The sequence below is a fragment of the Pinus tabuliformis genome, chromosome 3_1 (genome assembly GCF_031772625.1).
Source record: "Pinus tabuliformis cultivar Carrire ecotype Pingquan chromosome 3_1, CPIR1, whole genome shotgun sequence".
In the NCBI taxonomy this organism is placed as follows: Eukaryota; Viridiplantae; Streptophyta; class Pinopsida; order Pinales; family Pinaceae; genus Pinus; species Pinus tabuliformis.
The window spans coordinates 330043862-330115950 of NC_142301.1; positions in this window are offsets into that span (position 1 = coordinate 330043862).

Sequence of the window (72089 nt, forward strand, 5' to 3'; positions counted from 1 at the left end):
GGGAGGGATGTTAGGAAGTAGGGGAAAGTGGAATCTTAGAAATTGAGTGAGGGGAAGGGGTCCAAAAGGGCAAAACACAGGCCCAACCTAGAAAATTGCCAGGTTGTAGCAAGAAACTAGGGTTTGTGCGAAAATGAGAAATTTGGGGGATCTCAGTGATGGGAAGTGTTTAATAAGGTATATGAAGGATAGGGGATGGTGTATGAACATTTGGATACAAGTTTTGCTAATGATTTGACCATTCAAGAGAAATTGCCTTCAAAACCCTAGGAGAGGGAAATGAACCTTGCCTAGGCGCAACTGAAGCATGAACAAGGTGTAAAATGACCCAATGGAACCTGACATGATGATGAAAACCCTCTGAATGATGATAGACTTAGCTGAATAGTGACATAGACTGACATTTGGGCAACTTTGAAAGGAGTGAAAGCAAACCCTAGACCTAATGCCTAGTGACCAAATTTTGCTTGAAGACTCACTGAAATGACAAAATTTGACTTTGACACCTTAAAATCACTTTGTAAGAGCATGTTTGATCACTAGAGGAAGGCTGCAAAGACTGACACTAACAACTCCAACCCTATATTTTCCTCACTGCAAACACAAAACAACAAGTAGAATTAGACTTAGTATTTTTTAATTTCATAGTTGTGTTGAAGATTGAATTCTTCCTTTTCAAGAAAGTTGCAATTAGATAAATGATTCATGAAAGTAGAATATTAATTTGATTGGTGTGTAAGTAGAGTACCACGATTTACTTTTGCAACTAGACCAGTCTATTCCTTTCATGCAGTTACAACTAGCCTTTATATTTGATGAATGACATTTTCATTTTTGTAGTTAGATTCTTGTTCAATTTCCTTGCAATCATGATATGCTTTCATGAGAAATTCTATTTGTAGTGAGCTGAAGGAGTGGTCTATGAATACCTTGATCTAATTTATTGATTGAGGGTGACATGAGTATAACTTAACCTACTATGCATACAACATTGTCGCCTCTAAGTTTGTATGAACCTCGGGTTGATAATTCAAGTTGAGAGCCTTGGAAGTTGCAACATCCTTGATGCAATACTAGGGTGCATCAATCTGCTAGATCATTTGTAGCAAGTCGAGTTATTCACCAAGTTGTACTTAAACTCAGGTTATCACCAAGTTCGAGTCAAAGAAGAGAATATCTAGAAGATTTCCTACAAAACTAGACAAGGTTCGTATGAGTGGCTAGTTATGCCATTTGGCTTATGCAATGCACCAACTATGTTTATGAGGTTAATGAATTATATACTACACCCCTGTATAGACTCATTTGTTATTGACTATTTGCATGATATATTGGTATACAGTGCTACCTAGGAGGAGCACATCTCAAATTTGATGCAATTACTAGAGACATTAAAGAAGCACCAATTATTAGAACATCTCAAGAAGTGTGATTTGCACAACAATATTTTGTGTATCTGAGATATGTGATAGGTATAGGAGAGTTAAAGATAGAACTTGCCAAGATGGAGACTAACATGAAGTGGTCAGTGCCTACTAATGTTTCTAAGGTTAGGATTTTCACAGGGGTAGCACATTGCCTGAAAAAATTCATAGCCTCGTTTTCAACAATAGAAATACCACTTGACATTGTAAAAGCGAGTGACAAGATTTTCCAATTGGGAAAGGTCTAGCAGGGGGGCTTTGAGGAGTTAATGAAGAATATTAGTCAAGCATCGATTATGGAATTACTGATGATCTGAGATCTTTACTTTGATGACTTTAAAATGAATTGCATAAAGAGCATGAAATAACCATAAGTGAAATCACACATGAAGAAACAAACACATGAAGCAATGACAATGAAAGCACTTACACCAATATTTGATAATAGAGTGCATCCAAAGATGGGACTACGTCTCTAGGCCCTACTTCTAGTGGAGAGGCCTTTTATATTATCTCAACAAATTGGCAAAATTACACGACAATACCTCGAATATGGAGATGACCATAATTTATACTACTCAAATCCCAATTCTTAATACACCATTGAATTCCTTGCGAAATTTCGAGAAAAATGAGTATAAACTTCATAGGGTTCTAGAACTGTTACCTCTAGACACCCCTAAGAATCTCCACCTCGGTTTTCGTGCCACAATAGCATAAAATTTTGGGAATATTCTTTAAAAAATCCCCTTAGAATCTTTCTTGAAAGACGTGCTTCACCTAGGCACAGGTCCCTCTTACCACCCATCGGTCCTTGGAATTCGGCCTCTTGTACACTCTCCATACACAAGTCCCCCTGTCATGAATGAACCATCATTTTTAAATAATAAAAATGGTCGACGGATATTACAACATGTCTCATTGGCACATGGTATTGTTGTCGTTTGTTGATTGGTGATGGTTCTAGGGTCAAATTCGGCAGACCCCGCATTTTTGGTGTCAAAAAAATATATATATAATAACATATATAAAATGGTTTAAACAATATTCAACTGCCACCAAATAATATCAAAACTACCACCAAATTTAACAATGCCACCACAATTGACCCCATCACCAAATTTAACCACGTGGTCTAGCACCCATCTAACTTTTTCATGTGCCAATTTTGACTGGCCAACCAGGTGTTGCCACGTGGTGGCCCCGGATTGGGCCACTTGGTTTCCAACTCACTAATGTGGGGGTACCAGGTCATGCCACATGGGGGCGTTTGGAGGGTTCCACGTGGTGCCTCTTGGATGGTACCACATGGTGCTTCCTAGATGGTGCCATGTGGCATCTTCTAAGGGTGCCACATAGCACTTTTAGTGCCCCAAATTTGCATGTTTCCATAAAACTTTAGATGACCATAACTTTGTCATACGAAGTTTGTTTGAGATTTCATTCATGTTTTTGGAAAGGTCTCGATGAGCTCTGCAAGTTGGTGCCATTTTTTTTTAGATTTAAGAACTTTAAATTTTGAGCCTTTTGGGATCCTCCTATGTCAATTCTCCCCATTGAGAAGCATTTGGGAATCTAAAAGCCTTCTCAATCAACATGCAGGTGAGGGAATTTCTCCCTCACTTTCTCTTTTTTGATCCATCATACCTTGTTGAGATGCATTCCTTTGAAACCCACTCGAAGGTATCCCACGTCACCTCGTTGCGAAGTCCTTATCCTTTTGTCTGGGATGATGTCTCTGGTCAACTTATCCAGGTACTCTGGAGAAAAGTCATCTACAGATGGAACTTGACCATTCTCCTCTAGATCCATGATCATGGGAGGTTCATAAAGTTTCAATTTCTCTACATTTATCATGAATTACCTCTAGACACCCCTAAGAATCTCCACCTTGAATTTCGTGCAACAATAACATAATATTTTAGGAATATTCTTGCATAATAACCCCTAGAATCTTTCTCAAAATATGTGCATGGCCTATGCATGGGTCCCTCTTTCCACCTGTCAATCCTTAATTTGGCCTCTTGGGTGCCTTCCATATGCGGGTCCCTTGTCACAAATGAACCATTGTTTGAAATAGAAAAATGGTCAGTGGATATTACAACATGTCTCATTGGCACATTGTCTAGCACACAATATTGTAGTTGTTGTTGGGTTGTGTTATATTCTTTCCACGACTAGCCCACGTAGTTAACCGGGGGGTTAGAGGGGGGCAGAGCCCCCCTTCATTGCGCTGATTGCATAGCGAGGGGGTCACAAGGGGTTTGAGGGGTGCAGGTAACCCCACTCTATGGGGTCTGAGGTAGCGCCTCAGAAAATTTTGGTTTTGGACCCTATGTTAGGTTGGGCGGACCCACCTATGGTTTTGTGCATGATTTTCGCACATGGTTTTGGACGCGATGGTTTTCGGTCCATGGTTTTAGACGCGATGGTTTTTGGTCCATGGTATTGAATGCTTTGGCATGTATAAATATGTATTGTAACATTGAAAGGAACATAATGAAAAATCAAGCTGGTAGTCCCGGTTTTGGGATCCAGGGGAAAATCTTTGTGTATATGTGTTTTATGTGTTATTCTCTCGCATTGTTTATTTTCTGTGTTTTAGAATTCGTATGCAGGTAATTTCTATATAGGGTTAAAACCTACATTGGTATCAGAGCTGTTTTGGCTTCAAGAGGACGTGTTTGTTGCTGAGGGGTTTCGCTCGGGCCTGTGGTAGACCCTGTTTAGTGGGAGATTTGCGAGATCGATTTTGGTGGTGAAAGAAGATGGCAAGCAGTGGAAAGATAGAGATCGAGAAATTTAATGGTCAGAGTTTTGAGTTGTGGAAACTCAAGATGGAGGATCTGTTGGTGGATAAAGATCAATGGATCACAGTAGATCCGGATACTAAACCAATGGGAGTGTCCAATGAAGAATGGAAGAAGTTGGATCGGAAGGAAAAGAGCACAATACGATTGTGTGTCTCAGATTCAGTATTGCTGAATGTATCAGGGGAAGCTACGACGAAGGCTTTGTGGGACAAATTAGGGACTTTGTACCAATCTAAGTCTCTGGTGAATAAACTGCTCCTGCGGAAAAAGCTGTATAACTTGAGGATGAAAGATGGAGACTCGATGACAGAGCATCTAAACACATTTAATACTATGGTAAGTCAGTTAGCATCTGTTGACATTAAAATTTCAGATGAAGATAAGTGCATTAGTTTGTTGTGTTCTCTACCAGATTCGTGGGATAGTCTAGTTATTGCAATAGGTAGCAATGCAACTGCCTTGCAGTTTGATGAAATAGTCTCATCCTTGTTGACGAAGGAGATGAGACGGAAAAATATGGAGAGCCAGAATGGTGATGCCTTGTCTGTACGAGGACGGTCCCAGAACAGAAACAAAAATAAGTCATCGAGTGGGAGATCTAAATCTAGAGGGAGATCTAAATCTCCAGGAAAACCTATAAAGGTGGTGTGCTGGAAATGTGGAAAGGAAGGGCACTACAAAAGGGACTGTAAATCTAAAGCTCCTGATAAAGGAAAGGGATCTGATGATGCTCCTTTTGTAGAGGCAAAAACCACCTCAGATGAAGGTGGGGATGTGTACTTGGCTTCTTCAAGTACACATGTAGATCATGAGGCATGGTTGATTGACTCAAGTGCATCTTTTCACTTCACTCCCCATAGAGAGTGGTTCTGTGAGTATGAGAAATACGATGGTGGTGATGTCTTCTTAGGGGATTATAAGAAGGCTAGAATCATTGGTCACGGAAAAGTAAAGTTTAAGTTGCAAGGTGGAAGGGTTAGAACACTTCCGGGTGTTCTGCATATTCCTACATTGGCCAGAAATCTGATTTCTGTAAGCAAGTTGGATGATGCAGGTGTAAAAACAGTGTTGAAGAAGGATACCTGCAAGATAGTTTGGGGAGCACTGGTATTGATGCAGGGATTTCAGATTGGAACTCTATACAAGCTACAAGGTAGCACGGTTGTTGATGGGTGCAACAGTTCTGTGGTTCCTGAAAGTGGAGCAGAAAATCTAGCGGTCTCTGGAGAGAAGACCATGTTGTGGCATCAAAGGCTTGGACATATTGGAGAGAAGGGCCTTTGAATACTTCATGGTAGAGGTATGGTAGAAGGTATGAGTAATAGCTCTCTGGATTTTGATTTCTATGAAAATTGTGTATATGGGAAGCAGAATCGGGTGAGTTTCCCCTCTGGTGGTAAGAGGGCAAAACAGATATTAGAGCTTGTGCACAGTGATGTGTTTGGACCTGTGAAGGCTCCATCACTGGGTAAGTCTGTGTACTATGTATCATTTATAGATGACTTCTCAAGGAATACATGGATATATTTTCTTAAGAAGAAATCTGAAGTCTTTGACAGGTTTAAAGAATTTAAGGCTCTGGTGGAAAACCAGACAGAGAAGAAGATAAAGGTGTTGAGGACAGATAACGGTGGAGAGTTTTGCAGTAAGGAATTTGAATACTTCTGTAAGAAGTGTGGTATAGCACGGCAGAAGACTACTCCATATACACCTCAGCAAAATGGAGTTGCAGAAAGAATGAACAAGACATTGATGGAAAGGGCAAGCATGCTCAGTGGTGCCGGGTTAGGACATGAATTCTGGGCAGAGGCCATGGAGACTGCATGTTACCTGGTCAACAGGTCACCTTCATCAGCATTGGAGGATAAGACTCCACAAGAGGTATGGACTAGTAAGAAACCTTCTCTTTCACATCTGAGGGTATTTGGATGTGATGCATATGTACATGTTCCAAAGGAGAAAAGAACAAGTTGGATAGTAAATCTGAAAAGTGCATCTTTATTGGGTATAAGGATGGTTTAAAGGGTTATAAGATTTGGAACCCAGTAACAAGGAAGGTTGTGTACAGCTGAGATGTGGTGTTCAGAGAGGTGAAAGATGTTATTAAACATGAAGTCCAACCAAAGGAACCTGAGAAGATAGAGTTTGAGCTAAAGGAGGAAGAATCAGACTCTACAGCAGAGGAGGAATCAGAAGATGAAGAGCCACAAACTCTGGGTGTGAGAAGATCAGTTCGAGAAAGAAGGCAGCCAGAAAGGTATAGTCCATCTACTTTCTGTTCAAATTTTGCTTTATTTATTACTGATGATGATCCAAGAACTATGAAGGAAGCAATAGATTCAGAGGATGGAAAACTCTGGAAAGAGGCCATGGTTGATGAAATGGCATCTTTGCACAAAAATGAGGCTTGGGATCTGGTGGAGTTGCCGGCTGGAAGGAAACCCATTGGCAGCAAATGGGTGTTCAAGAAAAAGACAAATGCAGAAGGAAAGGTGGAGAAATACAAAGCTCGGTGTGTAGAAAAAGGTTATTCCCAGGTGCTGGGAATTGATTTTGGTGATATTTTTTCTCTTGTTGCCAAGGTAACTTCTAATAGATTATTGTTATCTGTTGTTGTTGCTTTTTATTTTGAGGTAGAACAGATGGATGTGAAGACAACATTTCTTCACGGGGATCTGGAAGAGGAGATCTACGTGAAGCAACCTGAAGGTTTTGCGATGAAGGGTAAGAAAGAACTGGTATGCAAGTTAAAGAAGTCTTTGTATGGGTTAAAACAGTCACCAAGGATGTGGTATCAGAAATTTGATACATTTATACAGGGACTTGGCTTCACCAGAAGCAAAGCAGATCACTGTGTGTATTTTAAATTAATTGGTGACCGGGTTATTATCTAGTCTTGTATGTGGATGATATGTTGCTGGTTGGAAATGACAAAGAAATTATCCAGGATTTGAAGACCCAATTGTCCTCCAAATTCAACATGAAATATCTTGGTACTGCAAACTATATTTTGGGCATGGAAATTAAAAGAGACCAGGATAAGAGGAAGCTTTGGTCAAACCAGAGGAAGTATGTCAAGACAATACTGCAGAGGTTTAATATGCAGGATAGTAAACCAGTGAAGGTTCCTATTCCTGTAGGTGTAAAGTTATCTATTGAATAGTGTCCCAAGACACAAGAAGAGGAAGAGGACATGTCCCGTGTTCCATATGCAAGTGCAGTCGGTAGCCTGATGTATGCAATGGTCTATACTAGACCAGACATCGCACATGCAGTGAGAGTATTGAGCAAGTTTATGTCAAAACCAGGAAAGGAGCATTGGACAACAGTGAAGCGGGTTTTCAGGTATTTGCGTGGCACTATTGATTATGGTTTGTGCTACCAAGGAAGACTAGGATTGGACAGAGTGTTGGATATTCATGGCTTTGTCGATGCAGACTGGGCTGGAGATCTGGATTAGATAAGATCTACAAGTGGGTATGTGTTTAGCCTATTTGGAGGTGCAGTCAATTGGATGAGTAAGAAACAATCTGTAGTGGCACTATCAACTACAGAGGCAGAATACATGCCAGCCACTCATGCAAGCAAGGAAGCAGTTTGGTTGCAGAGATTGTGTTCAAGTATGGGGTTAGTACAGGGAGCTATAAGGATAGACTGTGACAGCCAAAGTGCAATTTTCTTGGCAAAGAACCCTACATATCATTCAAAGACAAAGCACATTGATGTTCAGTATCACTTTGTGAGGGATATGATAGAAGACAAAAATATGTTGCTGGTAAAGGTGGACACTTTGAAGAACACTGCAGATGCATTGACAAAATCTGTGAGCTCTAAGAAGTTCTCTTGGTGTAGAGAAACAATGGGCGTTGTAGGGCTGGATAAATGACTAAGCTCTCTTGTGGCCCCCTATGGAAAGAAAACAACAAGTGGGAGAATGTTAGGTTGTGTTATATTCTTTCCATGACTAGCCCACGTAGTTAACCGGGGGTTAAAGGGGGGGCGGAGCCCCCCCTTCATTGCGCCGATTGTGTAGCGAGGGGGTCACAGGGGGTTTGAGGGGTGTAGGCAACCCCACTCTATGGGGTCTGGGGCAGCGCCCTGGAAAATTTTGGTTTTGGACCCTATGTTAGGTTGGGCAGACCCACCTATGGTTTTGTGCATGATTTTCACACATGGTTTTGGACGCGATGGTTTTTGGTCCATGGTTTTAGACGCGATGGTTTTCTGTCCATGGTATTGGATGCTTCGGCATGTATAAATATGTATTGTAACATTGAAAGGAACATAATGAAAAATCAAGCTAGTAGTCCCGGTTTTGGGATCTAGGGGAAAATATTTGTGTATATGTGTTTTATGTGTTATGCTCTCGCGTTGTTTATTTTTTGTGTTTTAGAATTCGTATGCAGGTAATTTCTATACAGGGTTAAAACCTACAGTTGTAACATGCCCCTCCCCACATTTACTCGCTTTTACAAACCCTTCGAGTAAATGTGAAGCAGAGTGCTACTATGACATGACCCGACCTCCAAGCTCCAGTTATGGAAGTGGGGCCAACAAACTAACAACTCACAACATCTCTCAGGGCTACAGGACACTCAGGGGCCAAAGGACCACCCCAGGTGACCAAACCCTGAGTTGAAGCTCTTTTTCACTACCCTAAGCCCACAATTGTATGCATAGCAAGTGTTAGTGTCAGTATTTGCAGCCTTCCTCCAGTGATCAAGCATGCTCTTACAAAGTGATTTTAAAGTGTCAAGGTCAAATTTTGTCATTTCAGTGAGTCTTCAAGCAAAATTTGGTCACTAGGCATTAGGTCTAGGGTTTGATTTTACCCTTGTCAAAGTTGTCCAAATGATATTCCATGTCACCATTCAACTGAGTGTACCATCATTCAAATGGTTTTCATCATCATGTCAAGTTCCACTGGGTCATTTTACACCTTGTTCATGCTTTAGTTGCGCCTAGGCAAGGTTCATTTCCCTCTCCTAGGGTTTTGAAGGCAATTTCTCTTGGACGGTCAAATCATCGGCAAAACTTGTATCCTGATGTTCATACACCTTCCCCTATCCTTAAAGTACCTTATCAAACACTTCCCATCACTGAGATCCCCCAAATTCCTCATTTTCGCACAAACCCTAGTTTCTTGCTACAACCTGGCAATTTTCTAGGTTGGACCTGTGTTTTGCCTTTTTGGACCCCTTCCCCTCACTCAATATTTGAAATTCCACTTTCCCCTACTTCTTAACATCCCTCCCTACTTCCAAGAATTTTCCCAAGAATTTAGAAGCCGCTTATCCCCTTCATTTCGCTTCATTTCGACAAATCCCTTGTTCCACACATCGGGATAGGTTTCACTCAAATGATGTTTCTGAGCAATAAAAGATGAATTTTTGAAAACTGAGAGAGTTTTTTGTCCACAACATGCCAAGGAAGAAAACCTCCTTCACTTTTTACACAGGTGTCATGGTTTTGGAGAAATGTCAAAAATACAATCGCCTCGGGAGAATTGATGCACCTCTGAAGTGACCTTGGGAAAATCAAGTTTTCTCCTAGCTCGGTTGGCCAAATGACTTGCTTGATGAGCCAAATGATAACTAGACACAAATATATTTCCAATGAGCTATCATGAGCTCAATTTTGAGTTGAGGAAGGCATTCAAAAGTTGACTGTAACAGCACTCTGCCTTTAGGCAGCCTCATTTGGCACATTTTGACCAGTCTTGGGAGATTTGATTTTTGATAGGGAAAATGAACTCCAAATTGAAAAATTCTGGTTGGGTTGGAAAGTAGACTCAAATAAATTTCCAACGAGCTATCTTACGCCCAATTTGGACACTGGGAAGGCCTCCAAAAGTCACCTGGAAAAGGGCGTGATGCACATAGAGAGCGCGGCACACTGGGAGAAAATTTCCAGTGTAAATTTACACTGGCACGGCGCACATGGGAGGCGCAGCGCACAGGGCTAAAAGGCCTGAATTTCATTGAAATTTGCCTCCAAATTTCCAGGTAGGGTCTAAATCATGGCTTTCTCATCAAATTTTATGGATGATATGGTGGTTCTTGGCTATGTTCAATTGCCACAAAACTCATAAGACCAACCACTCAAAAAACACCAAAACCATGGTGGCTAGGGTTGCATAATTGAGGTATTGAGGCCAAGGTTCTGTTTTCCTACCATTTTTCCCTCTCCTACCATTTTTCCCTATCCTCCCTTTCTCATTTTTCCTATTATCCCTACCCTAAAGTACTACCAAACCCTATCCCCTATCCCTCCTCTTATTTGTCAACATAACACCCCAAAACCCTACCTTGTCAAAACCCCAAAAACCCTACCCTATCAAATACCCAAACCCCCTACATATCCCTAAACAAACTTCTCCCCATGACCCCTATTCCCATCATATTATCCCCCTCCTAACACTCCCTTTTTTTCATTGTTCCCCTTGGTGGCAGATATCACAAACAACACCTAGCTTCACACCATCATCAAAGGGCAGCCTAAATACAGTACACACAGAAATCATGGCATCACAGCATTTATCAGAGTATGAGATGGAGACACAAAGTGACTCATCCTCGGAAGAGCAGGCTCCCAGGAGACATCACAAGAGTGGCAAACATGTTAGGGATGAGCCCACTACCCTCACTGAATTACAAGCATGCCCTCTTGCCATGTCATGTCTCCAGCACCTAGCATGTTTTGAATTTTGTCAAAAGGTGGCTAATGTTAGAATTCATCATGAGTTGGCCCATCTTTTTGTGCTTCACCTACATGGAGGTCAGTCTATCTTGGCCGGGGTCACCTTCACATTGACCTCCGAAACTATCTCAGTGGCAACAGGAGGCCGATTTCATCCTCATTCAGGATGATGATGCAGATGTGGAGAGCGCCCGACTTAGGATGACTACTCAAGAGCAGAACACAGAGATCCAATACTTGTCACTCAATGTGGAGAGGGCCAAATGGATCATCAAGTATTTGGAGCAGAGAAACAAGCAGCTTGAGGACCAGCATGGGATCATGGAGCAGCAAAACATCTGTGAGAATCGACAAGCTGCCCAACAAAGGAGGATCAAGCTCACTACCTTGGAGCAAGAGATCAACAATGACCGTGAGTCCTGGCTAGAGAAGATCAACATACACCTGGAGAGACTGCTGGAGAAGGTCGACAGAGACAAAACCATACTGAGGAGAATGGTTTATCATTACAGGGCACGAAATATGAGTGCAAAGGCCCGGATAAGGAGCTTGAAGGCAAAATTGAGCAAAGCAACAAAAAATGCAAAAGAGGAAAAAGAGAAAGATCGGCTTTGAATCTTGGCTGAGACTTACTTGGCCCATCATAACACCCCATAGAGAACCTCCAGCCCAAATTTCAAGAAATTTGGGGAATTTTTGGTCACATGACAAATTTTTGGGGCAAAACACAGGGTTTTTCTCCCTGTGCGGCGCGGCGCTAAAAATCGGGAGCTCCAAATGAGGAGTGGTTTGCATTTTTGGATTTAGCATGGAAAATCACGACTACTGGTGTTCGAACAAGAAATTTGGGCAAGATATGAGTCTCCAAAAGGTCAAAAAACACCCAAAAAATGGCCTCTCTGCCCCTTTTTTGACACACAGGAAGCAGTCTTGGGAGAATGGAGATTTGGAGGGGCAAATGAGCACCAAATTCAAAAATTCCAGTGGGGTTATAAAGTAGATAGGACAGGATTTCCAACAAGCCCACTTGGGCACATTTTGGACACCTGCAAGTGCCCCAAAACAAGCCCCAAAGTAGCGCGGCGCACAAAGAAAATGGCACGGCGCACAGAGGAAAAATTGCCAAATTTGCTTCCGTTTCGCGAAATTTCGATTCGCGACTTCTCCAAGTGGGCCCGCTCATCTACACTTCGGTTTTTTGGCACCTAAGGCGGCATTTAAAGTATTTTTTTCCCTAGATTGGTTTCTATCCAAGTGGCGAAGGAAGGCAAACGGTCACCCAAGCCATTTATCATGTTTGTAACGCTGCATCTGTAGCTGATGGTTGGCTCTTCATCTCCATTTTGTAATGATTCAAGTAACTCCCCAACCCTTGGGCATTCTATCTCTTCATGGCACATTCTATATATTGTATGCAAGCTATTTGCAAAGGGTTGGTTGGTTTGTAACTTCTGGGAGACTGTGGGAAAGAAACTCTGTTTCTTCACTGTGTATTTTTGACAGAGAATTAATGAAAGGCAGTGGCTCTGTTTCATGAGATTCTTGTGGTTGTGAGTGTAGAAAATGTGTCTCTTATGTTTTCATATGTATTTCGTTATGTTTCATAATTCAATTCATGTTCATTTCCAGTGAAATTTTCTGAGTGAGATTAGGTAGAATTCAATTTTATTGCTTTGCCTGTGGGAAAATTTCATGTTCAATGTTCTTCTTCTGTTGAAAAGGATTCATGTTCCTATGCCCTTTTCACACTCCTCAGCAATCTCTCCGTTCCGCGTTATTCCAAACTAAATTGCTACACTTTCCGCCTGCCTTGCCTCACGAAGTAATCTGTGCCTTTGTATTAAATTCTCTGTTCTTTGCTGACCGTTGGTCCCATACCATCCCAGAAGCTCGGTCATTCATAAAAATTGTTTCTTGTATCCATATTCACTTACTAGCCTAAGATCAATATTTCATTGTAAGTCATCTCAGACCATTTTTTGCTTACCTATTCACTGAGTGTGACTCGGAGAGAGCCCTCTCCTGTTCTGGTAGGGCTAGCTACCAGACTGAGCGTGGTTTGTGGTTACCCTGAATTTTGCCTTCCTTCAGCCTAGGGCAGATTTAGGTGCTAACATAGTGGCGACCATACTGGGGAACAAAATGGTTTGCTGGTAGATTGTCTTGCCCCAGGACATATCTCAAGTTCAGATCTGATGGTTGATGGTGGACAATGATCAGACAGAAGACGGCTGAAATCATTCACCTGGCGACTCCATTCACTGAAGAACCTAGCAATCGGTGCTTCATGGTGACTCCACTGGAGGACTAACTCTTTCTCTGCGAAAATGGAAGGATCTTACACAAAGTTCGGGTATCCAAAGTGGAATGGTATTCAGGTTCTACTCTGCTTTCTTGTAAATTACTTCTTCGCTGTTCTTGAAGCTGCCCTAAAAGTTTTTCAGAACTTGTTGTATGATAAAGGTGATCAAAATCTTCACTCGATCTATTCAAAAAGTGTAAATAGTGAGTTTCCCTTTGATCCTGGCCTCCTTACTTTTCCTACATCTTATGATGATTCTCTGCAAAGTGATGAGCCTAAAGAAAACAAAACTGATCCCATAGCTCTTGTACATATCCCTACAGCTGTTATAATCCCAAATAGGTATAAACCTCTTGTTTTACCTTCTGTTCTTCATGCTTTCCCCAAAAACTATGATCTATACTTGCCAAGATTTGACGGTGAATGTAAGAGTGTCAATGCTGAGCAACATGTGCAGAATGTTGAGACTTTTCTAGACCTTTTCGAAATTGATGAAGAAGATGTCAGTATAAGGCTTTTTTCTCTTTCTTTGCAAGGCAAAGTCAAGAGTTGGTTCAAAGCCCTGCCTGATGCAAGCATCACAGATTTACAGCAGTTCATCAAAGTTTTTCTTGACAGGTGGAGGATCGGACAGAACCTTTTCCTTATCGTAGAAGAGTATAATCAGCTGAAAAGACTGCCAGGGGAGACAGTACAACAGTTTTCAGCCAGATTTAATCAAGTTTATTATTCAATGCTGGTTGATATAAGACCCACTCCTGGATCTGCTCTCTTGCACTACCCGGGTGCCTTTGATCCAGAAATGGAGTTTCAGCTGAGAGAAAAGAATGTCGCAACACTTGAAGAGATGCAGAACAATGCAGTAAATGTAGAGGCTCATTTGCTGATCAGAAGGGCAAGGTTGAAAGAAGAAGAGATGAAAAACGTGGATCCAAAGAAAACTACACCTTTAGAGGAAAAGCTTGACATTTTGGTGAGTGCAGTAGAAGAGATGGTGAGGAAAATGACTGCAAAAGATGAAAATGACGTTCATGAACAAGTGGCTGATCCAAAACATTTTGTTTCTTATCTCAGTGGTCATAAGGATTATTTTGTAGATCATCTTGGAGAAGAAAGCCCTGTTGATATGACATATATGCCGGACGACGTGTTTTACACTGATGATTTGCCTCAGTTTGATCAGTATGATGATGATGATTATGCTCTCTAAACAGAAGCTAATCTTGCAGACAAATCAGCAGCTAGTTTGTGGGATGAGGAAGTTCGCTTACAGCAGCTTGAGTACAGTGATCAAACGATGCATATCAGCTATGGAAATGATGAGGAAAGTGCAGCAGATTTTGAAGTAAGTGAAGGATCTTTGCCTTTGTGCTTTGATTCATGTCAGTTCATTAGAGAAAATTTCCATGCAATTAGACATCAGCTATCGACAAATCTTGATTTGGATCCTCTTGAGGGCGATGAAAACTTTGTTCCAGACTTCTTATATTCAGAGTTCCAGCCCCTAAATGCCATTAATAGTCAGGTTGCACATGAAGACATAGAAGCTGGCTTATATGATCAAACGATACAAGAAGATTCCTTACCTTTATGTTTTGAATCATTTCAGTTTTTGCGGGGTAAATTGCATAGTAAATCTGCAAATGAAAAGCTTGTAGGAAATCAACAATCTCTCAGTTTTAATGTTGAGGATGAGACAAATGGCGAAATTTTTGAGCAGGTCGTTAATAAGAAATCTTCCCCTGAAATGATTGATGAAATCATTTTGGATACAAAACCAGATTTGTAGCCACCAAACACAATTCAAGGTCAGATTACAGATGAAGGTGAGGCAGCCGAAATACATGATTTAATGATGCAAGAGGATTTTGTACCCTTGTGTTACGAAGCATTTCAGTTTATAAGGCAGAATCTTTGTAATATCTCTAAAGAAAAGGATGAACAGCCAATAGGATGTCATACAGTTTCAATAGATACATCGCAACAGTCTCCTCAAGTTTTTGATGATCCTTTTGCTCATGTGTTAGATTTTGTTTGCTGTAAAAATTCTTCTTCATCAGCTAACCATGCGACAAAAGAGAATGTTGATAATCATCTGTTTCAAGGGTCACCTTCATTGTCTTGTTTAACAGATTGTTCATTTCATAGCCCATACCAAAGTTTGCAGTCATATGAGGAGATTGATAAAGGAGGCTTTGGTTCTGTTTGGAATCAACAACAGAATTTGGTTCTTCACGAAATTCAGGATCCTTTTGACCGCTTGCTGCAATCATCAGAGAAAGACAGTGCAGATGTGAGGAAAAGTTTAATATCCAGCTGTGAAGATTACTTGGACCAGAGCAGTAATGTGTTAATGGAAATCAATGGCGATGCTTATGAAGATCCTTTTGCAGTATTCTTGAAGTCATCCAGCCAATTCATGCTTTGCAAGTTTGTCAGCAGTGAACTTGATTCCAAGTTTCCATGGGAGTTGCCTTTCGATTCTTCCCTTTTCCTGTGCATCAGAAAGCATTTGGGAAGAAATCAAATATCAGCCATAATGCTTACCTGGTTGCATTGGTTGTTCCATCTCACTTGACCAGGTGGTGGAAAGAGTAATTAGGGTAGGTTTGCTGAATAAGCTCAAATATGAGCATCTTTCCAGTTTGTTAGTTAGGATTTAGTCATGTCTGGTTTTATTATGGTTTTCAGTTTGAGTCTTCAATCAGAGTCCGTCTGCATAATGTCAGTTTCCGTGTTTTGACTCCATAGCCCAATGGACGAAGGCACTGTCTGCTCACCCAAAGATCTGCAGTTCTTGGCACCTCCAAGGAGCTGGAGCTACCATCCCCCATTGGAGCCAATGTTAGTGTCAGTATTTGCAGCCTTCCTCCAGTGATCAAACATGCTCTTACAAAGTGATTTTAAGGTGTCAAGGTCAAATTTTGTCATTTCAGTGAGTCTTCAAGCAAAATTTGGTCACTAGGCATTAGGTCTAGGGTTTGATTTTACCCTTGTCAAAGTTGTCCAAATGATGTTCCATGTCACCATTCAACTGAGTGTACCATCATTCAAAGGGTTTTCATCATCATGTCAAGTTCCACTGGGTCATTTTACACCTTGTTCATGCTTCAGTTGCGCCTAGGCAAGGTTCATTTCCCTCTCCTAGGGTTTTGAAGGCAATTTCTCTTGGACGGTCAAATCATCGGCAAAATTTGTATCCTGATGTTCATACACCTTCCCCTATCCTTAAAGTACCTTATCAAACACTTCCCATCATTGAGATCCCCAAATTCCTCATTTTCGCACAAACCCTAGTTTCTTGCTACAACCTGGCAATTTTCTAGGTTGGACCTGTGTTTTTCCTTTTTGGAACCCTTCCCCTCACTCAATATTTGAAATTCCACTTTCCCCTGCTTCTTAACATCCCTCCCTACTTCCAAGAATTTTCCCAAGAATTTAGAAGCCGCTTATCCCCTTCATTTCGACAAATCCCTTGTTCCACACATCAGGATAAGTTTCACTCAAATGATGTTTCTGAGCAATAAAAGATGAATTTTTTAAAAATGAGAGCGGTTTTTGTCCATAACATTCCAAGGAAGAAAAACCTCCTTCACTTTTTACACCGGGGTCATGGTTTTTGAGAAATGTCAAAAATACAATCGCCTAAGGAGAATTGATGCACCTCTAAAGTGACCTTGGAAAAATCAAGTTTTCTCCTAGCTAGGTTGGCAAAATGACTTGCTTGATGAGCCAAATGATAACTAGACACAAATATATTTCCAATGAGCTATCATGAGCTCAATTTGGAGTTGAGGAAGTCATTCAAAAGTTGACTGTAACAGCACTCTGCCTTTAGGCAGCCTCATTTGGCACATTTTGACCAGTCTTGGGAGATTTAATTTTTTACACGGAAAATGAACTCCAAATTGAAAAATTCCAGTTGGGTTGGAAATTAGACTCAAATACCTTTCCAACGAGCTATCTTGCACCCAATTTGGACACTAGGAAGGCCTTCAAAAGTCACCTGGAAAAGGGCACGATGCACATAGAGAGCGCGGCGCACTGGGAGAAAATTTCCAGTGTAAATTTACACTGGCGTAGCGCACATGGGAGGCGCGGCGCACAAGGCTAAAAGGCCTGAATTTCATTGAAATTTGCCTCCAAATTTCCAGTTAGGGTCTAAATCATGGCTTTCTCATCAAATTTTATGGATGATATGGTGGTTCTTGGCTATGTTCAATTGCCACAAGACTCATAAGACCAACCACTCAAAAAACACCAAAACCATGGTGGCTAGGGTTGCATAATTGAGGTATTGAGGCCAAGGTTCTGTTTTCCTACCATTTTTCCCTCTCCTACCATTTTTCCCTATCCTCCCTTTCTCATTTTTCCTATTATCCCTACCCTAAAATACTACCAAACCCTATCCCCTATCTCTCCTCTTATTTGTCAACATAACACCCCAAAACCCTACCTTGTCAAAACCCCAAAAACCCTACCCTATCAAATACCCAAACCCCCTACATATCCCTAAAAAAAATTCTCCCCATGACCCCTATTCCCATCATATTATCCCCCTCCTAACACTCCCTTTTTTTCATTGTTCCCCTTGGTGGCGGATATCACAAACAACACCTAGCTTCACACCATCATCAAAGGGCAGCCTAAATACAGTACACACAGCAATCATGGCATCACAGCATTTATCAGAGTATGAGATGGAGACACAAAGTGACTCATCCTCGGAAGAGCAGGCTCCCAGGAGACATCACAAGAGTGGCAAACATGTTAGGGATGAGCCCACTACCCTCACTGAATTACGAGCATGCCCTCTTGCCATGTCATGTCTCCAGCACCTAGCATGTTTTGAATTTTTTCAAAGGGTGGCTAATGTTAGAGTTCATCATGAGTTGGCCCATCTTTTTGTGCTTCACCTACATGGAGGTCAGTCTATCTTGGCCTTGGTCACCTTCACATTGACACCCGAAACTATCTCAGTGGCAACAGGAGGCCGATTTCATCCTCATTCAGGATGATGATGCAGATGTGGAGAGCGCCCGACTTAGGATGACTACTCAGGAGCAGAACATGGAGATCCAGGACTTATCACTCAATGTGGAGAGGGCCAAATAGATCATCAAGTATTTGGAGAAGAGAAACAATCAGCTTGAGGACCAGCATGAGATCATGGAGCTGCAAAACATCCGTGAGAATCGACAAGCTGCCCAACAAAGGAGGATCGAGCTCACTACCTTGGAGCAAGAGATCAACAATGACCGTGAGTCCTGGCTAGAGCGGATCAACATACACCTGGAGAGACTACTGGAGAAGGTCGACAGAGACAAAACCATAATGAGGAGGATGGTTTATCATTACAGGGCACGAAATATGAGTGCAAAGGCCCGGATAAGGAGCTTGAAGGCAAAATTGAGCAAAGCAACAAAAAAGGCAAAAGAGGCAAAAGAGAAAGATCGGCTTCGAATCTTGGCTGAGGCTTCCTTGGCCCATCATAACACCCCATAGAGAACCTCCAACCCAAATTTCAAGAAATTTGGGGAATTTTTGGTCACATGACAAATGTTTGGGCAAAACACATGGTTTTTCTCCCGCTAAAAATCGGGAGCTCCAAATGAGGAATGGTTTGCATTTTTGGATTTAGCATGGAAAATCACGACTACTGGTGCTCGGACAAGAAATTTGGGCAAGATATGAGTCTCCAAAAGGTCAAAAAACACCCAAAAATGGCCTCTCTGCCCCTTTTTTGACACACAGGAAGCAGTCTTGGGAGAATGGAGATTTGGAGGGGAAAATGAGCACCAAATTCAAAAATTCCAGTGGGGTTAGAAAGTAGATAGGACAGGCTTTCCAACAAGCCCACTTGGGCACATTTTGGACACCTGCAAGTGCCCCAAAATAGGCCCCAAAGTAGCACGGTGCACAGAGAAAATGGCGCGGCGCACAGAGGAAAAATTGCCAAATTTGCTTCCGTTTCGCGAAATTTCGATTCGCGACTTCTCCAAGTGGGCCCGCTCATCTACACTTCGGTTTTTTAGCACCTAAGGTGGAATTTAAAGTATTTTTTCCCCAGATTGGTTTCTATCCAAGTGGCGAAGGAAGGCAAACGGTCACCCAAGCCATTTGTCATGTTTGTAACGCTGCACCTGTAGCTGATGGTTGGCTCTTCATCTCCATTTTGTAATGATTCAAGTAACTCCCCAATCCTTGGGCGTTCTATCTCTTCATGGCACATTCTATATATTGTATGCAAGCTATTTGCAAAGGGTTGGTTGGTTTGTAACTTTTGGGAGACTATGGGAAAGAAACTATGTTTCTTCATTGTGTATTTTTGACAGAGAATTAATGAAAGGAAACGGCTCTGTTTCATGAGATTCTTGTGGTTGTGAGTGTAGCAAATGTGTCTCTTATGTTTTCATATGTATTTCGTTATGTTTCATAATTCAATTCATGTTCATTTCCAGTGAAATTTTCTGAGTGAGATTAGGTAGAATTCAATTTTATTACTCTGCCTGTGGGAAAATTTCATGTTCAGTGTTCTTCTTCTGTTGAAAAGGATTCATGTTCCTATGCCCTTTTCACACTCCTCAGCAATCTCTTCGTTCCACGTTATTCCAAACTAAATTGCTACACTTTCCACCTGCCTTGCCTCACGAAGTAATCTGTGCCTTTGTATTAAATTCTTTGTTCTTTGCTAACCATTGGTCCCATACCATCCCAGAAGCTCGGTCATTCATAAAAATTGTTTCTTGTATCCATATTCACTTACTAGCCTAAGATCAATATTTCATTATAAGTCATCTCAGACCATTTTTTGCTTACCTATTCACTGAGCGTGACTCGGAGAGAGCCCTCTCCTGTTCTGGTAGGGCTAGCTACCAGACTGAGCGTGGTTTGTGGTTACCCTGAATTTTTCCTTCCTTCAGCCTAGGGCAGATTTAGGTGCTAACAGCATGACTAGGGTGCGATTGTAGGTCTCCAAATGTATGCACAACACTGCCTCCATGCAGTTATAGCCCAAAATCTCCAGTTCAAAGGGTATGATCCCGAGATCTAAGCCACTTTTCCAGGCCAACCTCTAGACTACTACCCAGAACTTTCTGTAACTTCTCAGAATGACCAATTACATAACGACAAAGCTTTTCATACCAAACTTTAACAAGAACTGACCGAGGACATGCCTAGTCCACAACAAACATTTCGTAAAACACATGGAAAACATGTAAGCTATAGGTCATGAATGCATATCTAATCATATTAGTATGAGATTCATTTGAGAATCACCAAGAAGGATCTATGACCTCTCTACATAGTTGCAATGACACTTATTAGTCCATACATTCATCAACTAATCAATAACCAAACAATTCATGACAAGATCCATAGATGGTACACATCATAAATAATTCTTATAACGAACATATAACCAAAATATTAACCATGACAGAATAACCATCAAAGCAACATAATAACAAGTACAAATGCTCATATAGTATAATATAAAAATAGCTCTTATTAACTTATACAAAATCCAACCAAATCAGGGACTTCCATGTACCACCCAACCATATATTGAGTTGAACCAAAATCTTTCTTTCAGCCAATCACCCTCGTGCCATATTCCAAGCATGAATGTGGGATCTCATGGGATAAACTAAGAAATAAATAACCAAGGGAATCCATAGGTTAAACCACCTCCACCCTCAAACTATAGCGATCTCGCCAAAACCAGTCAAGAGATCACAAAACCAAAACTAGCTTGGATGCCTCATTATTTCTTCACCATGCCTTGAGGAATTTTCTTATCTCCACCCACCTGTCGAGGGCTTACCTGATAAAACCATATCCACCCCCAACCCTTGGGAATTTTCTTAAGACCACCTCACCCAAATCCAAAACCTTATGGCACTCCAAAGCTCAACCACAAATGAATCCCATCACACCATGGCTATCCAGGGCATGTTAAGGCAAGGATGAAATAACTATCAAACCCAACAGAACCCATGTCAATGACAACAAATTAACCAAATACACAAATTCATGAGCCATGCATTCACATCTCATCTAGGAAATTGCACATGCAACCTGTTACCTATCAAATCTTCTTGATGAAGCTGTTGATCCAACCTTCTCCTTGCTTTCCTTGCTTGTCCTTTTCCTTCCTTTGCTTGCTTGCTTGCGTTATCCTCTTCATGCTCTTCTTTCTCTTTGAATCTTGTTATAGGCCATTTTTTCACATCCAATCAGTGAGCCTCCTAATGGGATCAATCAATATCCTATTCCCCCTTGTCACTATCTTGCATAAATCCCTAATCATGTTCCCTAAACTGCTTCATTTGAGCTAGTTTGAGGACCAACACTTCGTGTAAGCCTACTGGGGTGCGTTCACCAGCAGCTTGCTCCACTATGGCCTGCATTGGTCACTAGCAGGTTGCTCCACTATGGCCTGCGTTGGTCACCAGCAGGTTTCTCCCCTTTTCACCTGCGTTGGTTCTAGAAATCCGAGAGAATGATCAGGATTCTGGAAGCTTCCCCTTCTAGGAGTTTCCAAAAGTTATTTCAACTACTTACCTTGGATAAAACATTAATTGGATCCTATCCTTCCCTACTTTGGAGTTTTCACCACTTGTCCTTTGATCTTATCCCTCCATCAAAGGTGGATCTCTTACCCTAGATTGGTAATTGGATAAGAACTCCCAACTTACCCTACTTCTTTATATATTCTCAGCCTTCTATGTGGTTGGGGGTTGGCTTTTGGATAGTAATTCTACCCTTATGTTGTTGTAGTGAGTGGTTATCATATCATGCATTTAGGGTTATTGGAGGTGCATATTGTGACAAGGAAAGGACAACTCAACAACTTAGAGGAGCTCCTCTACAAGATCAATTGCTACTTATGTTTGTAATCTCCTTCCATTTATATTAATGCAAAGAATTCATTGTTTTCCTATATGTGATTTCGTTATTTCATATATTTCAATACCATGTTGATCTATCGAATGAATTACTTAGATGATACTGCATAGATCTCGTAGTTTCTTGACTTGTGTTATCTAACTGTGCAGGTTCTACTTTTGGCATTCAGAGCCGAAATTGGAGCTTCCAAGCTAAAGAAGGAGCAAAGTGTGCGCAAAGGATTCCAGGTAAGCCTCACTCCATAATCTATTTACTTTAAGGAAAAGCGTTGTGTTCCTTGTCTCTCTGTTGTTCTAGGTTAGCCACCGACCTAGGAGAGATACTTTTGTCCCCAATCGTAAATCTTGTATAACAAAACTAATTCCAAAGTCAAACTGACAAAAACTGTGAACTAGTCCTCATAATCCTTTTTATCATTGAGGCCTCTATTTTCTTCATTTTCCTTAATTTTCCTTAATTTTCCTTCTAATTTCCCTCTCATGCAAATATGTGTCTCTTCACCTTCCTTTCTCCAATTTTCCTTTATTTCTCATAAATAAATGCCAATTAATTCCTCTTTTCCTTTGCCAATTTCCTTAGCCATTAATAAACCGAAAGTGATGCCCACTATAGTGTTTTGCCCAACATTCAACTTGGAATATATGTCTCATGACCTTGGTCTTATTTTTCCTTTATTAACCTTCATTACATGAAATTTTAACCCGGGGTTGTTACAAACCCCTCCCCCTTAAGGGAACAATATCCTTGGTGTTCTATGACACCTATGACCAGCAAACCACTTAAAATAAAACATACTGCTTATGGAGTTTTATAACATAGATTGATGCAGTATTTACAATGAACAACTATTGCAAACCATGACCAACATGGAAATCATACTGCTTATTGGAGCTTTATAACATAGCTCATTCCAGTATCTACAGCCATACACATATATACATATACATATAGCAAAACTCATTTGCTTGACCCAACAAATAATGAAGGCTATAAATCTCGTATTTGATCAAACATCTCCCATGTAGCTTCATTAGGAAAAAAGTGCTTCCACTGCACTTAAACTTGCTCAATTGCTCGGTTCTAGACCATGATTTGTTTATGATGAAATATGCATTGTGGTTCTGGTTGGAATTCTCCCTCTGGTTCCATCTGCTATAAAAAACAATCAATCACATGATCAAAATCTTGGACATATCTCTTAAGCAATGAAACATTGAAAACATCGTGGAATTTCATTATCAGAGGTAGTGTAAGTATGTAGGCCACTGGTCCAATATTTTATACGGTCTCAAAAGGCCCGCAATACTGAGGTGCTATCTTGGCACATGATCTAACACTCAAGGAGCTCTTCTTGGGCTTGATGCGCAAGTACACATGCTCCCCATCGGTAAAGTCCTTGAATACCCTATGTTGATCTATATAAATCGTATGCTTGTCTTGTCTTGTCTTGTCTTCAAATTCCTCTTAATAACCTGCATTTCCTATTCCATATCTGCCAACATGTCAACCAACACCCTGTTCATTGGATCACTCTAGTTGATAAGAGTATTACAACTTCACCCATAAAGTGCCTCAAACAGACTCATCTTCAAGGACTCCTGATATGCATTATTATATGAAAAATTGATTTGGATTTATGAAGGAACAAAATGAAATACAGATATAAAAAGAAACATAGAGATATAGTGAGAACAAAACTTCAATTCATTAATAACAAAATATTGAAAACTATTTACATGCAGAATGGAAATAAACTAGCTCAGGCAATGGTAGCTTATCTCTAAGAAGAGATGTGTATGCTACATTCATTTTGAACTGTGCTATGATGAGGCTTGAAGGCCTATTTATTATTTAGAAATAATGGAAAACCCTAAGCATCCAAAAACCTAACCCTAGGAGATGAAGCGCCAAAAGTCTATGGGCCCCGTTGGGAAAATTGGTATGTGAACTTCCTGGGGTCATAACTTTGCCATATGATCTTTATTTGACACGTACGATACCTCGTTAGAAAGATCTATCCAAGGACTACAAATTTCGACTGCAAACCCCTATTTCATATTGTGGGTTTTCCCGTTCACCAAAAAAGAAAACGTCGTTTTAGGGCCTCAAAACGACTCCAGAAGTTTAGGACCTGAAAAACTACAAAAAATAGTAAATTCTACTACAATTAAGGAAAATTAAAGAAACAATGGTGGGGGTCGAAGTGGAATAGGTGAGTGGCCACTAATAACCACCTGGATCAGTCCTCCCCACTTAGGAAGCAATGGTCCCCATTGCGTTGAGTGCCTCCATGAGATGGGGAACTTTTGTTGAACTTGGTCCCTGGTGAGTCACTTGCCTTGGTGCAGGAGTTCACCAAATTTGAAAACCCAATACAGTTGGATCTTTTGTTGGCAAGTGTTCTTGATCTACGTGTCCATGATCCAATCAATTGTGGCATGTTCCATGTAGTCTAGGTTTAGATCTATTGGTGTGAGTTGTTCTGCAATGTCTTACTTGTCTAGTAATGGTGGAAAGTATGGTCGAAGGTGGTCCACATTGAACACTAGTTGAATGCCAAGGAATGGGGGGATGTTGAGCTCAAAATCATTTTCTCCCACAACCTTCATGATGGTATAGGGCCTATATCAGAGTGGTATGAGCTCCGATGGGCTCCGGTAAGATGTTATTTCTGCAAATGCAACCAAACTTTGTCACCCACCAGAAACTTGTGTGGCACCCAATGTTGATCATGTCTTTGCTTGTACTTGGCATTGAAGTTATCCAATATGTCTTGCATCTGTTGGTGGATGTGTTAGATGTGTTCAATAAACCGGGTTCCTTTATCAACCTCGGAATGTACATGTGTGGATTATATATGTGTATTTGCATGAGGCGTGGAAACATGAATTGGACACAATGGTTGAAAACCCAGACCCACTTGAATAGGGTTGCGGTCAATGGAGCTATGGAGAGATCTGTTATAATGGTGTTAAACATAAGGAAGGCTCTCATCCTAGGTTCGTGGATGCTTGGAGTTATAAATGTGTAGTATGTGCACTATCATCCTGTTGGCGACCTTTGTTTGGCCATTAGTTTGGGGATGGAATATAGTCAACTCGGTGAGCTTAGTGTCTAATAATGTCCAGAGGCTCGACCAGAATGTTATCAAGAACCTGTTATCCAAATATGATATAGTGGTATGAATGATTCCAAAATGTACCCATACTCGTTCAAAGAAGAGTTTAGTAATGTCCTTTATTGTGATATTCTTCTTGCAAGCCAACAATATATCCATCTTGGAAAAATTTTCCATGACCACAAATACACAATCATTACCATGCTTGGTAGAAGGGAGGCCCAACAGATAGTTCATGGAGATGGATTCCCAGGGTTCACTCAGAGTAGGCAGAGGAGTGTACAGGCATTGCTTCTTGATGGTTGGCTTGGTGATGGCATAGGCAGTGCAAGATCTAATATATTTTCCAACATCCTGTTAGAGTTTTGGCCAATAAAAATACTTTTGTAGTACGACTACAATTTTCTCCACACCAAAGTTTCCTACAACCCGACTGCAATGTGCCTCCCAAATCAAATTGGCACACTCGTTTGAAGGAACACAAAGGTGGCCCATGTAGCAGAATAATGCATCCTAAAGGTGGAAATCTAGAGCTTTCTATCCATGCACTAACATTTTGTATGTGGTGGTGAACTCTGGATCATCCTTATATAGTTGTGGCCATCTAGAGGTCTCGTGGGCACAAGAATTGAGAACAGTAGTTAGTGTTACAACTGGGGGCCAACAGAGGCAATCTGCAACATGATTAGTGTTTCCCTTCCTGTACTTAATGTTCAAGTGGAATGTTGCAGATATGTAGACCACTTCTTATGACTATCATTCTGCAACTTCCCTTATGTTTGATGAGGTTGGTGATTTGTGTGGAAGATTGTCTCCTTCCCCAGAATGTAATGTTTCTATTGTTGACAAGCTTACATGATAGAATACCTCTTTATCACAGGTGGGGTACTCTGAATTGTATCAGAAAGTGTTTCATTATGATAGGCCACCTGATTCCCTTGTTGGGTGATAACTACACCAATAGCATAGTCGGAGGTATTTGCCTCGATTTCAGATGGTTGTTACAGGTTTGGCAATGTGAGTATAGGTGTAGATCAAAGGTGGTGTTTTAGCTCAACGAATTCCTTTTGTTGGGATTCGGACCAAGAAAACTTTTCTTTTACTTTGCCCTTGGTAAATTGACTAAAAGGCTAAGTGATATGGGAGAATCCCAACACAAACCTCCAATAAAAATTGGCAAGGCCCAAAAGGCTACGAAGCTTTGTTAGAGTGGTCGAGGTTGCCCAATCCTAAATGACTTGGATCTTAGTTGGATCTGCATGCACGCCTTTCTCATATATGATGTAACCCAGATATTGGATTGGACTCACGCTAAAGGTGCATTATTCTAGGTTGGCACATAGTTTATGTTGCCATGGGGTTTGAATGACTTGTTGAATGTGTTACAAGTGCTCTTCCCAACTCTTGTTGAAGATAATAATGTCATCCAGATATACAACCATGAATGAGTTGGTGAAGGGCCACAAGATGTGATCCATCAACCTCAAAAAAGTTGCAGGGGAATTTGTCAACCTGAAAAGGAATGACCAACCATTCAAAAATACCCTCCTTGGATTTACAGGTGGTATTTCATACATCTGTGGGCTCTATTGGAACCTCGTGATAGCTAGACTTCAGATTGACCTTACTGAAATAATTGGCCCCTTGAACTGGTCAAGAAGGTCATTAATCTGCATGATTGGATACCTGTTCCTGACAGTGATTTTTTTCAGTGCCCGATAATTAATGCAGAGCTTCCAGGTCCCATCCTTATTTTGTACATGTACAATCGAGCTCCCACAAGGTGAGGAACTTGGTCGAATGTGCCCTTTTTGTAACAACTCCTAGATCTACCACTTGATCTCTTCATTTTCCATAATGGAGTGGCAGTATATCAACCCATTGGGTAGAGGTGCTCCAGGGGTCAGATCAATCGAATGCTTGACCTGACAATGTAAGGGCACCCCAGTGGGTGAGGAGAATATGTCCTTGTATTCTTCCATGACCTTATCTACTTACTTCTGCTACATGGAGGAACCTTTCCAGAGGGCCACGAATGTAGCCACGATATTCCCTTTACTTTGAGGGTGAATAAAAAAGAAAAGAAATTTCTTGGTCTAGGAGATGATCTTACTGCTTTACTTAACAGAGTCAAAGAAATGGCAGTAGGTGGGGAAACCTCTCATATCATGTATAACTTATTGCCCAAAGTAATAATAAGAGTGTGAGGCCTAAACTCGTACACAACATGATTCTTCCACAAGTGTGGTTGGTCTAATAATACATCACAAACTTCAAGAGGAGTAACATCACATAGTACCTCCTCCATGAAGGGCTTGATGTTGTAGGGAAGGTGACACTGCTGGCTGACGCGAAGATCTCGTGCTTGGTGAAGCCACCCGATGGTGTATGACTGCGGGTGTGGTGTGGTCAGTAGGCCCAACCGCTTCACGACCTCTGCTAAAATGAGTTTATTTTGGCTCCCATTGTCGACAATGAACTACATCGGAGAACCCTTCACCCACATCTGTGAGTGGAAGAGACTCTCCCCCTCCTTTGGATCTATGAGCTCAATCTTCTAGACCTTGGTGGTGGCAACAATGGCACTATATTATGCGAAAATAATATGTTTCCCCTTGTCATTCCCATTGTCGGGCTCTGGCTCAAAATCATAACATGCATCAGACTCTGAAGCTTTCAACTCGGCCACCAATCACTACTTGGCGTGACACTCATTTGTGTTGTGCGTGGGGCTCTTGTGGAACTCACACCACTTTCCCGTGTCCTTCTTTATCTTTATGGTGGCATTCTTTGTTTTCATCTTCGATGGGTTGTCCTGGGTCACTCCACCTTAGCTTTATCGTTTGTTCTGTGTTTTTGGGGTGCTCTTACACTACTTCTCATTCACAGATCCAAAGTCACACTTCTTTTGTTTAAATTTTTGTTCAATCTTGGCAGCATATCGGTATGTTGCACCAAGTGAGGAGATGTCCAGGAACTCCATTTCTTCTTGAATGTATTTGTGCAGATAACCACGATACTTAAGCACCACATGCCACTCAGATTCTTTGATACCCATCTTTGTGCAGAGTATGAAAAACATTTGTGAGCTCATGCACATCTTGGTCCCTTTGTTGCCATAGTGTGGTCCATTGTATGTACTTGTCCTCATAGCTCACCATGAGGTGATATTTTTCCTTGACAACATATTTGAAATAGTTCTAAGAGGGGGCGATTGTAAACAGAGAGGGTTCCTCAGCCCTTTTCTCACAGTAAGTTTCCCACTAGTCCTTGACATGGGGGGTAACCTTAAGCAGTGCAAAAGTAATCTTCTCCCTATCGGAGAAACTGTGGACTGAAAAATAACCTTCCAACAGATTCAACCATTTATCTACAACATATGCATATATTTTACCTTCGTATATAAGGATATTGAAGTTCACTTCTACCTTTAATGGGGTGGTGCCTTCAAAGTTACAGTTGAATTAAGATGTGTCATTGGTCGACATCTGCTAAAGGATTTGGGCAAAGTTGTCCATAATCTCTTTCCTTTATTGCTCGAGGGCTTCTTCGAGCTACAGTTTGATAGGATCTCCTACTACCTCATCCTTCTTTTCTTCCACCATGGGAGATTGTTAGTGTCGGCGGGGATGATCTTGCAAAGGTTCAACCAGTGCTAGTCCCAACTCCTTATACCCTGACCTCGTTGGTGACATGCATAAAAGAACAAAGAAAGAGAAGATCGCTATGATACCATTGATCTGTATTTATGAAGGAATAAAATGAAATGTAATTATAAATAGAAACATAGAGATATAGTGAAAATAAAACTTCAATTCATTAATAACAAAGTACTAAAAATTGTTTACATGCAAAATGGGAATAAACTAGCTCAGGTGATGGTATCTTATCTCTAAGAAGAGATATCATAGCTACATCCCTTATAAATTGTGTTATAATGAGGCTTGAAGGCCTATTTATTATTGAGAAACAATGGAAAACACTAAACATCCAAAAACCTAACCCTAGGAGATGAAGTGCCAAAAGTTTGTGGGCCCTGTTGTGGTAAATTGGTACATCAATTTCCTGGGGTCGTGACTTTGGCATACAATCTATGTTTGACACGTAGAATACCTCATTAGAAATATTTGTCTAAGGAATACAACTTTCGAATGCAAACCCTTGTCGTTGGATTTGAGTTTGTCCATTTTCCAAACAAAACAAAAAAACGTCATTTTAGGGCCTCAAAATGACTCTAGAAATTCAAGACCTGAAAAAAAAAAAATAATAATGCCAAAAATAGTAAATTGTGCTACAATTAAGGAAACTGGAAGAAACAATGATGGGGGTCCAAGTGGAATAGGTAAGTGGCCACCAATATCCACCTAGATCAAAACTCTACCAGGGGAATATACTCTTCCCACTTCCGTTGTTGATTCATAACGTACATCCTCAACATGTCCTCAAGAATTTTGTTAACCCTCTGTGTATGTCCATCTATCTGTGGATGATAAGTTGTACTAAAATCCATCTATGTCCCCAAGATTGCAAACAACTCTTTCCAAAACCTGGGATTGAACTTAACATCTTTGTCTGATACGATCTTCTTGGGAACACCATGAAATCACACTATCTCCCTAATGAAAATATGAGCTACCTCACTAGGTGAATTCGTAGACTTTACTACAATAAAATGAGCTACCTTACTTAACTTGTCAACCATAAACATGATGGAATCATGTTGTTTGGATGTCCTTGAAAAACCCGTAATGTAGTCCATGGAAATGATTTCCCATTTCCACTCTAGAATCAAAATAGGCTCTAATAAACCACCCAAATGCCTACACTATGATTTTACCGGCTGAAAGTCCAAACATCTCACAGCAAACTCAGCCACCTCTTTCCACAAGTTTGGCCAATGATAGAATTTCTTAACTGTTGTTAATATCTTCCGATATCCCTTGTGACCTGAATACGGCTTGACATGAAACTCCCTCAAGATAAGCTTTTTGAGCTCAATGCCATCTAGAACATAAATAACGTTCCTGAATCTAACCAATCCATCTACCATGAGATGATACTCCTCATCCCTATCACTCTGACCTTGTTGTTGTAACCTATGCCTCAACTGTTGATACCTATCATCATGTTGTCATGCCTGTAAGATCCACTCCTGCAAGTCTATCTTGCAAGAACTCACTGCTGCGATATGATTCAATTGCACTCTTCTACTAAGAACATATGCAACCCTATTCTCCTTTCCCTTGATGTACCTGATGTTGAAATAAAACTCACTAAGAGTAGCCAATCATCTAGCTTGCCTAACATTCGAATTAGGTTGATATTCATTTTACCTAATTTATTTCCATTTCTGTTTGTAAGCATATTTCAGTATTTTACCATATTGGGCATTCTCCAGGCGGATATTGGTGGCCACCCACCAAGTCCACTTGGACCCCCACCATTGTTTCTTTCAGCTTTTCAGTTTCCTTAATTGTAGCACAGTTTACTATTTTTAGTAGTTTTTCGGGTCCTGAACTTCCAAAGCCGTTTTGAGGCCCTAAACGACGTTTTTTGGAAAAAAGGGAGCAACATCATCCATGGATTGATGTTGCTCTTCCCAAAGTTGTAGTTCTCAGACAGATCTTTCTAACGAGATATTGTGCGCGTCAAACGGAGATCGTATACCAAAGTTACGACCCTGGGAAGTTGATGTACCAATTTACCCAAACGGGGCCCACAGTTTGGCGTTTCATCTTCTAGGGTTAGGTTTTTGGATGTTTAGGGTTTTCCATCGTTTCTCAACAATAAATATGCCTTCAAGCCTCATTGTAACGGAGTGTAAAGGCATGTAGCCGCCACATCTCTTCTCAGAGATAAGTTACCATCACCCTAGCTAGTTTATTTCCATTTCTGTTTATAAGCATATTTCAGTATTTTACAGTAATGAAATGAAGTATTATTTTTTTTGCATCTCTATATGTATGGTTATATTTGTAATTTGTTGCATTCCTGTTTAAATCCGGATTAGTGGTATCAGAGCGGTATGCTCTTTCTTTGTCTTTTTTTGCATGTCCCCAACGAGGTCAGGATACAAGGAGTTAGGGCCTAAACTGGTCAAACCTTTGCAAGACCAGCCTCGCAAATCCTAACGCCCTCCCATGGAGGATGAAAAGAAAGACGAGGGGACAAGAGATCCTATCAAAATCTTGCTTGAAGAGGCCCTCGAGTGGCAAAGGAATGCGATGATGGACAACTTTGCCCAGATCCTTCAGCGGCTACCCAAGAGCGACACATCTACTTCCAGCAGCTACTCTGGAAGCGCCACACCCTTTAAGGTACAAATTAACTTTGACATTCCCATATTTGAGGGTCAGATAGATGCAAACATCGTAGATAAATGGTTAAATCTGCTAGAAGGGTATTTTTTTGTTCATGATTTTTCCAACCGCAAAAAGATTACTTTTGCTCTTCTCAAAGCTACCCCCCACATCAAGGACTGGTGGGAAACCTACTGCGAGCAGAAGGATGAAAGTACAGCCTCACTGTTTTTAGATGCACCCACTTGGAATTCATTCCGGACTGCCATCAAGGAGCAGAACTACCCTGTCGGAAGCTATGAGGATCAATACATAAAGTGGACCACACTGCGGCAGGGAAGGGACCAAGACGTGCCGGAGTTTACCAATATTTTCCATACCCTTCGCAAAAAGTTGGGTATCAAGGATTTGGAGCAGCATTTGGTACTCAAATATCGTGGCTGCCTGCACAGGTACATCCACGAAGAAATAGAATTCCTGAACATCTCCTCACTCGACAACGCATACCGATATGCCATCAAGATTGAGCAAAAGTTTAAACAAAAGAAGTGAGACTTTGGATCTGCGAATCCGAAGCAAGGGAAAGGTGCCCCCAAACCACAGAACAAAGGAAAAAGCCAAGGCGGGGCGGCCCAAGACATCCCGCAAAAGCTATAAGCAAAGAACAACACCGCGAAGTCGAAAAAGGACACGGGAAAGTGGTGTGAGTTCCATAAGAGGTCCACTCACAACACAAGTGAGTGTCAGGCCAAGCAGTCACTGGTGGCTGAGCTAAAGGTTTCAGAATCAAATGCATGTTCTGACTTTGAGTCAGAACCCAATAAGGGGAATGACAAAGGGAAGCAGATTATCGATGCGGAGCCCAACGCCACCGTTGCCACCATGAAGATCCAGAAGGAGGAACCCGAAGATCCAGAGGAAGAGCATCTCTTCCACTCCCAGATGTGGGTAAAAGGATCCCTACTACAGTTCATTGTCGGCAGCAGGAGTGAAAATAAGCTCATTTCGGCAGAGATCGTGAAGTGGCTAGGCTTACCGACCACAGCACATCCATAGTCGTACACCATCGGGTGGCTTCACCAAGGACGGGATCTTCACGTGAGCCAGCAGTGTCGCCTTCCATACAACATCAAGCCCTTCACGGATGAGGTATTGTGTGACGTTGCTCCCATTGATGTTTGTGATGTATTATTAGGACAACCATACTTGTGGAAGCGACATGTTTTGTATGAATCAAGACCCCGTGTTGTTATTGTTACTTTGGGAAATAAGTGGTACAGGATACCGGAGGTAGCACCGCCTACCGCCATCTCTTTGGTTACTGCAAAACAATGCAGTAAGCTCATTTCCAAAACTGGGAAATTTTTTTTCCTGATGATACACACTCAAGGAAAGAAGAAGACGAAGGCCACGACCTCCAGACGGGGCCCCTCCGCACGACAACTATAGATGGACAAGGTCATGGAGGAGTACGAGGACATCTTGACCTCCCCTGTAGGGGTTCCTCCACATTGTCAGGGCAACCACTCCATCGATCTAACCCCCGATGCGTCGTTACCCAATGGACCAATCTATCGGTGCTCCATTCTAGAGAACGATGAAATCAAGAGGCAGATTTAGGAGCTGCTACAGAAAGGTCACATCCGTCTGAGTTCATCACCCTATGGGAGCCCGATCGTGTTGGTACAGAAGAAGGATGGGACTTGGAGACTCTGTATTAACTATCAAGTGCTGAACAATATCACTGTCCGTAATAGGTACCCAATCCCATGGATTGATGACCTCCTAGACCAACTAAAGGGGGCAAAATATTTCAGCAAGATCGATTTGAAGTCAGGATATCACCAGGTACCAATCGAACCCTCCGATGTGTGGAAGATCACCTTCAAAGCCAAGGAGGGCCTTTTCAAATGGTTGGTTATGCCTTTCGGATTGACGAATGCTCCTGCAACCTTCATGAGGTTAATGGATGACATCTTGTGGCCATTCACCAACTCATTTGTAGTGGTATACTTGGATGACATCCTGATCTTCAGCCAGAGTTGGGAAGAGCACCTCCACCACATCCGATAGGTTCTCCAAACACTGCGGCAACACAAGTTATGTGCCAATTTGGAGAAATACACTTTGGCATGACCCGGGTTCAGTATCTGGGATACATTATTGATGAATGGGGGATGCATGTGGATCCAGCCAAGATCCAAGTCATTCGGGATTGGCCATCTCCAACCACTCTGACAGAGATTCGTAGCTTTCTAGGTCTTGCCAACTTCTACACAGGTTCATGTTGGGATTTTCTCATATCACTTGGCCCTTGAGTCAAGTCACCAAGGGAGGAGCGAAAGAAAAATTATTTTGGTCTGAATCTCAACAAAAGGCATTCATAGAGTTGAAATATCGCCTATGCTCGGCACCAGTGCTCACATTACTAGACTTGCAACAACCATTTGAGGTCGAGACAGATGCCTCTGACTATGCTATTAGGGCAGTCCTTACTCAACACGGGTATCCAGTGGCATATCACAGTGAGACACTTTCAGACACAGTCCGGAAGTATCCCACTTATGACAAAGAGATGTATTCCATTGTGCAGGCCTGCCGACAATGGAAGGATTACATTTTGGGGAAGGAAACGGTCATCCACATAGACCACCGACCCCTACAGTTCATAGAGACCCAAGGGAAATTATAGAATGATTGCCATTATAAGTGGTCCACATACCTGCAACAGTTCCATTTGAATATCAAGTATAAGAAGGGCAGCACCAATAATGTTGCAGATTGCCTCAGTCAACCACCGATCATGGCATTAACCACCGTGCTCAACTCTTGTGGGCACGAGACTTTTGATTGGCCACTTCTCTACAAAAGTGACCCAAAATTCGGCAACACATACCAGACACTCTTTGAGGGTCAGCATGTTCTAGATTTTCACCTCCAGGATGCCCTGTTATGACACCTCGATCACCTTTGTGTTCCTTCAAGCGAGCGTGCCAAGATGATTTGGGAAGCACACTACAGCTAGGCTGCTGGGCATTTCGAGGTTGAGAAAATGGTGGAAGTACTGCAGAAGTATTTCTAGTGGCCGAATGTTTGACAGGATATCGGGAAGTACATCAAATCATGCATTGCCTGTGCCATTGCCAAACCGACCATCAAGAAGCAAGGCCTCTATACCTCACTACCTACCCCTAGTCGACCTTGGGAATCCATCTCCATGGATTACATGTTGGGCCTTTCTTCTAATAAGCATGGAAATGACTGTGTTTTTGTGGTCGTCAACAGGTGCTCGAAGATGGCCATTATGGCGGCCTGCAAGAAGAATATCACTGCAGAAGCCACTGCTAAACTCTTCTTTGAACGAGTGTGGGTACACTTTGGGATCCCACAGTGTATCATCTCAGATCAGGACAGCAAGTTCCTCAGTACATTTTGGTCCAGTCTCTGGTTGAAGCTAGACACCAAACTCACTAAGTCCACAGCCTTCCATCCTCAAACTGAAGGCCAGATAGAGGTTGTCAACAAGATGATCATACACATTTTTCACATGTACAACTCAAAGCATCCACGCACATGGGATGAGAGCCTCCCCTATGTTCAGCACAGCTACAACCGGGCTCTCCACAGCTCGACTAGCCACATCCCTTTTCAAGTGGGCTTGGGATTCCAGCCACTATGTCCCATTGATGTGACCATGCCATTTGCAGCTACTCACGCAGATTCGGCTCATGTCCAGTCCGAAACAGATAAGGAAAACAGCTTCATTGAGTACATCCAACATATTCGCCAGTAGGTCCATGACATTCTGGAGAAATCAAATGCCAAGTACAAGCAACGACATGATCAACATTGGGTGCCACACAAGTTTCAAGTGGGCGACAAAGTCTGGTTGCATTTGCAAAAGGAACGCCTTACTGAAGCCTATCAAAAACTCATACCACTCCGATATGGTCCTTACACCATTACCAAGGTTGTGGGAGATAATGCATTTGAGCTCATAATTCCCCCATTCCTTGGCCTACACCCAATTCGGCCATACTTTCCACCATTAGTAGACACATCCGACATTGCAGAACAGCTCACACCCACATAGTTAAATCGAGATTGCATGGAACAAGCTACAACTGATCAGATCATGGACACACATATCAAGCACACTCGCCAGTAGAATATCCAATTGTATCAAGTTGTCAAGGCAGGCCAACTCCTTCACCAGGGCAAGTGGCTCACCAAGGACCAAGTTCAGCAGAAGTTTCCTCATCTCATGGAGGAACTCAACGCAATTGGGACCATTGCTTCTTAAGGGGGGAGGAATGATCTAGGTGGATATTGGTGGCCACCCACCAAGTCCACTTGGACCCCCACCATTGTTTCTTTCAGCTTTTTAGTTTCCTTAATTGTAGCACAGTTTACTATTTTTAGCAGTTTTTCGAGTCCTGAACTTCCGAAGCCGTTTTGAGGCCCTAAACAACGTTTTTTGGGAAAACTAGGAGCAACATGGGGCCATGGATTAATGTTTCTCTTCACAAAGTTGTAGTTCTCGGATAGATCTTTATAACGAGATATTTTGCGCGTCAAACGGAGATCGTATGCCAAAGTTACGACCCCGGGAAGTTGATGTACCAATTTACCCAAACGGGGCCCACAGTTTGGCGTTTTATCTTCTAGGGTTATGTTTTTGGATGTTTAGGGTTTTCCATTGTTTCTCAACAATAAATAGGCCTTCCAGCCTCATTGTAACGGAGTTTAGAGGCATGTAACCACCATATCTCTTCTCAGAGATAAGCTACCATCGCCCTAGCTAGTTTATTTCCATTTATGTTTGTAAGCATATTTCAGTATTTTACAGTAATGAAATGAAGTATTCTTTTTGCTGCATCTCTATATGTATGGTTATATTAGTAATTTGTTGTGTTCCTGTTTAAATCCAAATCAATCAAATATGTACGTCATCCCATTGTGATCACTAATCAAGATGAACCTCCTGCCAAGAAGATAGTGTCTCCGCATCTTCAATGCATGAATGATAATTTCCAACTCAAGATCATGAGTCACATAGTTCTGCTTGTGGCCATTCAACTTCCTTGACTTATAGAATACCACCTATCCTTCCTGCATCAAAACTTCACAAGTCCTCTCTTACAAGCATTTGTACATACCAGAAACTCTTTATCTAGATTTGTAATCTTCTAAATCAGAGCATTTGTAAGCAAATGCTTCAACTGCTCAAAACTAGCTATACACTCCTCAATCCATTCAAACTTCTCCCCTTTTTGCTGCAAAGATTTCATAGGATAGGCAATCCATGAGAAGTTCCTGATGAACTGCCTGTAGTAACCTGTTAATCCCATGAATTATTTGTCATCGTCCACATTCCCAAGAGATGCCCATTCCATGATAGCTTTGATCTTTTCTAGGTCCACTGCTATACCTTCCTCGGAAACAACATGTCCCAAGTAATGGACTTTTGTCTAGAAGAAACTAAACTTACTAAGCTTGGCATACAATTGATGCTCTCTCAACAATCTTAGCACTGCTGCCAGGTGTTTTCCATGCTCTTCCTCGTTCTTAAAATATGTCAATATGTTATCAATGAATATTATCACAAACTTGTCCAGATATAAAGATAACACACTATTCATCAAACACATGAAAGTAGTTGGAGCATTAGTAAGACCAAAAGGAACTACTACAAACTCATAATGCCCATACCTGGTACAAAGTGCAGTCTTGTAGATGTCCTCTTATTTGATGTGTACCTATGATATCCTAATCTCAAGTCATCTTTAAGAACACTACTACTCCCTTCAACTGATGAAACAAGTCATCAATTCGCAGCAATGAGTATATGTTCTTGATAGTCACCTTGTTCAACTGCCTATAATCAATACACAACCTGGGAGTGCCATCCTTCTTCTTTACAAACAATACTAGTGCACCCCAAGGCGACACACTTGGCCTAACGTATCCCTTATCAAGAATTTCCTTAAGTTGCAACTTTAATTCTACCAATTCCGGAGTGCTCATCCTATAGGGTGCCTTTGATGTCGATGTTGCTCCTAGTACCAACTCAACAAAAAATTCCACTTCCCTATGAGGAGGAAACTTTGAAATATCTACTGGAAATACATCCTGAAATTGTTTCTTTTCTCCGGGAAGCCCTCAATAGGTGGGTGGATACTGGAAAATTCCTTAAGGGATGGTGAAGGAATTCTGAGGCATCCAAGCTCGATTTGGTTTGTGATCTCGAGACCGGTTTAGGTGAGATCATGGTATGGTGATGGTGGAGGTGGTTTAACCTTTGGATTCCCTTGGTCGTTTACTGATTAGTTTATCCCATGAGATCCCACATTCACACTTGGAATATGGCACGGGGGTGATTGGTTGAAAGAAAGAGTTGGTTCAACCAATATATGGTTGGGTGGTATGTGGAAGTCTCTCACTTGGTTGGCTTTTGCATATGGTTAATAAGAGCTAAGTTTCTCATGTCTTTGATGAGTAATTATACTTGTTATTATGTGGCTTTATTTATCTGGTTATAAGAATGGTTTTGTGACAGATTTAAGTATGGCTCTTATCACATTTTAATTAATGAATGTTTGGTTAATGAATGCATGACCTAAATGGCATCATGGAAGCTATTGTGAGAAGGCTTTAGTCCTTCTTGTTAAACCTCAAATAATTTTCAGATCCCTATGTTCATATATGCATTCATGACCTATAGATTACATGCTAACCATGTGTTTGACGGAAAGTATGTCCTGGTTGGGAGGGTTCAGGTTAATTCCTTGTTCAAGTTTTTGATTTGGAAGTTTTGTTTCTATGTTATTAATCATTTATGGAAGTTTCATTGAGTTTTGGGCAGAGGCATGAGTCCTAGCCCTTAAAAAGTGGCTCAAAATTTGAGGTCGTTAGCATAGAATTGACTGGAAAACTCCATAGTTGATGGGAAGCAGGTTTATGGGAGCGACCGAAGGCTTACAGTTGCTTGGACTCCTTATCAAGGGAGTGACTGAGGCTCTAGGTAAGTGAAAAAGAGAGTTACCTCAGGGGTTGGACACTTGGAGGGGTTGAGTAGCTCGTGGAGATTCTGTACCATCAGCAAGGTCTTAAGGGTTGACTCCATTTCCTTAAGGTCATATAGGAGGTTGAGTCTTATCATAGTGACCCTCAGCTCATGTTTACCCCAGCAAAATCGGTGAAAGTAGGTAAATGTGGGAGGAGGCAATTATAGTTACGGTAGTTGTTTATTGGTTGGTAGGGGTCCCAGGGTCAAACCCGTGAGACCCCACATTTTGGTGTCTAAACAAATAATATATAATAACATATGTACGTTGGTTTAAACAATATTCAATCACTGCCAAATTTAACAATGCTACCATGTTTGACCCTATCGCCAACTTTAACCACATGGTCTGGTATCCATCTAACTTTGTCATGCACCATGTTTGATTAGCCAACTAGGTGTTACCATGTGTCAGCCTTGGATTGGGCCACTTGGTTGCTAACTTGCCAATGTGGAGGTGTCATGCCATGCCACGTGGGGGCATCTAAAGGGTTCCACATGGTGCCTCCTAGATGGTGCAATGTAACGCTTACTGGATGGTGCCACGTGGCCTCTTCTAAGGGTGCCACATGGCAGTGTCAATGCCCCAAATTTGCGTATTTCCACAAAACTTCAAATGACCATAACTTTTTCATACAAAGTTTGTTTGAGGTGTCATTTGCACTGTTAGAAAGGTACATATGAGCTCTACGACTTGGTTACATTTTGCTACATGCCTTTTCAGCACTCTTTTCCTTCCCTAGCTTGACATGAAATGGCTTCCAAGATCTAACTCTCTCTCCTCATGCTTTAGCTACCAAAGACTAGTCTTTTGTCATCTAAGACTAATCTTCTTCTATCAAAAGCTAAAGATTTCAGAATTTTGTAGCTTCACTATGTGTTGTATTGTGTGTATTGTAACCAAAAAGGGTAAGAGGAAGTGGTTTATATAGGGAGAGGAGGATAAGAATGAGATCCACTCAAGGGGAAGAAGGTCTTATCTCCTTGGGAAGGTCCACTTTTAAGGGGGAAATAACCTTATATGTAGTTCTCGACCCTTATCCAACCAAACGAACATCCGGCACATTGCCACTAGAAGTTTCTAGACGTGAAACTCTGTTTCCTTTTATAAAAACTTTCTAGAAGTAGACCAACGCGGGTATTAAGCTAACAGTAGCGCTGATCGGCGCAGGTCACAGTGTTAAACTCTGCAAATCGGCGCAGGTGAGACACTAGGAAAGAGCGTTGATCTTAAAAACTGGGTTTTAAGAAGGATTCTCTGGAAATGTTCTGAAGGGAGTGGGGACTACTTTCTTCAAACTTCAAGGGATGCAAAAGCATAGGTTTCATGGTGAAAGTATAACACAGTAGTCACTACTAAGGTTCTCTGGGATCAGGAACGGGGAGTGACAGGAGAGTGACAAATTATTGTGTAACAGATGCCCCCTAAAGCATGAAGTCAGAGCTGAGAGCGATGGCTGAAATGCTTTAAGACAGAGCGAGGACTTGGAATACCAGCATCGGAAGACCTACAACTCAAACATACATGTACATATCTGAAATCTGATAGTCATGCCTGATAAACATGAGAGGCATATAACAATACATGAATCCATGGTATAGGCGCAACTATCCATCAAGAAAAGGATCATGTGCATGGATCCTCGGCATGGACGCAGTCATCCAAATGAAGGGATCATATGAAATAGATCCATGGCATGGGCATAGCCATCTGCATAGAGAGGATCAAAATGAAAAGACCCACGATATGGTCGCAGCCATTCGATTGAGCAGGATCAAAATGATACCCACGGCATGGTCACAGCCATCCGTCTAAAGAATCATGTATATAATCATGAATGACTCATCACTCCTCGCAACCTAGACTTTTGTGATCTAAGCCCAGGGTCTTGCGCTCCAACACAACCCGATCAAAGTACAAATTCTAACATGTGAATAGACATGTTGAAGTACCAACCAATGATGTGAACCGTTAACAAGCGTGAGAGAAACCACCCATAATGTCAATGGCTCTCAAGGTACTATCAGTACAATTCACGAAGTGTGAATAAGGAACTGAAGTCAAACACTTGTGAAATCATTCGATCAAAGGCCAATGATGAGAATGTGTCGTCGAGTGTGGAGAACTTGCCATTGAGGCATGCAAGCTCTAAGGTACTGGAAGGGATTTTCTAGATAAACTTCCTGGATAATGAGCTGAAGTCGACAGGAAGTGATTTGTCAAAGGAAGGTCATAATGAATGCTTCATCATCGACATGAAACGGGAAACATAATGAATGAGAGTAATCCAAGATGGTGACATATGATCAGACAATGTATAGGTAGGAAGACTTCTCTTGAACATGTGGATGACATGACTCCGAAGTTTGGCATCATTTTACATCATAGGATTAGAGGTCATCGTGACGTGGCAGAGATCATATGAGAAGTTTAAAATGGATAACCCAAAACCCAGGGAGGCAAGTGACGGAGTGAGGATGTCCCAAAACCCGACACGAACGGATATGAGTGCCAATGTTCAAGAGTGACATGCTGCCTCAAGTGAAGAATACAACTGATGAAATACTTCCAATTTTCCCCCACCATTTCTGGCGAGTACCCTAGTTATTTTTACACAAGCTTGATGGGGATAGCATATGCTTGTAATATAAGTCCATCCTTCAAATGGATCCATCCTAGTAAGTTTTACAAGCCCTAGGAAGGAGAAGCTCGGTCTTGTCATAATGACAAGTCCTATGTCGTTTAATCTTTTAACAAGTCCAACAAAGGTGAAACTCGGAAGCTTTTTTATGTTTAGAGAGTTTGAAAAATACATGAAAAATAAAACTCCAAGGGTCCCTTTTCGTAAATTTGTCTCTCGAACCCGAAAAGGTAGAAAACAATATTCAAGAGAACCTCCTAGTCATGTTTGACTAAGGTATACCTTTTTTGTAAATAGTTTTATCCCAGCCCGAAAAAGGGGTAAACGTATACTGGGTAAACGACGTTTTGCAGCCTTTAACGAGTTCAAAACAACAAGATCTTAGCAATCTTTTCATATTTTGAGAGTCAGAAAAGAGCTCAAGGATGACTCCCTGCTTTTATTTGCTTTAATGAGTCTAAAAGGGAAAAATACTTAGCAATATTTTCATTTTTTACAAGTCAAAAAAGAGCTTAAAGGTGACTCGTCTTGGAGGAATGAGTGGTATAAAGGGTAGCAACTGGTTCCAGTTATGGTGGAACTGCTCAAAAACTAAGAGGTCAAGAGGCTGGCTAGTAAAACCACTCATCGTTGCAGTTCCTCAAGAAAGGGTAAAACAACCAAGTGAAAGCGAATGATCGGCCAAAGAGATGGTGGCGATGGAATGAAACAACCAAGGCTCATCTAGAAGAAATTAGTTGATAAAAAAATCAATCAGGAGATGTAAATCAGGCATGGGTTCATTTTTACACAAGCTTGAACCATGGGCAACTCTGCTTGAATTCGGTTTCATGTTTACACAAGCTTGAAATGAAAAACTATGCTTGAGTTTGGTTTCATTTTTACACAAGCTTGAAACAAAGACAAACTATGCTTGAGTTAAGTTTGCATGCCCCCAACATAATGACTCAATTCGAGGTACATGGCCCCCAAGCTTCATTTCATTTAGCTAGGTGGATGGAATGAAGGTTCACTTTCGAGATCTAGGAAAGACTCGACTGGGATTTTACAAGATCTTAATCAAAGACTCGATTTGGAAAAGGGAGTTGTTTCATTTTTTAACGAGGTTGACACAGTAAAAGAACTATCCTCAGACATCTGTTTCATTTTTTTTTTAACGAGATTGATACAGGAAGAAACTGTCCTCAGACACCTTGATTCATTTTTTAACGATCTTGACACAAGACAAGGAACTATGCTCGCATCCCTTGTTTAATTTTTTAAGGAGCTTGACACAAGACAAGGAACACTGCTCCGGCCCCTTGTTTCATTTTTTAACGAGCTTGACACAAGACAAGGAACTACGCTCACACCCCTTTTTCATTTTTTAAGGAGCTTGACACAAGACAAGGAACTCTACTCCATAGCCCTTGTTTCATTTTTTAACGAGCTTGACACAAGACAAGGAACTATGCTTTGATTCTTGTTCATGGACCATATGAGAACATGGCTCCCAAGAGGCCCTCACTAGATGGAAGAACCAAACTATGGGAGGAATACATGTCAACTGGTACCAATGACATATCGAGTTCCAATGCCCCCAGTACATAATGTACTATACCATCTGTGTGATCATTAGCAGATGTGGAGACGGAATGGGTAGCCACATAATTGACCTATGGTGGGGAGGGTATTGCTTGCAAACAAGAACCAATAGGGGATGATGGTTGCATAGGAGGCACCTAGTGACCAATGAACGACAATTGATCAATGGTCACTATTCTCCCTTCGTGTGGAAAACAAACCACACGAAAAAGCGAAGAAACAAGAGCTCCCATGACATAAACATAGTCGCATCCAAGGAGAATATTGAAATCTAAGGGACCTTGGACTACCATCAGATCTATATAGATGTCCTTTCCTCCCAAAGTAATAGGGAACTTCGGAACAATCCCCAAGGGTTGACTAGTTCCTCCGTTGAAAGCCAACAGATTCTAGGTGACAGGCACAAGCTGTGGGGAACCCAAATCTTGCCAAGTAGTAGAAGACATGATGCTAACAGACGCACCTTCATCTAATATAGTGCCATGTACTACCATATTATAGGCTTGTACTGTGATCTGGAAAGGCACATAAGATGGGAGGTGGAAAGCAGTCAATTGACTCCAATCAAAAGAAACGACATAACTACTTGGTGGGGGTATCATATGATTGCCCCCATGCCCTGCAGGAGAAGGAGAAGGACTCTCCTAAACAACTGGGACGGGAGGGTCACTCTTTGATTCATGAGAATATGAGGAGATGAGAAGAACATGAGTAGTATGATCATTACTCTCTTTGGGAACAGAGTGAACAACTGAAGGCGGAGCCAAGTCAACACTCTTTTCGACCAATGGTTGGTTGGGAACAGACACAAGAGAGTCATGCTCAGGAAGAGCGAGATGGACAAGAGATGAATCCAAGTCAATCTCTTTACCAACTAGGAGAGGGTCAGAAGAAAGTCTTTGATAACCAACAGGGAGTTGGACCTGAGGAGCTGTAAGGTTTTCCAAAATTTTGGAAGCTTTATCCATAAGAGGACAAAGGTGAAGAAGATGCTTCCCTTCACATAACCTACAGGGGAATTTAATTTTTCCCTTCTTCTTACCATCACTAGCCGAGGGTGTAGCATCGACATGATCTCTAGAGGTCGATGGGGATGGTCGATCCAGATTTTGAGACCATACCTCTAAGACTCTGGGAATACCAGGACAATCTCGAAGGAGATGGTCACCCTTACATAGCCTGCAAGGGAATTTTACCTTCTGCAAAGGATCGGAAGGTTTGTTGACAAGAAGTGCATTTGGAGCAATAGCTGCACGGTTGGCCTCTCGCTTATCTGACTTCTTCTTCTTCATCTTCTTCTTCTTCTTCTTAGCCTCCTGGTTACTGGATTTCAAACTTTCACTAGGCAAAGTAGAAGAGGAAGGTGAAGAAATAGGGGAAGAAGGTGAGAGGTCAACCTTAGAATCAACGTGATGTGGTTCAAATGAAGGAGATGGTTGGGAAGGAATCGAGACACTCGGGAACATCGAGGTCGAAAATAACCAGATAGGTAAACCAATGGTTAACCTAGGGAGGGACAACGTTGCCATATAAGGAGCACCAACGTTTCCAAAAGAAGGAAAAGGACCAGGATTCTCATCTGAGGGGAATCCTTGACTAGTAGACTCTGGAAATGTTGCCATTGGAAACAACCCTAAAGAATCACTAAGGAAGATAACTTTAACCAGGAATATTTCGTGGGTAGTTAATTTTAAGACACTAAAACAAAACTTTGTCTTTTCATGTTTTAAGAGTCGAGAAAAGGACGAAAGGTGACTTTAGTCACTTTCGGTTTGAACGGGCTAGAAAGGACAAGTGCTCGATGATATTTTAAATTTAAAGAGTCAAAAAATACCAAAATGACTGCTTAGGATAATCTAGGCAAAAAGGGATTACCAGGTAACCGTGAACTGCAGAATACCTCCCAGCGAACCGAAAAGTACGAGCAGGCAATCTCCCCGAATGTTGTGTTCGGTGTATCACGTTTACAAGGTGGCAGACTTGGCTTCCTACGGATAAAAGATTGCAAACCTAGTGGGGTCTCCCTTTATATATGCGACGGTATGGGGAGCACAAGTTCGTACTAGCGTTGTCTAATGCCGAAGCGAATGACAACTGCTAGGTTTAAAGACGCTGGAACACGTCTCTAGCCTAGACCACTAAATGCGAGCATTAGGTTTCAATTCTTCCTTAGGTTAATTCAATAAATTTTAACGGTTGACCTTGAATTAGGTTTCAATTCCAAGGCCCTACCGTTGTCATCTGAAAACTCCTATATGCAGCGACATGAGAAAAGAAATCTTTTTTCGATGAAAGTTAACACTAATTGAGGGATAGAGAGCACACAATCAATGCAACAATCAAAGAATGAAATCTTTCACTAATACATGTCTTAAATGCACTTAATCTTCCCTTAACAACAAAAGAAGTTTCTTTTAATTTCCAATGCTTATGATGATTCAATTTTAGCTTCTCAATGACGCTACTAATGCAATATTTTCGCTTAAGTAAACTAGAACGATGTTCTTCTTTTCATAAAATGCAAAATGAATCTTTCACATAAAGCACTTTAATGAAAATTTTCACAATTCCGAACAAACAAGCATCGATCAAATCTAAAGCATGATAAATGAAACTAACAGCAACTTCTTCCTTGAATCACACAAATGTTTTAATCGACAAACCAAGCAATGTAATCTATGCTTAGAAAGAGAAAAGAGACACTCGAAATAAGAGAACAAATCAGACTCTTTCACTCATTCAATTGAAAATAAAGCAATGAAGATGTTGCGACTGAAAGATAGATTAAATGAAGCAGCAAATCAGAAACTTGACACAATTAGTAAACAAACAAATGAACGGTAATTGACCTAGATGCCATAGGGTCATAGAAACCATCCAAAAAACTCAAAAAATCAAGCAATGAAACTTCAAGCCAATCAATCAATCAAAAGCATCAAACAAAGCATTCTAGTCACTTTTGGGCGGAAGAAGAGAGTGTGAGGTCAAGACACACTGGCACTGGAATGGAAAAAATTCTGTTTTTTTCTTAACTCAGGGATTGCAAGCTTTTTGCGCTAAAACTAGCGCTGATTGGCAAGATCGACATGACTGGCTAGGCTACAACTAGCGATGATAGGCCTGATCGAAGCGACTGTTTGGCCAAAAGGAGCGTTGATCGAGGGTTCAACGAAAAAATAAAAAAAGAACTTCACACGAGGCCAGAAAAAATAAAAAAAAACTTCACATGGATAGAGAGGAGGTCTAGAGTGTGAATAATGAGAAATGAATTCAGGTGTTTCCCCCCTTTGCTCTCTGTGTTTTCTCTTGAAGACTGTGAATTTTTTTGAAAACTAATTTTTTTTATGATGGATGCAAGGGTGATCATGGTGGAGAGAGGTATGGTAATGAAGTTGTGATGTAGGGTTTTTTTTATTTTTTTGACATGGGGAGGTCATTTCCTTTCCCTAGGGTTACTCACTTTAGGATTCTAAAGCCACTGTAATTCCTACAAGATCATCTTGTAGGTTTTCAGGGGATCCTGTAGAAAACACAGTACCCTTGCAAATTGAGGCAAATGAGTGAAAAAAATGAAAGCAATGGTGGAATGATGAAGGAAAATGGATGGGGAAATAAAAATATGAGTGGAATAGGTCCCTTTTTTATTCTCCTTTACTCTCTGATCATCCTCCCGCTGACCTGCAAACAATTTTTCATGATTTTTCTTTTCTCTTTATATATATATATATATATATATATATATATATATATATATATATATATATATATATATATATATATATATATATATATATATATATATATATATATATATATATATATTAAAACAACTAGTCTACCTCCAAGAGGTTTACATCCTAGTTGCTTGCCCTGGGCGCCTCAAGGGAGGGTTTCACCCAGAGATCTTTCTATTTCTCTTTTTTCTTTTCTCTTTTGAAACCATTGGGCCGCCCCAAGAGGTTTTCAGCCCAATAGTGGGACTCAGGCGCCTCATGGAGGTTTTCATCTGAGTCTCCTTATTTTTCTTTTTTTCTTTTCTCAGTGACTTGATGAGGTAGGAGCTGAGACTTGCTCCACTACCATCACTATTTTATTGATACCATCAATGAACTCTTGATTTGGCAATGGCCTCTTGTAAACTTTCAGTCTGTGCCCATTAACAAGTAAAGGAATGGCCTCTGCATCTATGGTTCTGATTTGCACTAAACCATTATCATGACATCTCTCTATAACATAAGGCCCTAACCATCTTGTCGTTAACTTGCCCTTAAAGTCTTTATATCTGGAATCATATAGCAAGGCCCAATCACCTTCTTGAAATTGCTTATCTTTGATGTACTTATCATGCCAGATCTTCCTCTAAATTTGAGTTACCTCTGTGTGTAGGAGGGCCTGCATTTTGAATTCATCTAAACCATTCAACTGGGGCAGTCTCTATTTTTGTGCATTGTTGAGATCTAGATCTAGTTGGGCTGCCATCCTCACTGTATTATACTCAAATTCAATGGACTGCATGGCATTTTTCCCATAGACCAGCTCATAGGGTGTGAATCTGGTGGTGGTCTTCCAGGTGGTATTATAGGCCCAGGTGGCTTCAACTAGTCTATTTGCCCAATCTTTCCTACTACTGCTAACCACTTTGGTCAGGATGCCTTCCAGCGCTTTGTTGGTCACCTCCACTTGCCCATTAACTTGTGGATGATAGGGAGTGGAGGTTCTATGCTTGATCTTATGTTATCTTAAGAATTATTCAATCATGTTGGAGGCGAACTGGCTGCCTTGATCAGTGACCAGTTCTCTAGGGTACCCAAATTTGTAAAATACATTCTCCCTTAAGAACTCAACCACCTTCTCCTCTATTGTTGCCTTAATTGCCTTGGTTTCAGCCCACTTAGTCAGATAGTCAGTGCACACAATGATATACTGCTTTTTCTTGGAAGGAGGGTCAATAGGTCCAATGAAGTCCATGCCCCACTTGTCAAATGGCTCAAAAGTCACTTGAGGTTGTAGTGGCATTTCATCTCTTGGAGTAGGCTTTCCCATCCTTTGGCACCGATCACACTGACTGGTATATCTTTTCACATATTGATGAAGAGTGGGCCAATAATACCCAGCTTGTAACACTTTAAATGTTGTCCTCTTTACTGCAAAGTGACCTCCACAAGGCCCATCATGACAGGTCAGAAGGATGTCAAAGACTTCCTCCTCCTTGACACACCTTCTCAGAATTTGATCCAGGCCTAGTTTGAAGAGGTTGCCCCCAATCCAAGTGAAGGGGGTGCTCTTCCTCACAATATTGCTTTTCTCTTTGGAGGACAAATTCAATGGGAACTGTGCAGATACCAAATATTTTGCTATGTCAACAAACCATGGAGAGAGAACTGAAATGGCGAATAAGTGTTCATCCGGTAACTAATCATCAACCATTCCCTTCTCACCTATAAGAAAATTTAATCTGGACAAAAAGTCTGCAACAACATTTTCCTTACCAGGCTTATCAACAATAGTTAGATCAAACTGTTGTAGTAAAAGTAACCATCTAATTATCTGGGCATTCACATCAGGTTTATTCATTAAATATTTGATTGCAGCATGGTCAGTATGTACAAATGTTTGATAGCCTGTAATATAATGCCTAAATTTGTTCAATGAATGCACAACAGCCAGGAGCTCCTTTTCGGTCACTGTGTAGTTCAGTTCGACCTTTGACAAATTCTTACTGATAAAGTAAATGGCATAAGGCAATTTTTCATCTATCTGGCCTAGGGCTTCTCCTATGGCTTTGTGTGAGGCATCAACATGAATATGAAAAGGAAGGGCCCAATTTGGGCCTCAGAGAATCGGTGCAGTGGTTAACTTGTCCTTCAGGGTGTCCAGGGCCTCTTGACAGCTTTTTGACCATACAAACTCAGAGTCTTTGGCCAACAACCCAAATAAAGGAGAAGCCAACTTGCTGAAGTCTTTTATAAACCTTCGGTAGTATCCAGCTAACCCTAGGAAACTTCTGACATCTCTCTGATTTTGTGGAGGTGGGACCCTTTGGATGATAGCTATTTTGTTTGGGTCCACCTGCAGTCCTTGCTGAGATATTGAATGACCTAGCACGATCCCTGCAGTCATCAAGAATTCACATTTTTCGGGACTGAGAGACAGGTTCATTTCAATGCATTTGTGCAGCACCTTACCTAAGTTGGACAGAGCCTCCTGGAAATCACCTCCATAAGGTGTAAAATCATCCATATAAATTTCTACCGCATCATGGACTAACTCGGCAAAGATGCTTAGGACTGCTCTCTGAAAAGTGGTAGGAGCCTTCCATAGGCCAAAAGGAAGGATCCTATAGGCAAAAGTACCCGAAGGACAAGTGAAGCTGGTTTTATCCTAGTCTTCCGGGCTGATCTGGATTTGATTGTACCTGTTGAATCCATCTAGGAAAGAGAAAAACTTTTTCCCTACCAGGCCATCTAGCACTTGGTCAATGAAAGGTAGAGGGAAATGGTCCTTCTTTGTGGCTTTGTTTAACTCCCTATAATCGACACAAATTCTCCACTTACCATTTTTCTTTAAAACCAACACCAAAGGAGAGACCCACTCACTATATGAGATAGGGTAAATGAATCCTGCATCTAGCAGCTTTTGCAATTCTTCTTTGACTATATCTTTAAGAGTTGGATTCATCCTCCTTTGGGGTTGTCGGACTGGCTTGCAACCTTCCTTGATATAAATATGGTGAGTACACACCAAGGGGTGCACTCCCTTCATTTCTTGGTAACTCCAAGCAAAGGAATCTAGATGTTCCTTTAGCATGTTGCACAAATTTTCTTCTTGGAGAACAGAAAGAGATGGATTGATTTTCAAAGTTCTCTCGGGGCCGAATTCTATGGTTTTGACACGGATAGGGTTGGAATCAGCTAAGCATAGATCAATTTGATGGTTTTTTTGGGTTTCCTTTACTACCTCTTCTAAGGACAATGTACTGGGAGTTGGACTTTGGAGTATGTGTTCGATCAAATCATCTTCATCCTGTTGTCCCCCTCCCATGGTTGTTTCTAAAGTATAGATTTGGGCGGAATAAACTTCATCTTCCTCCTCCTCTTCCAGCCACAAAAGTAAGTCATGTTCTAGAGATGGCTGAGCAGGAGGGTATAGGACTAACTGCTTGGACATATGCCCATTCTTGATGGTCATATTTCCAACTCTGCAGCTAATGTAAGCATCGGTAGTGGCCAACCAGGGCCTCCCAAGGATGAGAGAGTACCCAGTAAGCTTAGCCTTAAGCTGGAGAACTAGGAAATATGCAGGGTATTCCCAAGAATCAATGGAGACCATCACATCCTCCACAATCCCCTCAGGGGTCACTATGGAGCGGTCTGCAAGTTGCAGAGCTATTGTGGTCTTCCTCAATGAACCTTTGAGGTTGAGCTTGAGAATGGTGTCCTTGATCATCACATTAATGGCAACCCCAAGATTGATCAAAGTGTGTGGGACAATGGTGCCATTGATGTGCACATCTACTACAGGGCTTCCAGGGTCCAAATACTTTGGACAGATTACCTACCCCAGCATTAAGTCAGACAGTTGTCCAATGACATTAATGGTAGGGGCATCTCTTCTTTGCCTCCCTGGATGCTTGAAGCACTTCTCCTTAATCAACTTGTTGTAAATAGGTACATCTTTAATAGCTTGGAGAAGTGGAATTTTGACACATAGGTTTTTCAATTCTCCCAGAAGTTCAGTCTCTTCTGGGGTAGGCTGGAGTGGTTGGGTTAATATCTTAGGAAAGGGTGGTGGATTTACTTTAAGCATGCTTTCCTCTCTTTCTTCCTCAACCTCCCTAGGTGGAGGTAGAGGTTGGTTGTCCGGAAGTACTCTCCCAGATCTCAGGTTGATTTCCTGAATCTCCATAGCATAAGATGGATAGGATGTCTCTCCACTATATATTTGTTGTGCATGTCTATTGTTCAGGTTCAGATTTGGCTAGGCAGGCATCTGGGGTTGTTTGGGTGGAGCAGAGTGTAAAATCTGTGGTTGGGCAGGTGGTGAAGGAAATAAAGCTGGAACATTGTTTTATGGGGGCCTCCACCCCTAGGGCGGTGCATTCCACTGAGGTTGTGGCGGAGCATATGGTTGAAATGACTGGCTGGTTGGCTAGGAATGATACTGGGGTGCAAATGACCAAGGAGGAGGTGTAGACCAGGAAGGATGAGCAGGGGGCCCCCAAGAAGGTATGGAAGTGGTCTGGTTGGGGTTGTAATATGCATGTAATGACCCCTGCATGCCTTGCTGGTATGGCTTAGGCCCATGAGGTCTCCTTTGGTTTATGTAGCAAAGTTGTTCAGTATCCCCTTTAGCTCCTTAATATATGGATTTTAGTCTACGTAGATAAGGACACTTGTTTGTGGAGTGGTTTTCTTCACAAACTGAGCAGATTTCAATAGAATTCAATGGACATTCATTCCTAGGGTGCCTCGTGGTGCATCTAGGACAAAAAAATGGCCAAGGCTCTCTCTGCTTGCTCTTGCTTCCTTTTAATGTGCATAGTGTCCATCTATAGGGAAAGGGTTTTCAACATCTCACTCTTGAAATCCTCTAGCGTATTTCCAATTTCACCCTTGATGGATGAATTGGAAGAGGATGGACTAACCATAGGTTGACTACCCCTACCTTTTTTCCTAGCTGACCTAGAATGGTTTCTAAAGTCATACTTGATATCCTCATAGGGTAACTGGTAGATATCCCCTCCTCGTAACAAGTGTATGGTATCCAGGAGATCTTCCCTTACTCCCCTAAGCAGGACCAGCTTCAATGACTCAGGGTCAAGTGTGCACCTAGCCCTTTTGTAGCTAAGCGGGAATCTTTCTTCATAATCCTCTAGGGATTCATCATTGCCTAAGGTCATCCTAAAAAATTTCTCTTTAGTGTCTTTAGACCTACAGTAGTCTTGATACTTGTTGTTGAAGGATTGTTACATCTGAGCCCAAGTTGTAATGCTATCTCCCGGTAAACCCATGAACTAGCGCAAAGTTGCATCCTTGAGAGTGGATGGAAATAGTTTCAACTTCTTCTCATCATTTTTATAGTCATAGGTTCGGCGTATGACAACAAACTGTTGAAAATGGCAACAAGAAATGCTAAAAATAGAAGTTTGAGTATCAATGCTGGATTGGGAAACAGGGAATGAAAAATGGAAGTGCTAAAAATAGCATTCTATTTTTAGTAGTTCAGGATGGATTCCTATTTTAGTCAGTCCCTGGACTAAAAATAGGAAGTAAAATTCGAATTTGATATTAACAGCAGTTTGTAAATTAATTAATTAATTCATCTTGAGTTAATTAGTTAAGGAAAATCAAACTTGAAGTCTATGTGAGGACATGCAACAGTTTATCTATTAATTGAGGAATTTATCCATCAATTAAAGAGATAAGGATGAGTTCTAATTTGAGATGTAATTAGTTGGCTCAGTTAACTGAGTCAAGTCCAGTTATAATTGATTTAAACAATTTGTTTAAATTAAGTAAGTTCAGTTAGTTAATGCATGCTTGCATATAACTGCTGCACTTCAGATAACTGAAGATTCTCTCATGAATAACTCATGCATGTCAGTTCAGACAGAGACCCAGTTGAGATCAAAGAAGGGACAATGTACTATCAGTTGGATGAATATTTTTCCTATAAAGGAAGCTCATCCATGATGATGATTTATCTCCTTCAGGACTGTGTAGTTGGATCAGAGGTTGGTGAGTGTGTGAAGAGGTAAATTCACATAAGTGGTTGCACTGGACCCCAATCAGAATTATGCAAAGAAATAGGAGGCTTGGAGGGCAGACCAGAGGTTAGATAGAGGCCTTTGACTGTCTATGAGTAGTAGAGGTATTGTAGAGAGAGCAGTATAGCTTTTGAGGTGATTCTTTTTGTAATACTGACTATATTTCCACTTGTATGATAATACAGAGTTGGGGTTTTAGGCTGAGGCTTTCCCCAAGTAAATTCTTCTGTGTTATGTGTGATTGATTTCTCCATATTAGTTATATGTATTCTTATTGATGTTGCTCATGTTCGATTAAGCTTCTGCTAAATTGGTTGTAGGAGTAGATCAATTATTTTGCTTTAGTCTATTGCATTATCAGGTGATATACCGGTGGAATTTCTACATGGTATCAAAGGTAGCTGATTTGTAGAAAAATTCTACACAAACTCAAATAAGAAAGTGTCTGGGTCTTCTGTGGTCAAGCCATGGAAATGAGGAAGGGGAGAAGGGCTTATATTTTTCATCTTGGTATCCCCATTGGTTTCCCTCATGGGGAAGGCACCCTCAACTCTTTCTCTATTTCCTCTATCATTTCTGTTTTTAGCCATAGGTTCAGTAGGAATGGGTTCTCCTTCTTCTTCTTCCCCTGTAGGTTCTTCAAATATGTATGGTTGCTCACCTAAGGGTTCCTCCAATTCATAGCCACCGAAGAAGAGGGAAGGTTGGATGTTTGAAGCAGTGGGGTATTTGGCAAAAATTTCCTTAAGTTATCCCTATTCCTACGAGGCATGAAAAGAAAATGTTTTTGTTTTGTTTTCTATTTTATTTCAAAACTTGAAAGTAATAGTAGAATTGAAATTGCAGACTGAATGAAAACTACTGACTGAATGAAAAATTAACTACTTGATTGAAATCTTACTTGCAGAATGGAAAGGAAAGCAAAGAATGCAGCATGGAAAAGGAAGCAATCTAAATTACTTTTGCAGAAATGAAACTAATAGCAGAATATCAGAAACAAGAAATGGAAGAAAGAAAGCAGTAATCACATATTACTTAGACACCTCCCTGGCAACGACGCCAAAAAGTGATGAGCACCAGTATTGCAGCAAGAATGTTGCAACTCCTAGAGCTACCAGTTTTACTTTATCAAACCGGGGTTCGTACAAACTTGCAACCACAAGTAAAAGTGATGGTTTTTCCTTTTGTCATTGTTCAGCTGGCGAGAGACCACTAGGGTTTTCAAGCCAGACTTCTATGGATTCAGAAGAAGCTTGATTGCTAATGAAATAAAGAGGAATTTACTCTAGGAGAAAGCTTGTCTACTGTAATAAGGAAAATGACTGAAATCCTATGCTAAAAACACACCATTCTCTAACTAACTAATGAGAAATTATGCTTTACAAGAATACCAAGCTAACATGTATGAAATTCTACTATCTAAAGCATGAAAGTTCAAAACATCAAACATCACTACTATGCATGTAAAACACTGAAGAAAAAAAAATTGTCTTTTTATTCTTTTTATGGAAAATCAAGTGTGAAAGCTAATCTCTTTTTGGGATGTGGTTGGAAGGTTTGGGAGACCTTGGGTGACCTGCTGTGACTTCCTAGAGGTTTTCCCTCAATTCGGCCTCAAAAAAGGCCACTACAGGAAAACCTACAGGATGTACTAGAAACCTACAGGATTCCCTGTATTTCTACAGGATACAGACAAGAGCAAAACGATGGTTGTTGGACATGATGGAAGGCTTAGGGAAGGTGGTGGATGGGTGGAATGGAGTGAGAAAATTCCTATGATCACTCAGAACTCAAAACCAAGATTAGGAGATGGTTGGATTTGCTCAACATGCTTGGAGGAATTTCTATGTAAAATTATGAGATTGGTTAAGGTCTTGGTGAAAGCAAGGAATGATTATGGATGGATGAAGTTGGAAGGTGGTTTCCTACTATGAGATCTCTTTATACTTATGAAGCACCTGCTCTGCATCAAACATTTATAATTTCCAAAAAGTCATGTAAATAAGAAGAGTTCTAACAAGCTAGAAAAACATAATTTAATGAGCTAGTTGTCTACTTCATGCATGAGGGGAATTGTTGAATAAAATGGAACCATGGATGAGATCTATTGTAAGACTGAAGATGGAAAATATGGTAATTAAATCCTACACTTGCAAAACTAATCAAATGTTGGTTCAGGTAAACTCTAAATCTTATGAGAAAATGGAAATCTGTCTTTTTGAGGCTGCATAAGGGTCTTTTCCTCAAATCATGATCCCTGAGGGAAGAGGTGAGGCCAAGACACCTAATGACAACTTTGTGGTGCTCCTTTTATCTCTTCTAACTCGTTACTGAAGTAAAGCACAAATGGAAGCAAACTAATTAACAACTAATACAATCTACATTACTTGCAATGAAATACTTCTAAAGACAATTTAACCATGAATCTATGAAACTAAGCCAAGCATACAAATACAAGAAGAGAAGCCTTTGCTTCTAGGGTTGGGCCCTAACCCAAGAGGTTCAACCCTCTGAGTTAACTGAGTACTGGATCATGAAAAAGCTCTTTCTTATTATCAAAATAGAAAATTACATAGCAATGTCTTCCACAAGTCTGGAGCTCGAAAATAACTAATGTTTTTACAACCAAAATTTTGAATCCTCATGAGGCTCTAGGCCTCTCTACTTATACAACTGAAGTCCCCAATTACTTCCTTAAATCTAAGGAGGCTTGGATCCCAAACTCGAGATGAACTAACTCTTTGTCTATCACTTGCTCAGCTGCCTTTTGATCTTCATGACTTGGCTTATTGCACTCCGAGCTAATGTGATTAATGGAGGAATATTCGAATGGGGGAGGAGTAAATGAGGAGGATTTACCTCCTACAATCTCTCTCCCTTGTCCCATTCGAGTTTCAAACCTTAGTCTTGCCAAAATAACTTGATTTTCTCTTCCAAACCTGCATTCAATTCATATTAGTCCACTAGGCATAATATCTCACTTTAACTCATCTCATTAAACAAAATATAATCAAAACATGTAATAAATTGTGAGAAGAGTTGATTTGACTAGCTACGAGGTGAATTAAGGCCCATATAATTACCCAATGATGAGGCTCATCATCATCCCCCTACTGAAAGTGTTGCTCATCCTCTGAGCAACTCAATCAATATCCATGTCTTTTATAGCTCTAGTGGCCTCCCTGACATCCCATGCTTCTGCTGTGGTTTCCTCTTCTTGTGCATAGAATCCTGCCTTCTTTTCTACCTCCTCCCACTGGTTCTTTCTTCTTCTTCTTCCTTCCTTCTAGCATCCCCAAGAGCAGTGGTGGACTGAGTCTCAAGCCAATCCAATTGACTTTGAGCCTTTGGATGGATTGCTTGTACATGGGTGTCATGTTTAGTGCTTCTCTCATCCTTTGAGGAGAGTGGTACTCTCTGATCTTCAAACTATATGGCAAAGTATTCCATCTCCTTAGGCAAGCTTGCATGCTATCATCCCCTAATAGTTTGAACATATCCTCAAAATGTGTAATTTCTTACTTTTGGGTAGCGAGATACATGGGTGCAAGTTGAGGATCATTTGTAATTAAATTATGTGTGCTAATGACAGCCATTGGATTGGACTACTCAGTTCTTATCATGATAGGCTCACTTTGTTCCCTTGCCAATATCTTCTTCGTTTCTGCAACCCTTGCTTCCTCATGGTTCATCCATGATGCCAAAGCCATCAACTGTAAATCCCCTAGCTTTGCATTAGGGTCCCATACATTCATATCTATCAAAGCCATGTTATGCAAGTATAACTTAGACATCTTAGCCTTATCCTCTAATGTACTTTGATCACAGAGTTCGATGAACTGTCTATAACCCTGGAATGGCATGGTGCCTCTCTGTGCTAGGGTCTTGATTTGGAACTGTAGCCATTGTTCCTTAAGGTATAATGCATAGGACTTAGTTGGCATCCTACACTAGATGGCTTCCAAAGATAGACTGACCATGGATGCCAATTGATTCTCTCTTTCTTGCAGTTGTCCTTTCAACCATGCATTTTCTGCCTCCAACTGAGTCTTCATGATGGCCTCTCTATCCCTCAGGCTACTTAGTTCTCTACCCATCTCTTTGAGCTTTTCCTCCATGTGACCAATGTCCTCCACTCCCTTGGACTTGGCAATCTGCATCCATCTATGTGTTCTGGCTCTTTCTTTCTCAAGCTCAAAGAATAATGGAATGGCAATTTTTTGTGGAATGACCCTACCCCCCTCAATAAATCTGTAGTAGGAGTCAACGTTAGGTTAAGGACTAGGTTCCCTTAGCTCTGGATCTTCTCTCTTTGTTTCTAGCTGCTTGCTTCCTTCCTCATCCAATTTTTGACTTCCCTGTAGGTTTAGCAGAGTTTCCTGTAGGACTGCCTCTGCTTCCTGTAGGTCCTGTTGTGTATCCTGTAGGATGTCTTTTCCTTTGGATGCGGTAGATCTAGTTACAGGCCTTCTCACATAGGTGATAAGAGACTTAGGGGAGGTTTGTGCTGAGGATCCTTCTTCTTGAGTTTTTATAAGAGGATCCATCTTCTCTTGCTGTTTAGGTGAGTTCTCAACAACAATGGGGACCTTGGTTGGAGTTTGGGGTTTCCCCTACCTTATCCTTGTACTTTTCCTTGTTCTAAAGTATAAGGGGGTTTGCCTCTGTCTTTTGCCTTTTTGTTTGATAGGGTGCTAAGGGTAGTGAGGGCAACTGCTGCCTCTCTCTTAGTGGGTTCTGGAGACACCCTAGGTGACTCCTCCTTGTCTTCTGCCTCCTCTTTTCCATTGCCCTTTTTACCTATGCCTTTCCCCTCTTCTTCTCCCTCTATATCCTCATCTTGTTTATCAGTTTCCTCCTTGACATCTTCCTTTGTTTCTTCATCACCTTCTTTCTCTTTCTCTTCCTCTTCATCCTCATCTATCTCCTCTTCATCCCTCTCTACTTCTTCTCCATCTATTTCGATCTCTTCTTCATCCTTTTCACTGATAGTAGGGCTAATATCATATGTGAGGGCTTTGATATCCTCATCTGTTTTCATGTCTCTGAAAATTGCCCATTGGATAGGAATTCTAAGGTTTTGGAGGGCATCTTCTATGATGATTCTAATTAACCCATGGTGGGCTAACTATTGGTAGTTTCCTTCCTGCACCTTTATGCTTGTATCTATCAATGATTGCAGAAGGAAGTATGGTATGTTGAGCCTGTGGTGAGGAGGTGTTTCTGCTCCAAACCTCAATTCTTCAAGAAGCCTAAAGTGATATCCATAAACCACACTATACCTACCTTCACATGATATGTATTTTATAAGGTGGTAGCTTACCTCATTCTAGGGGTATGGTAGGCTTGTTCTCCTTACTCCATTCTTGTCTTCAATGGGCTCCTCTCCCTCTAGAAAGAATTTCTTCTTGGTTGTCTGGCTATCTCCCTTGTCTTCCTTTCTCCAAGGCACTCCTAGGGGAAGTGTAGTAATGATCCGAATTTAAACAGGAATGCAAAAAATTACAGAGATAACCATAAACATAGAGATGCAGTGGAAATAATACTTCATTTCATAAATTTAAAATACTGAAATATGCTTACAGACAGAAATGGAAATACCAACTAGGGCGATGGTAGCTTATCTCTGAGAAGAGATGTGGCGGCTACATGCCTCTGAAACGTGTTACAATGAGGCTCGAAGGCCTATTTATTGTTGAGAAACAATGGAAAACCCTAAACATCCAAAAACCTAACCCTAGAAGATGAAACGTCAAATTGTGGGCCCCGTTTGCGTATATTGGTACATCAACTTCACGGGGTCGTAACTTTGGCATACGATCTCTGTTTGACGCGAACAATATCTCGTTAGAAAGATCTATCCGAGAACTACAACTTTGGGAAGAGCAACTTCAATCCATAAACAAATATTGCTCCCAGTTTTCTCAAAAAGATGTCATTTAGGGCCTCAAAACGGCTCTGGAAGTTCAGAACCCGAAAAACTGCTAAAAATAGTAAATTGTGCTACAATTAAGGAAATTGAAAAGCTGAAAGAAACAATGGTGGGGGTCCAAGTAGACTTGGCGAGTGGCTACCAATATCCACCTGGGTCATTCCTCCCCCCTTAGGAAGCAATGGTCCCCATTGCATTGAGTTCCTCCATGAGATGAGGAAACTTCTGCTGAAATTGCTCCCTGGTGAGCCACTTACCCTGGTGAAGGAGTTGGCCTGCTTTGACAACTCGATACAGTTGGATATTCTGCTGGCGAGTGTGCTTGATCTGTGTGTACATGATCCGATTAGTTGCAGCTTGTTCCATGCAATTTGGATTTAACTCTGTGGGTGTGAGTTTTTCTGCAATGTCGGATGTGTCTAGTAATGGTGGAAAGTATGGCCGAAGGCGGTCAACATTGAACACTAGATGCAAGCCAAGGAAAGGGGGAATGCTGAGCTCAAATGCATTGTCTCCCACAACCTTGGTAATGGTGTAAGGACCATATCAGAGTGGTCTGAGTTTCCGATAGGCTCTAGTAAGGCATTCCTTTTGCAAATTGTTATTAGGAAATCTAGTGTCTATGCAGAGCTGCTAGTCCCACTAAGGCTGGTAGCTACCTTAGAAACAAACAAACTAAAACCACTTTCATTTTCCTTTATGAGAAGTGGATAAGAGGGGAATAAAGGAAACCAACCTCTGTCTTGCGCTTGGTTCCTTGCTTGATTCCTCTCCCTTCTGATAGATCTTTGCCACTCGCTTCCTCGTCTACCCAGCTTCAAAGAGCACCTGTAGAATCAAAGCAGCATAATACTATCCAAGAATAGAGATCTACTATCATAAACAATATAGGACCAGATATATATTGACCACACAAATGCATAAATCATCAATCATACAAGAATGTGGAGGAAAACTTGAATAGCTTTATTAATAATCAAGAATAGCAAAGAGGATTACAACCAATTGTTCTGACCCAGCATCATCCTCTCAGCAAGAAAGCCCTTCTTCACCTCATGAAAAGCTTAGATCACCCAACACTATGATGTTACACCAAGAAACCAGCAGCAATTCCTTACAAGATACAAAATTCCAGCCTCTGGATCTCTGGGATGAGGGATCCATATATAGATGTTTGAAAGGGGGGTGAGTCAGCTTTTGAGATTTGATTAGTGTCCTCTCTCTGATAGTTCTTGATTCCACTTGGATATTGATGATCTCTTACTCATCCTTGGGCGAATGCAGAGAGGCAAGTGTCACAGGAGAAGTTTCTGGAAGATTCCATGATCCTCCACCTTGCAGATTGACCCTGCCATTTGTCTACTCTCGCCCATCGCACCCCATAGAAGGGCTTTTTAGTATGCATCGCACCTCTCGTGTGCATTTAGGTGGGATGCAGCGCACTTTGACCATGGAGCAAGTGAGATGGTCCAATTTTGACCAGTTCTGAGTAGTTTTTCATGGAGAACTTCTGGGAGATGATATAATCAGCTGACCTTGTTCTTTTAGGGGTTGGAACAACACTTTTAGGGACTTAAGAGCCCTTGGTTTATGGACATTTATGATTGGGGTTGCAGTGCCCAAAAATGTCTATAACAGTTGCCCCTAAAGCATGAGGTTGTTAATCTTTTTGATGTCGGGTGAAATGCTTTATCATGAGAATCCGAAGTTTTTTTGAGCTGGAAGGTGACCTGTAATAAGATACAATACAATACATTATCTTCATAATGTTTTCATGATCTAGCTGAGGCGGGCATTCCCATGCTTAGCTTTATAAATTCATTTTCATGTACATAAGACAGACAATCGTCTGTGTGCAGACTGATGATTCTGGTAGATCCATCATCCCTTGGATTGGATGATTATATGTGCAGTAATGATGTACATTTGATGTCTTTATTTTTCTGAATATATATCGCAGCCCGAATGGATGAAACTAGATCCGGGGTCTTCAATCTCGTTCGATCTTCACTCAAAGTACAAGTCGATCCATGTGAGAGATGTTCTGGAGTCGAACATGGAAAGACATCACCTGATTACCAGCTAATGATGTAAGCAGTTAACAGGCGCGAGAGGAATCACCGATAATGATGATGACCCTCAAGGTACTACAATACAATTCACGTGGTGTGAATAAGGGACTTGGCATCGAACACCACGCAAAATCTTTCAGTCGAAGGCCATTGATGTAAACCTGTCGCCGGAAGTGAGAAACTTGCCATTGAGGCATGCAAGCTTCAAAGTACTGAAAGGGTTGTTCCTAGATCGACTTCTTGGATAATGATCTGATGTCAACAAGAAGAGATCTATCATAAGAGGGCCTTAGTGAATCCCACATCAATGACACGGAACGGAGCAAATGATTTTAATGAAGGTGAAAATGATCTGATGAGATAAGGTTCAGGGTGGCGGTCATGAAAGAATGGAGCGTAAATGTATTGTAGTGGATGAGACACAGGTGAATTCTCTAAGCGACTTCTCTTGAACATATCGGCGACACTGACATGATGGATTGGTAGAGTTAACCCCAAATATGGATGGTGTGATGGACCAATGGTGATATGACCAGTGAATGGAACAACCCAACCTGACTCGAATGCGGAGTGAAAGTGTCATGTTCAAGAGCGACTTGCTACCAATAAAGTTTCTTCAAGTTTTCTTCCCAATTTTTCCCCAGTCATTGCTGACCAATACCTCTTTATTTTTGTCAAGCTTGAGGAGGATAACATATGCTTGTTCTATAATTTGTCCTTCGGGCAAACCCATCGCTATGTTTAACGAGCATAGCGATAGTGAAACTCGTTCTTGTCTGTATGGACAAGTTTGTCGCTATTCGGTTTTAACGAGTTTAACGACAAAGATAACTCGGTCCTTTTCAATTTTAGAGAGTCTGAAAAGGGACGTAAAGAAAATTCCAATAATCCTTTTTCGTCATATAATCCCTTGAGTCCGAAAAAGTATAAAACAATACAAAAGGGATGAATTTTCGGTACTTTTAACGAGCCGAACAAAACAAGCGCTCGATCTTTTTGTGTAATAATCCCTCAGGTCCAAAAAGATTAAAATCTAAAGGAGGGATAGCACTTCCGGTCACTTTAACGAGCTGGAGAGGCCAATTACTCGGCAATCTTTTCATATTTTACGAGTCATTTGAAAAGAGCTTAAAGGAGACTTGTTTTTTGAGGAACGAGTGATAAATCTGGGTAGCAGCTAATTCCAGGTAAGGTTTGGAATTTTCCAATCACGGCAGTGTCACAAGGATGGCTAACAGGATCACTCTTCGCAACTGTTCCTCAAAAAGGATAAACAATCAAATGGAGGTGAATGATTGGCCAATATAGAGTGGAGGTGATGATGAGAACACGACCAAGGCTTCAAAGGCTGATGATAATACATTCACGATGGTTATTTACCGGAAATTGGTTCATTTTTTAATGAGCTTAAACTCTGGGGAAACATTTGCTCATTGCTTATGTTTATTTTTTAACGAGCTTGAATTCTGCGTTAAAACTGCTCGATCCAGTCGTATAATAAGGATGTCTCATTTAAAAATGGCATTTTTTCAAAGCTTTGCCCCACATCCTTTCTTTATGCAAGTTAGGAAACGACCAATCCTATGAGTTTAAAGGGTTAGAGGACCTACAAATTTAAAAAATAAATGGTCGCTCTTCGCTTGCATGCCAAAAGGTTTGCATGCCCCCAGGTATAGTGAAGTAGAGTTTCCAGGTTACCCCTCAATTTGCAGACAAAACATTTGTTTTATCGGGAAAGGCCTACCTTTTAACAGAGGTATCTTATTCCGGTCTAACCCCATTTTCCTAAATGGACGGGTGTGTCAACCAGTCATATATCCTTCACGGAAACCTACTCTATGCCCAAGGTTTTCCTGCCGAAACAGACCAGGGTGCATGCCCCCTGGGTTTCAGTCATGTCCTCATGAATCACTCGCGCTCATCAGGTGGATAGACTGGGGATTGATGAGACATTCCTTGCATGAAAAGACCATTCAGGGATGGTATTTGACTATTTGCGATGTGTGAACCGGGAATGAAAGCTGGTCTACGAGCTTGACCACTCTTCCTTCATGTGGAAAACACATTACTCTAAAGAGTGAGGAGACAATGGCTCCCATGCAATAAATATAGTCGCGTCCAAGGAGTAGATTATAATCCAGGGGTCCTTGGACTACCATTACGTTCATGTGAACGGTTTTCCTTCTCAATGTTATCGGCACATTGGGAAGGATCCCTAACGGTCGACTGGTTCCTTTGTCAAAGCCTGTTAGATTTCTCATTTCAGGCAAAAGCGATGGCGAACCAAGCGCTTTCCAAGCAATTGAGGAAAGGATACTCACAGAAGCCCCTTCATCTATGATGGTACCAGCCATGACCATTCTATATATTTGAGCAATGATTCGAAATGGTACACTAGCCGATAAGCGGGGTCTGCCTAGTAGATTCCAATCGAAGGAAACAACTAGGTTGCTTGGAGGTGGGACCGAATAGACGGCCGGATACGACTCTGAAGAACTTCCTTCCTGCGGTAAAGGAACGGGTAGACTGCCCCCATGTTCATTGGAGTCTGTGCTTACGAAGAGAATTTGGACGATGTCGTTCTTGTTCTCCCCGGTGACTGTATCATCTGAAGATGGATCCTCTGAAGGCAAGACCGGGTCAACTGCCGCCTCAACCTTTTGACTTTCGTCTGGTGTGGATTCAGATGGTTTATCTTCAATGATAGACGCTTCGACTAACCACAATGGCGTGTCGACCGGATTTTCAACTAGTGACGGACTCGGCAAGAGCTTCTTATATCCAGGAGGAAGCCGTAACGGTGAAACCGGACGGTCGTCCAAAACTCTTTTAGCCTCGTCTAAGAAGGGACAACGGTGGACGGCATGATCACCTTCACACAATTTACAAGGAAATTTACATTTTCCTTTTTGTCCAGGGGCTTCACTTTCACTAGTTGACGGTGTATTTTCAACATGATCATCAGAGGTTGATGACACCGAATTGTGCAAACGAGGAGACCAGTCCCTTAAGATCCGAGGGATGCAAGGACAATCTCGATGATAGTGGTCTCCTTTGCAAATGACACATGGCGATTTAGGCCTGGACGGTGCAGTGTGTGGATTTTCGTCAGACGATGCCTGGTTGCCCCTTTTCGCCTTTGGCTCCTTCTTCTTCTTCTCTTTCTTCTTCTTCTCCTTCTTCTTCTCAGTTACTTGATTTTTGGCTTTACCAGCTTTATCAAGCGAAGAGAAAGGTGGAGAGGGAGAATTGGATGAAGTAGAAGGTTGGGGGGTATCTTTGGTATCGTTTAGTTGCTGACTTGATAGTTCAGGAATCACGGTGTTCTGAACGACAGAGGTCGAGAAGAGCCATACGGGCAAGCCGATTTTCAATCCTGGAAGCGACAATGTGGCCATATGGGGTGCACCAACACCTCCCCAAGAGGAGAAAGGACTAGGATTTCCCCCAAGGGGAACTCCTTGGTTGGTGGACTCCATTTTTCTCAACCTAAGACCAATGTAGGAAAGGTGATATTTATTTCGATTAAAATAAATTTTAGACGCTTTGACACACTTGTTTTCTCAATTTTTAAGAGTCGAGAAAAAACAAAAGATGACTCTAGTCACCTTCGATTTTTAATGAGCTTGAAGTGACAAGTGCTCAGATGGACCTTTTCCTTTAAGGAGTCTAAAAAGGAACGAAAGGGACTACTCTGGAAATCTAGACAGAGGGATTACCAAACCAATCGCAAAACTGCAGAATACTTTTTACGGTACGGCAGTCAATCTTCCCGAATGCTGTGTTCAGTGCATTGCGATCGATAGGGTGGCAGACACGGCTTCCTATGGATAAAGGATAAAGCCTATTGTGGTCTCCCAATATATACTCGACGGTACGTGGGAGCACAAGTCCGTACTAGCACTTATCGTCTCAAAGTGGAGGAATCACCCAACCAGCAATGAAAACAATAGTTACCAGGCTTTACGACGCCGGAATACGTCTCTAGCCTAGACTTCTAAATGTTGTGCGTTAGGTTCCAAAGCGTTTTTAGATTCATTAAATTTATTTTACAGTTGATCTTGCTTAAGAAATTTGCCTTTCAGGTTCACCGCGTGATGTAGATATACAATTCCTAAAATGCAATCTAAGATGACAAACAATTGTTTAATCTTCTTTTTTGCAATGAAAATCCTAGCTACTAAGGAAAGAGAGACGATATTCTTTCAACATAGAGCAGAGAGCACACGCTATATGCACTGTCCTAAATCAAACCAACAAACAGTCTAAATGCACATGCATGTATTTATTTTCAGCCTTCTTAATGTGTGAATGATAAAAAAAGAAAGCTAAGCGCAAATCTGAATTATTTTTCAAAGCGACATTACTAACAAGTTTCTTTTCAAAACAAAATGAAGACAATGACGACACTTTGCGATTTGGAATTGAAAACTTGCTTTCGACACGTGAAAAACTACTAATTCAAATCAAATACAAGAGTAACAGTGTAATCGACTATCAATAACAATCAGATCCTCTTCTATGACTGAAAACGACACTTGCGACACTTCCAAATCAAGAAACGACAGTTCAATTACGCTACTTCTTTGTAAAAGAGAACTGAAAATGGCTAAAAATACATAAAAACATTTACAGTTCTTTGCACAATGGAGGCGGAATAATGGTAAGAAAGGGGGTTCCAACAGAGGTATACTAACTATAGACAGCAAAACTCCTAAATAGAGCTGAAAAGAGTGAACACAGAGACCAAAATCTAAGAGCAGAAGAGGTCTTGTCTGATCAGCGCACCTGTAACACAGGGAAAGTGAGATGCAGCGCACCTACTACACACGGGAAGTGCGATGCATCCAGATTCCAAAGAAGAGACAGTGCGATGGTCCAGGGATGAGACTTCAACTGGCTTCTGGGTCATATTTTGCAGCTCAGTTCAGGGATTTAGGCCGAGCAAGTGGTAATCAGTAAATAAATCACAGGGGTAGATCTAAGGAGGTTACTATAGCCACCACAAGGGCAATTAGAGAGCTTGTAAATCGATTGTTCAGTTCATAAACAAAACCCGGAGATAGACTGAAGTAGCGTTGATCTACTTTGCACTTTCATAGAAAATGCAGTTTGAAGGCTAGCTGGCTTGACTTCAGGCTCCGTCTGTAAGTTTATAAAGCAAACAAATATAGACAAACAAACAATCTATTCACTCCCCAGTGGAGTCGCCATTTTTTTATCGGGAAATCTAGTGTCTATGCAGAGCTACTAGTCCCACTAAGGCTGGTAGCTACCTTAGAAACAAACAAACTAAAACCACTTTCGTTTTCCTTTATGAGAAGTAGATAAGAGGGGAATAAAGGAAACCAACCTCTGTCTTGCGCTTGGTTCCTTGCTTGATTCATCTCCCTTCTGATAGATCTTTGCCACTCACTTCCTCGTCTACCCAGCTTCAAAGAGCACCTGTAGAATCAAAGCAGCATAATACTATCCAAGAATAGAGATCTCTATCATAAACAATATAGGACCAGATATATATTGACCACACAAATGCATAAATCATCAATCATACAAGAATGTGGAGGAAAACTTGAATAGCTTTATTAATAATCAAGAATAGCAAAGAGGATTACAACCAATTGTTCTGACCCAGCATCATCCTCTCAGCAAGAAAGCCCTTCTTCACCTCATGAAAAGCTTAGATCACCCAACACTATGATGTTACACCAAGAAACCAACAGCACTTCCTTACAAGATACAAAATTCCAGCCTCTGGATCTCTGGGATGAGGGATCCATATATAGATGTTTGAAAGGGGGTGAGTCAACTTTTGAGATTTGATTAGTGTCCTCTCTCTGATAGTTCTTGATTCCACTTGGAAATTGATGATCTCTTACTCATCCCTGGGCAAATGCAAAGAGGTAAGTGTCACAGGAGAAGTTTCTGGAAGATTCCATGATCCTCCACCTTGCAGATTGACCCTGCCATTTGTCCACTCTCGCCCATCGCACCCCATAGAAGGGCTTTTTAGTATGCATCGAACCTCCCGTGTGCATTTAGGTGGGATGCAGCGCACTTTGACCATGGAGCAGGTGAGATGGTCCAATTTTGACCAGTTCTGAGTAGTTTTTCATGGAGAACTTCTGGGAGATGATATAATCAGCTGACCTTGTTCTTTTAGGGGTTGGAACAACACTTTTAGGGACTTAAGAGCCCTTGGTTTATGGACATTTATGATTGGGGTTGTAGTGCCCAAAAATGCCTATAACACAAATGCAACCAAACTTTGTTGCCCACCTGAAACTTGTGTGGCATCCGATGTTGATCATGTCACTGCTTGTACTTGGCATTTGATTTCTCCATAATGTCATGGACCTGCTAGCGAATATGTTGGATGTGCTCAATGAATTTGTTTGCCTTATCTGTTTCGGACTGGACATGAGTCGAATCTACATGAGTAGCTGCAAATGGCATGGCCACATCAATGGGACATAATGGCTGGAATCCCAAGCCCACTTGAAAAGGGTTATGGCCAGTCGAGCTGTGGAGATCCCGTTGTAGCTGTGCTGAACATAGGGGAGGCTCACGTTCCATGTGCGTGGACGCTTTGAGTTGTACATGCGTAGAATGTGTACGATTAACCTATTGACAACCTCTGTTTGGCCATCAGTTTGATGATGGAAGGCTGTGGACTTAGTGAGTTTGGTGTCCAGCATCGACCAGAGACTAGACCAAAATGTACTGAGGAACCTACTTTCCCAATCTGAGATGATATAATATGGGATCCCAAAGTGTACCTACACTCGTTCAAAGAACAGTTTAGTAGTGGCTTCTGTTGTGATATTCTTCTTGCAGGCCGCCATAATGGCCATCTTCGAGAACCTGTCGACGACCACAAAAACACAGTCGTTTCCATGCTTAGTGGAAGGAAGGCCTGACATGTAATCCATGGAGATGGATTCCCAAGGTCGACTAGGGGTAGGCAGCGGGGTATAGAGGCCTTGCTTCTTGATGGTCAGTTTGGCAATGGCGCAGGAAGTGCATGATCTGATGTACTTCCCAACATCCTATCGAAGATTCGGCCAATAGAAATACTTATGTAGTACTGCCACTGTTTTCTCGACCCTGAAATGCCCAACAGCCCGACTGTAGTGTGCTTCCCAAATCATCTTGGCACACTCGCTTGAAGGAACACAAAGGTGACCGAGGCAGCATAAGAAGGCATCCTGGAGGTGAAAATCTAGAACATGTTGACCCTCCAAGAGTGTCTGGTATGTGTGGCCGAATTTTGGGTCGCTTTTGCAGAGAAGTGGCCAATCAGAAGTCTCGTGCCCACAAGAGTTGAGCACGGTGGTTAACACCATGATCGGTGGTCGACTGAGGCAGTCTGCAACATTATTGGTGCTTCCCTTCTTATACTTGATATTCAAATGGAACTGTTGCAGGCATGTGGACCACTTCCAATGGCGATCATTCTGCAATTTCCCTCGGGTCTGTATGAACTACAGGGGTCGGTGGTCTGTGTGGATGACTATTTCCTTCCCCAAAATGTAATGCTTCCATTATCGCCAAGCCTGCACAATGGAATACATCTCTTTGTCATAAGTGGGATACTTCCAGACTGTGTCTGAAAGTGTCTCACTGTGATATGCCACTGGATGCCCGTGTTGAGTAAGGACTACCCCAATAGCATAGTCAGAGGCATCTGTCTCGACCTCAAATGGTTGTTGCAAGTTTGGTAATGTGAGCACTGGTGTCGAGCAGAGACGATCTTTCAACTCAGTGAATGCCTTCGGTTGAGATTCAGACCAAAAGAATTTTGTTTTCACTCCTCCCTTGGTGACATGACTCAAGGGCCAAGTGATATGAGAAAATCCCAACACGAACCTGCGGTAGAAGTTGGCAAGACCTAGAAAGCTGCGGAGTTCTGTCAGAGTGGTTGGAGATGGCTAATCCCGAATGACCTGGATCTTGGCTGGATCCACATGCACCCCCTGTTCATCAATAATGTATCCCAAATACTGAACCTAGGTCATGCCAAAAGTGCATTTCTCCAAATTGGCACATAACTTGTGTTGCCGCAGTGTTTGGAGAACCTGTCGAATGTGGTGGAGGTGCTCTTCCCAACTCTAGCTGAAGATCAGGATGTCATCTAAGTACACCACTACAAATGAGTTGGTGAATGACTGCAATATGTCATCCATTAACCTCATGAAGGTTGTAGGAGCATTCATCAATCTGAAAGGCATAACCAACCATTCGAAAAGGCCCTCCTTGGCTTTGAAGGTAGTCTTCCACACATCGAAGGGTTCGATTGGTACCTAGTGATATCTTGACTTCAAATCGATCTTGCCGAAAAATTTTGCCCCCTTCAGTTGGTCCAGGAGGTCATCAATCCATGGGATCGAGTACCTTTTAGGGATAATGATCTTGTTCAGCCCCCGATAGTCAATACAGAGTCTCCAAGTCCCATCCTTCTTCTGTAGCAACATGATCGGGCTCCCACAGGGCGATGAACTCGGACGGATGTGACCTTTCTGTAGCAGCTCCTGAATCTGCCTCTTGATTTCATCGTTCTCCAGAACGGAGCACCGATAGATTGGTCCATTGGGAAGCATCACACCTGGGGTTAGATCAATTGAGTGCTTGACCTGACAGTGCAGAGGAACCCCTGCGGGGGAGGTGAAGATGTCCTCATACTCCTCCATGACCTTGTCCATCTGTAGTTGTCGTGCGGAGGGGACCTGTCTAAAGTTAGTGGCCACCGTCTTCTTCTTTCCTTGAGGGCGTATCATCAGGAAAACAAATTTCCCAGTTTTGGAAATGAGCTTACTGCATTGTTTCGCAGTAACCAAAGAGATGGTGGTAGGCGGTGCTACCTCTGGTATCCTGTACAACTTATTTCCCAAAGTAACAATAACAGCACAGGGCCTTGATTCATACATTGCATGTCACTTCCACAAGTATGGTTGTCTTAATAATACATCACAAACTTCAAGGGGAGCAATGTCACACAATACCTCATCCGTGAAGGGCTTGATGTTGTATGGAAAGTGACACTGCTGGCTCACACGAAGATCCTGTCCTTGGTGAAGCCACTCGATGGTGTACGGTTATGGATTTGCTGTGGTCGGTAAGCCCAGCCGCTTCACGACCTCTGCCGAAATGAGGTTCTTTTGCCCCACTGCTGTCGACAATGAACTATATCGGGGAGCCTTTTACCCACATCTGGGAGTGGAAGAGACGCTCCTCCCCCTCTGGATCTTCGAGTTCCTCCTTCTGGATCTTCGTGGTGGCAACGGTGGCATTGGGCTCCGCATTGATAATCTGCTTCCCTTTGTCGTTCCCCTTGTCAGGTTCTGACTCAGAGTCGGAACGTACATCTGATTCTGAAACCTTTAGCTCAGCCACTAGTGATTGCTTGGCCCAACACTCACTTGTGTTGTGAGTGGAGCTCTTATGGAACTCACACCACTTTCTCGTGTCTTTTTTCGGCTTCGAGGCACTGTTCTTTGCTTGCAACTTTGGCGGGTTGTCTTGGGCCGCCCTGCCTTGGCTTTGTCCTTCGTTCTGTAGTTTGGGGGCACCTTTCCTTTGCTTCAGATTCGCAGATCCAAAGTCTCGCTTCTTATGTTTAAACTTTTGCTCGACCTTGATGGCATATCGGTATGCCGTGCCGAGCAAGGAGATGTTCAGGAATTCTATTTCTTCCTGGATGTACTTATGCAAACAGTCGCAGTATTTGAGTACCAAATGTTGCTCTATATCCTTGATACCCAACTTTGTGCGAAGGGTATGGAAAATATTGGTAAACTCTAGCACGTCTTGATCCCTTCCCTGGCGCAGTGTCGTCCACTTTATGTATTGATCCTCGTAACTTCCGACAGGGTAGTACTACTCCTTGATGGCAACCCGGAATGAATTCCAAGTGGGTGTGGCTGAAAATACTGAGCCTGTACTTTCATCCTTTTGCTCGCAGTAAGTTTTCCACCAATCCTTGACGTGGGGGGCTGCTTTGAGAAGAGCGAAAATAATCTTTTCCCGACTGGATCATGAACAAAAAAATAAACCTATAGCAGATTTAACCATTTATCGATGGCATTTACGTCTATCTGACCCTCGAATATGGGGATTTCAAAATTAACTTGTACCTTAAATAGTGTGGCGTTTCCAGAGTAGCTATTGGAAGCTGATGTGTTGCCCCAGGGTAGCCGCTGAAGGATCTGGGCAAAGTTGTCCATCATCGCGTTCCTTTGTCGCTCGATGGCTTCTTCGAGCAAGATTTTGATAGGATCTCCCACCCCCTCGTCTTTCTTTTCATCCGCCATGGGAGGCCGTTGAGATTTGTGAGGCTGGTCTTGCAAAGGTTTGACCAGTTCAAGCCCTAACTGCTTATATCCCAACCTCGTTGGGGACATGCAAAGAAAAACAAAGAAAAAATCAGACCGCTCTGATACCACTGATCCGAATTTAAACAGGAACGCAATAAATTACAGAGATAACCATAAACACAGAGATGCAGTGGAAATAATACTTCATTTCATTAATGTAAAATACTGAAATATGCTTACAGACAGAAATGGAAATACCGGCTAGGGCGATGGTAGCTTATCTCTGAGAAGAGATGTGGTGGCTACATGCCTCTGAACTATGTTACAATGAGGCTCGAAGGCCTATTTATTGTTGAGAAACAATGGAAAACCCTAAACATCCAAAAACCTAACCCTAGAAGATGAAATGCCAAACTGTGGGCCCCGTTTGGGTACATTGGTACATCAACTTCCCGGGGTCGTAACTTTGGCATACGATCTCTGTTTGACTCGCACAATATCTCGTTAGAAGGATCTATCTGAGGACTACAACTTTGGGAAGAGAAACATTGATCTATGTGTTGCTCCCAGTTCTCCCAAAAAAATGTCGTTTAGGGCTTCAAAACGGCTCCGGAAGTTCAGGACCCGAAAGATTGCTAAAAATAGTAAACTATGCTACAATTAAGGAAACTAAAAAGCTAAAAGAAACAATGGTGGGGGTCCAAGTGGACTTAGCAGGTGGCCACCAATATCCACCTGGATCAGGTAATTCCTCTTATGAGTTCAGGGGTGATCTCTATGGATAGGCATCTCACCACAATAGTGGCATGGGTTCTGGTTAGTGGAATGAGGGAGAAAAAAAATTCTCGGGCCACTTCATCATCATACCCCCTCAATTTCTCAAAATACCCCATCCAATTATGCCTCGTGAAGATTTCTAACACAGGAGTGTGTTGGTGAATCCTCACAATGTTAATGGGCTCCCTTCTATTAAACCCACCTATCATTTTGTCTGGTGAATTTTGAGGAGCAGAGATGGTTGATACAAATTTTAATGCAGGAGGAAATGGGACTGAAATACTTGAGGAGACAATTCCCTTACACAGCTATCAAATTCACTCAAACTAGGAGATTTTTCTGTTCTATTCACTTGGAAAAATGGAAGGA